Here is a 72,089-nt window from a genome sequence, read left to right as displayed (position 1 = left end):
TGTGCCCTGGGCAGAACGCCCCGGAGATATGGTACTGATAACCAGGGCATGTTTCAACTGCATTACACTGTGGGCAGTGGTGGCTGCATGGCATGGGGAGAGTGTGGACGGCTCTTGCCCTATGTGCGAAGAGCCTTCCAAAGATATTGCGCACTTGGTATTTTTTTATCCAGGATATTCAAGGACCATAGGTTTGTTTTCACGGACCTTACTGCAGAAATTGGTTTCGTGCTGTACCGGCCAGCACTGATGTATTTGTTGTGGGCGAGTCTCTGTGTGTGGGTCTCTGCTCACATTTCTGAAATCTGCACTTTAATCATGGAAAAAGAAGCTGAGTACTGAGCTCTGAAGTGAGTGTTAGTTCACCTATAAATGTTTGCGTCATGAGGTAGAAACTGGTTACTTTGTATGTATAACAGCTGTAGTTTGTATCATGTTGTAATTGGAAAATGTACCAAATATCAATTGTAATTTTACGTCTTGCACTGTTTATACATTTTGTACTGTTTTCTGGAATGTTTTGTGCATATCCGAATAAACATGTTGATGATGATGAATACACCTTGCGTTCATCAATCTCAATCACACCAAATCATTCACTCATGACACCCAAATCCAAACTAGGCGCAGGATATTTCTTGTTAACTCAAACACATAGGGCCTCATTACGACCCTGGCGGAGTGGGATACCGCCAGCGGTAATCGCGGCGGACCCGTCCGCCCTACTACGAGTTCCCTTAGCGCCATGGAGGTTTTCTCCGCCTGGTTTTACCGGGCGGAGAAAACCATGGCGCTAAGGGACCTCGTTGTTAATTACGCCGCCGTACTTTACGGCGGCGTAATTAACTCCTTCCCCACTCCCATTATACCCTATGGGGCAAGAATGGGAATGGGGAAGGGTAAAATGGGGATTGGGGATTTACCGCTCCGCCAAGGTCGGCATGGGGTGGTAAATCCGCCAACCCCCATGGCGCTATCGGCGGCTTTCCGCCATGCTCCGCGGTGCATTTTGCACCGCGAATTCCGCCAGGGTCGTAATGTGGGCCATATTAACAATCAAGTTTATAAAATAGACTGAGTTCCTAGCTGCATACCCAATTGTATTTATTCATTTATTTATTTATTTTGGCATTTGTAAACCACGCCTAACCCTAGGGCATCTGGGTGCTGTTATTCTTAAAAGGTTGCAGGTTGCAAGGATACAAGGTTACAGGTTACATACATGTTAGCATTGGTGTTCTTAAAGATGAGGGGTACATACAGGTTATTGGTATCAATAGGATTAGCATACAGATTAATGATTTACATTCAAGTAGGGCATAACCAATACTATGGGTGTCAGCAATTGAGGTCGAGGACAGGATGGATGTGTAGGCCATCAGAAAGTTTAGTTGGGCTTAGTATGTTACTCTAGCGTGAATAGTCAGGTTTTCAGACTTTTGCGGAATGTTCAGAAGGATGCTTTGGACCGGAGAGAGGGTGGTAGGACATTCCAGTGTTTCACCGCTAGTACTGGAAAACTGTTGCCTCCTGCTTCCTGTAGTTTGAAATTGGGAATAGAGAGGAGGTGTTTGTAGGCACTGCGCTTTGGTCTGTTGGATTTGTTCAGTGCAAATTTGTTGGATAGGTATTTGGGAGCTGATCGAGAGGTGCATTTGTGAGTCAGGGACAGGGTCTTGAATAGGATGCATTCAGGTACTGGCAGCCAGTGGGCAGAGCATTTTACCTCACTGATGTGGTTCATCTTGAGAATGTTCAAGGCTGCTCTTAGTGCATTGTGTGGCTTGTGTTAGTCCCCGTGTAGAGGGTAGTACAATAATCCAGACTGGATAGGCTCAGAGCACTGGCTAGTGCTGTGCAGCTGGCTGCCGACAGGAATGGTCTGCAAGCGATAATGAGCTTGGATATGTAGGCATCCTCTTTGATGTAAGGGCTGAGTCAAGATAGATGTCCAGAGTTTTCACTTCCTTAGATACGTTCAAGGTATTGCCATGAATTGTAAAGGAACAGTAAGCATCAAGGAGGACGAACAGTGGTTTGTGAATATGTTGTGAAGCGGGAGTGAGACGCGTGAGCCTTGCAAAGTTGAAGTAAGTGTTCCTTTTCTGAGCTGGAAGTATGGGGATTTGTACTGGCTGTTAAGTGTTAGATTCAATTTTTCTAAGTTCAATTTTGGGGGGGCACTGGAGACACGAGCGCTCGAAGAATGGTGAAAAGTTCTTTACTACCAGAATTGGTTTTGGTAATTCTGTCGTTGTACTTGGAGCTCTTGGTTAGAATAATAACCTTTTGATAGTCTTTGGAGGAACTGGTGAAAATGGTTTTGTTCTGATCCGCAGGGGCTTTCTTCCAATTGGCTTCTGCTATTCCCTTGGTATTGCGCAGGGTTTTGAGGTCGGGGTTATACTAGGCGTTATGGTACACAAGAAGTTTGGCTTTGCGCACGCTTAGTGGTCCTACCTTGTCGATGGCAGCTAGGAGGTTTTGATTGTACAGATCCACCAATGTTGTTGGATTGTTACTGGTGTTATTCTGAGGATTCCTGATGTGGTGCAGGAGTGGAAGGTTGTTCTCTGGTGTTATATTGTGAGAGTTTCTGGATGGTGCAGCTGAGGCTTGAGAGGGTGGTATTGCTTGGGTCTTGATTTGAGATATGGAGAAACGCGATAATGTGGTGATTGGACCATGGCCATGGGTGTTGGATTGGATCTTGGTTTGGCAATTGTGGTCAGCTAACCAGTCGAGTGTTCGACCTTTGATGTGAGTGGGGCACATGATGAGGTGGGCGAAGTGCTTCAATGGTGTTGGCGATGGTGGAGGTGTTGTTGTCATTTGTGTCATAGAGGCCCCGGTTGAGATTGCCAATATGAATGAATTGTGAAGTAGGCTTGGTATTTATTGAGAGGAGTTGTGCCATGTCTTCTCCGAAGGAGAGGATTGCTCCATGTATGCTTACATTCCCAGCATAACATATAATGTTCCTGCTCTTGATGTCTGCAATGCTGTAACGCTCACCTGATTCTCGCAGAGGCGCCGGTCTTGACTGGGCGACTACCGTATCTTCAAAGGTGATGTGCAGCACCCGGTTGGCTCTTTGGGCTGGACCTCTCTGCCCTGTATGCCTGACGTGCAGAGTAAGATGTCTGCGTATAGAAAATACGGGGTTAATGAACTGGGGTTATTGGGGTGTCCCTATCTCTTTCCCCTTCTCCTCTCCTGTAGACCCCCACAGGTTAACGCTCTCACCTTAGGTAAGTGGATGCCGAGCTCTCCATCTGCCTCGGGGCAGGGTGCTGTAACCAGTTTCTTCACTGGATAGGTAGCGCAGGCCTCTTGACTTCAGAGGACTGCTGTCCGTCGTTTACTGCACGAACGGTAAGTTTCGAGTAACTCAAATGTCTTTAAAGTCTTTAATAATGATGTCTCTTGTTTTGCAGGATTCCGGCGATGGCGGATGACGGACTGAAGTGAGTTGAAGATGGAGCCCGTGTGATGGATAGAAGCACCTGGAAGCACGTAAGTAAGCGCTTGTTGCCAGCTTCACGATGCGCTCTAACTGTCTTTTTATTGTGCAGGTACAAGTTCGGAGCGGCTGCAGGGTGCCGGGATACCCACTGGGTTAGATGTGGAAAGGAGTAATGGCACGTGAGTATTAAAGTTCCCCAATGTCTTTAAACGCACCTTGTTTTGTCTTTCAGATGCGGGATGCAGCGCCGACGGCCTCCGGAGCGTGCAAAGAGTTGGTAAGCTTTTGTCTTTCAGATGCCGGAATGCAGCGTGAAGACCTCCGGAGCGCACGAAGAGTAGGTAAGCCTTTGCCTTTCAGATGCCGGAATGCTAACCTGTTCTTTCTTGTCTTTATAGGTGTTGCTGAAGACTGGATTCAGGATGGTAAGCCTTTTTCCTTAGGCCCAGGACCGGATGCAGAAGACACGATGAGCATTCTGCTGCAGAGGGTGCAGAATAACGCAAAGCAAGATTCATCCACCGGGTGTGGTTTAAATAGCCTCCTGTAGTGCTTAGGTGTCTCCTTCCACAGCCACGCCTAAGTAAGAAAAGAGTTCCTGGTAAGAAAAGAGTTCCTGCATTCCAGAAGAGTTCCAGTGTTCTGAATCTAGGGAGTGGCTCCAGCCCCACCCAACAGGAAAAGTAGTTCCAAACAGAAGAGGATCAGAGGCTCAACTGGCAGGCAAGTAAGCAGCATGGTCTGCTGCAGGTAAGTCCACCCAAGCATTATGAGCCTGGCGCTTCCAGCACTGGGACTGGGCATATTTATGAGCCTGGTGCCACTGGCGCCAAGACTGGGTCCAAAAGGTCCCAATTGGGACTGGTTGGCACTCGGAACCTGGGTTATGGATCTGCTTCCAAGGGAGTTGGGAAAACCCTGACCTTTTGGAAGCAGAGATCATGACAAATGCTGAACATTAATCATGGGCTAAATCACATTTTTTCTAAAGCGTTAGGGTCGATGTAACTCTGTATGTAACTCTGTATGGTCTCTACTTGAAAAATAGGGAGTACCCAATCTGCAACACAAACCAACACACATTAAATGAATATAAGTCCAAAAAGAGGGGCATAATTAGCTCTGCACCCACTGTTTGTTATTAACTTGCTGTGACGAGTGTGGCCTTGTAGCTCACTTAATCGGTTTCCAATGCATTTATAAATACTGCACCTAAAAAAACAGAAACACAACAGCTTAATGCTGATATCACGCAGCCGCACAGTTCATGAAGCCTCGTCATGAGATCAAAATAATGAACTATAAGAGCAAAAACTGACCTCTATCAGGTTCGACTCACAGCCCATCTAAATAGAATTTTCATAGCTGCACCACCTTTGAGAGTGAGACAGTAAAGCAAACCAATGAGCCAAAAAGATTGTACGGGTATCCTACAATGTAGATTGATGGGAAACCATTAATTTGAATTTGTGTTCCCAATTTTTTTAATGTTGTTCATATTTGTTTTACATTTTGATAAAATACAAACATTGGTATATTTTCTGACTGTTTGTTCAGGGCCCCTTTTGTGCACACTACAGATGTTTTTGTGTTAAAGAGTGTTCAGAGTCCGGGGTAAGACTGGATTTCCAGCACTATATCATTTAGGGCTTCATTACAACTCAGGCCTTAAGGGTTAACGCCGTCGTTAACCCTTAACGCCTGATTCCGATTTTAACGGCTGCTTCTAGCAGCCGTTAAAATCCATGGCGCTAAACCGCCTTGGTGCTAATTACGCCACCGTAATTTACGGTGGCGTAATTAGCGCCTTCCCCACTCCCATTATGCCCTATGGGGCAAAAATGGGAATGGGGAAGGGTAAAATGGGAAATGGGGATTTACCGCCCCACTCACCTTGGAATGGGGCGGTAAATCCGCCATCCACCATGGTGTAAACGTAGTTTACACCATGGTGGTAAAGTTGGCGTACTTACCGCCTGGGTCGTAATGACCCCCTTAGTGTTGAGTTCCCAGGTGTCTATTTCTTTCTAAACATTAACAGCGGCAGGATTGTCACAAGGCTTTATGTTTTGTTCTGGTTGCACACACACACGCAGTCTTCGGTTTTCTTTCTGAATGACAATGACTCACTTAACAATATTTCGAGGTTTAACGATTGGGATGATTTTATTCAATTTAGGAAAAGATGAATCTGCATGATTTCCCTAACTTTCTCCCCTCCCTTCTTCTACTTCCCTCCTCCACCCTCCCCATTCCTCTCCTTCCCTCTTCTCCATTCCATCCCTATCCTGTCCCTCTCCCTGTCTTCCCTATCCCTCTCAGTTAATTGCTCTTCTCACTGTTGTATTGCTTGATTGATTCACACTGTAATTGCTTCACTGTTATATCGTTCATGTTTTATGTATTGTTGTTCCATGTACAGCGCTTTGGCGTAAGGCGCTTTATAAATAAACAAATACAAATACAATTCAAATAACTACACAGAGCCATCATGCTTGTTTATTTGAAAAAGAATGCCCTCCCACAAGGATTTAAAGTTATAAACAAGCCAAGATTATTTCTAGGTAACGAAAAATTCAAATTGCAGTGGAGTTTTATACAAGCTTCCTTTTAACTTCGCTTCAACTGGCAGTGGCTTTATGTGCAGCAAAACATGCTTCACTTCAGCAGCCATCACAATAGTTTAATAGTGCTTTTAAAATGACTCCTGCATCCATAGTGAATGTCAGGTCCTACTACTTATAGCAGTGCACAATATTCAGCCAACAATCTTTCTTTTACATTTGCAGAAAAAGATTATCAAACACACCGGCTAAAGAAATAAAACTATTCCATTTCTACTAAGTAAGTATAGTAATGTGGCATGTATTTCATAACAATTTTAAGAACATTACTATGCTGGTTATTATCCTAACCTATCCAATCATACTATATACTCTATGATATTTCCCACTTCCTCATTCCGTTACAGCAATCACACTCTTTCCATTACAGTACTCCATTCATCCTTATCCTATAACACCACCACTATGCAACCCGTAACACTACAAACATGTTATCACACAACCACCATTGCCTATACATACTTCCTCCACAAACCACTTTCCAATTACAATCCATATCATTTATCCCACACCCCACAGTTCTACAATCTCTCAATCTCTTTTTATTGAGATTTGTTGTGTATGTTGACCTTCTTATCTGCCTTACAAACAATTGAAAATGCAGAGTAGAATGAATAACAGGTGTTAAAGCCTTACTCAACGCTGTTACACCTTCCATTTACTTTACACCGCCAAAGAACATGAGCTCTCTTTTTTAGTATTTTCACACTTGATTTTGGCGGACAAGTGATATGTCCGTGGACTACACAATCACAAAAACGTTGAATGAAAGCTGTATCAACTTGACTCCTTAATTTTGATACTTTTTAATGTTGGCTCTTAAAAGAGCCGTTTTGTTCTTGTAAGACTGTGCTCTTAATATTCCCTAGATCAGTTACTACCAGAGGTCAAGTAAAAAGTTGTTTGTCTTTCTATCATTGCACTCTTGGGAAATGATGATATACACATTCAATACATGGCAGACATTTCAACTTCTGTTGCAAGATATGTCACAGCCTATCTCACCAAAGCTGGGAAAACTGAGCTAAAATACCTCTGAGATGACATATGATCTGGCAAAACCCTTTCATAAAATAAAAAACGGGGGGATGGGGAGGTGCGCACTCCAGTTCCCAGTCAAAATAGACCTGATACAAAAAGTAACTGGGTTAGATCCCAAAAACAAATTAACAAGTATTCACAGGGTTGGATCCCAAAAATGGGACCATGGATACAGGGTTGGATCCCATCTGCTGTTCAGTAGCTCTGTTTTTCTTCTCCTCCTAGCGCTTTCCTGTCGCAAACAATCATCAGGGAGGCTGTGCTAGTATTCAGGTGATTCCAATTAGCAGCTCTTTTAGTCTCTAGGGATTCTGGTAGCTGTCGTATTTGTCAAACAACAAGGTTTTTGAAGGTGTGGAATGATTGTTAATTTTGGATGTTAGCGGGTGGTGAGTCGTGACACAGAAACTCACTCCTCCAACAATTTTACTCTTGAAGCGGGGAGTAAACAGTGAGATAATAGAGCTGGAACTGAGCTCGCAAACAGGGACAGTTTGGGTGATGCATTTGTTGAGGTACTTTGGGGCCTCCTTATGCACTCAATGGTGAGTGATGGATATGGTTTTAAATTCCACACAAACTTTGATGGGGAGCCAATGGGAATCGTGTCTGGTAGCTTAGATGTGGTCTGAGCATTTGAAGCCTAAGGCTGAGCAAAGTGCTTTATTTTGGAGTAGTTGGAGTTAGGACAAGTTGGCAGTCAAGGTGTCCATAAGTTGTATGTTGCAATTGTCAATTTTCGGTAGAATTATAGCTTCTACAAGTGTAATGCAGATGCTCTGCGAGAGGAACTGTCTACTCAGGGAACTTAGTCTGGCTGTATAGATGATGGATGATGCTAGGGCAATAATCTGTCTAGTCATTGATAGGTCAGCTTCAAGGTATACCCCCAGGGTTTTTATTTGTTTCAACACTGGGATGGTAGTGCCATCGATACAGAAGGAGAAAAAGCTGGAATCCAGGTGTCTAAGCCAGTATGAGGAGCAAATGATGAGCAGCTATGTTTTTTTGTCATTGAGACATGAATACTGAGCGGCCATCCAGTCCGGGATGGTGCTGTATACTGCATTAATTTTAATGGTGTCAGTGGTGTGATCCCCAGTGAGAGGGATGACAATTTGTGTATTGTCCAGAAAATTAGTGTAGCTGATCTCATTGGCGTTCAGGAGATCGAACAGGGGCTTTGTATAGGTGTTGTAAAGGGTTGGCGAGAGACATGACCCTTGGGAGCACAAAGGGGGACAGGGATGGCATGAGCAGCTGATTCCTCTTTGAACACTTGCGTGGTCCGACCACTCAGAAAGGATTTTGTCCACAAAATAGCCTCAGGGGGGAAATGGAAGTGCTGGTTGAGGTGTTGGCAAAGGATATTATGATCAACCAACTCAAAGGCCGCAGAGAGATCTAGCAGGCGGAGGATATATAGATTACCAGCGTCCTGGATACAGTCCATTTGTCATGGAGGGCAGTTTATGTACTGTGCTTACGGTGAAAGCCTGATTGCCTTTAGCCAAGAAGGTGGTTACTCTCTAAGAACTGCTCAACTTGAGCATAGACTAGGTGGTCCAGACTTTTAAGTAGGAATGGGACAGTCGTAATGGGACAGTAGTTGCTGGGGATAGATGGTTCAAGGGAAGGTTTTTTTCATAGTGGTGTGACCCAGGCAGATTTTATGGTGGTGGGTACTATGCTCATTGAGAAAGATGCTTTGGCAAACTGGGTGATGATAGACATACGCGTGGGAGCACAGACGTTCATGATATGGGCAGGGCAGGAGTCACCTTTACAGTTAGAGGGTGTGAGTGTTCCAATGGTAGCTGCTACTTGCTCTTATGTGAATTGGCTAAATGCAAAAGAGGGGGTGTTAGTGGTAGGGGCACCACTAGGGGGATACCAGGATGAATACAGATCATTTCTGGCGAGTAGGGCCTTTTTGGCACAGATCTTAGTGAGTAATTACTCAATTTTATGGGTGAGGGCGTCTTGTATCTTAGTACACCAACCTTTGTCGGTGCATGGACTGACGATAGGAGGAAGGGGTGTTTCCAGCTCCCGGAGAATCACAAATAGTTCTTTATTGTTGGAACTGGGGTTGGTAATTCTATCATTGTAGCTATTGGATTTGCAGTTGTATGCCACTGCGGTGAGAGCCTGACAATTTTATGGAGAGTTTTTTTTTTTTGCATAGGTTTTCTTTGGATTTTATTTCCCTGCATAAATGGACAAGGTCATTGGAGAACCAACCGTTCTTGGTTTTTTGGGGTTTTGGTATTTTGGATTTGATAGGTGTGTGTAGGTCAAGGGCCTGGAGCAGGCAGGTGTGGTATATGATGGCCAAGTCGTTTGCAGTGTGTGTGGTAGCTAGAGCATTGATGCTCAGAACTGCGAGGAGAGATGGCTTAAGATCCTCATGTTTCAACTTGCGTGTGTTGCAGACTTGTATGGGTTTCAATGGCACAGGAGTGATTTTCTGGAGAGATTAAAGTAGATGATGAAGTGGTCGGACCAGGGTACCGGATCAATGGCAGAGATGTTAATGTGGGCATTGGCCGGGAGTGTCCAGATCAGGATACGTCATTTGGACTGGGTGGGGATTGTAATAAGTTGGGTGATGCACATGTCATTAAGAGCAGCTAATATGGTGGCTGCTTTGGGGTCAGTAGCATCCTTAAATCCAAGGTTAATGTCTCCCAATATGATGCATTTGGCAGATGGTTTCATGAAGGGCGTAATCAGGAGCGGGATGTCGAAATCTGGGAGGCTTAGACCATTGGGGTGCCTGTAGATCAAGAGCAGGTTGAATGTGCTTTGGGGGTCTGTGGTCAGCCTCAAAAGTAGCATGTCATACCCTGGGTGGTGGGCAGGGGGCAGGTCCTGATTTGTAGCAAAGATTTAGCTATGAGGGCTACCCCCTCCTATCGCATCTAGTCGGTCCGATCTGTAGATAGCTTAGTTAGGTGGGATGGCCAAGGAAATCAGAGGACCAGAAGCGTCATTGAGCCAGGACTCTGTGGTGGCTAAGATATCTATGTGAAGCGCAAAGAAGAGGTCAAAGATGAGGTCATGAATTTCCACCGCATTGGCACCTAGGGATCTTACATTATTTAGTGGACACTTAAGGGATTATGTTAGCTGCATGGGCCCAGGTGTGCTTGTTGGCAATGGCAAGTGCTATGTCTTAAGGGGGGATTTTAGTAGGGGAGAGTTAGTCTTGGATCTTAGTCTAGAAGCTCCTGGAGAAAGGTAGTATGTAGCGTTATTGCTAGCGTGCGTTTTAGAGCAGAGTCTGTGTAGGCGGGGTTCACCCTGACCTGGTGGCTTGCAGTCCAGCATCAGGACACTGCTGGAGGGTAGAGGGTGCTGTTTGTCAGGTGTGATGTGGTTGTTAGGGGTGGCTGTGCCCTGATGGTGAATGAAGCAAGGTGATAAGGTGCCTAGGCTATTAGAGAGAGTGTTTGCCGGAAAAGTAGGTGGTTGTGTACAATGTAAGAGGGATGGAGTGGACGCTGGTGGAGGCGGGAAGACAAAGGAAGTGTGACAGCTGTTATCCTCAGGGGAGGGCCTGGTGTGACTGGGGTAAGTGGTAGGTACCTGGAAGATATTGACGGGGCTGGCTTGTGTGGTGAGGTGCCAATCCATTGTGAAGTAGGGTGGAATGGTGATGAAGGAGGGAGGGGATCCATTATGGTAGCGGGAGAAGCATCATGAGTTGGAGCTGCATCGCAAAGCACTGCAGTGGTTCAACAGAGGGGTCTACCCAGGACGGGCAACAAAGGCAAGCCAAGGCCATCATAGAGGGGGAAGTCAAGTTGCATAATGCAGCCTTGCTGGGCCGAAACAGCATTTTTCACAAGAAGCTAGTGACAGAAGCTGGCAGGGTCAAATATGGGAGAGAGGGGGTAAATGTGCCGCAGCACCAAAGCAGAAATGATTTAAGCAGTCTGGTTTCCGATCAGGGCCGGGACTGTTGACAAGGCCATGGGGCATAGTGCAGGTACAAGTAAAATCCACATTACCGAACGTTGCCGCTCCAAAGCAGCACTTTTTTACAAGAATCTGGTGGTAGAAGCGAGTATAGGCAATTCAGATTGCATGTAGTATCAGAGTGTTGCACTGCTTCTGTCAAAACAATATTTCTGATATTAGGGTGGTGTAGTAGACATGCAGCGGCCATGTTGGGATGCAGCAAACACATAAAATAAGTATTAATTAATTACCTCACATGCCATCAGTTATGTAATTACTTTCTACACCCATACTGCTACTATATTACTTTCTAAACACACAAAATGTGACGCCCTTTCATACATTTCACAAAATCGAGCAAAAGTTGACCACAATGTACATTTTATTAACAGTAAATATAGAAAATTGATTTTTTCAATCCGCCTTCTTAGTGCGTTAGGTATGTGTAGTTGAGGACCTACAACTTCTAGTGTTGGAAGACAATTAAGTCTAAATTTTAGGTACCATTCTCGAGCCCTTGCGTATGGAATTTCCTCAGGTAAGGTTTCAGTTGTGTACAAGGCACGTAAAACCAACCAGCATGTTTGTATCTAGATAGTCTCTGTAAATCGTCAATGTCCCAGATCGTGACTCATCTTTTCAATGCCCATTGAGAGACTGTTTCATTCAAGTCCAAAGACATCATAAAGTCAACACACATTTTAGTAAAATTTCAGTACAAAGCTGTTCAAATTATTGTTCTTCATGTACAACAGATGTATTTGTATTTTGTATTTTGTTTATTTGTATAGCGCGCCTTGACCAGGGGCATCTGGGCGTATATCTTAAAATTACACAGACAGGTACATTTTACAAACATAGAATAGGTAATAGTACAGCAAAGTAGATTTTCCAAAGTATGTACACATACATAGTGTATTGGAATATTATACAAGTAATGTACAGAGGTGAGGTTGCAATAGTCAACATAGTTACACAGAAGTAGTGTACAAAGGTGCAGTTGCAGTAGTCAATATACAAAATGTTACAGAATTCACTACAAGAGATATACAAAGGTGCAGTCGCGAGGCAAGTTCAGCCTGGGCGGTAGTGGCGTGGTGTCTCAAATGACTTGAGCTGAGAGCCAGAGTTTGGTTTTACTCTTAAAGGACTGAAAGGTTGGTTCAGCTCTAATGGCGTTGGGCAGGGTATTCCATAATTTCGTGGCTAGGATGGGAAGCTTATCCCACCCGCTTTCTGGAATTCCATTCTCAGAGCTATTCACAATTTACAAAAAAAGGGATATACCTTAGACGATATACTGGGACCACCAGGACTTGTCACCCGATTCAAGGCGAATGACGCTAATAGGAACCGATTTGGATATACACAACACTTCCTTCAGGATACAGCCCTCCAATCTATCCAAAACGTTCTATTCGTCAATACAGATAACTCAATTCCATAAAATACAATGGGAGAGAACTTCAGTCTGTAAAACTCAATCAACGGAATGAGAGAGTAGGCAAATCATCAACTCTTCATCAACTTCAACACAGAGGTTCATGATATTAATTTTACCTCTAATCCGGTTCTCTGCATTACCTGAGATTTCTTTGCTCTAGACAGGAAGCCCAGGAAAACGAATGGGCCTTCCTCCACCACTCTAATGCTATTAACTGACCACAAATATCTCTTCCTCTTACGTTTATCAGATATAGTCAGAATCTTGGATTTGGACAGAGTTAAGGTTAGTTCATTTGTTATTTAATAAGCAGCAGCACCATTTAATGAAAGTTGAAGTCCTGTAGCTGTTAAGTATAAAAGCAACAAGTCATCAGCGTACTCGATACATTTTGATATTAAAAAATAGCGCATTTGGGAGGATATCCATTCCAACCTGTACTACAATCCTATACATCGGCCATATATACATTGTTTTATTAATGTTCCGATGGATGTTGTACAACTATACATTTGTGATCAGCAGAATGTGTAAATAAAATCCAGTTGTGATTTGAAATTCATTACTAACTGTTTGAACTGTTAATTGCTTTTGTTATGTGTGTCCTTTATGGTTGTCATACCAGATGTGATGAGCAGGATATCAGGTTAAGATACCCGACCATACGGAGTTCATTTTACTAGGGTGGACATTAAGAATGTTCAATGGTGGAATCCTTTGTTTTATATAGTTATATCACTCCAGCCACCATTGTAAGAAGTGGAGTACTCGGCCTATGTAAGTTAATGTCTGGACACCGGGGTTTGTTCTCAGTAAGATTTGTACATTACAGTTGCTGCCCTAATCTAATCGGCAGGAAGAAATGTGTTATGATGCATTTCATTCACAGCTGCTGTGGACTGCTCAGCCTTACAACATTAACTAATATCTGCAATGTGCTTCCCCATGCTGAACACTCACTTGGGGGGGGGGGATGGGAGAGAGGAATACAATTTAATTAACTGAACAGAACTTGTGTTCTGTTCAGTTAATTAAATTGTACTCCTCTTTGCTCCAACATGCAGCTTAATTCTCTAACTAACCAAAGCTGCAACCTCTAACAGGGTCTAATTCAAAATGGCAGAACTCTCGCTAACGTGGCCAGCAGCCACCCTTTCACCTAAAAAATCTACGTCTATGCTAGTTAATGTTTGCACTACATGGAGTTCTCCTAAATACAAACAAAACACAACTTAACTCAGTGATGCTAGCTGCAAAGCCCTTAAAGTATCCCGGGCTTAAACTGTAAATATAATAAGAAATATTTTATCTGCTCTTTGTCATGCTCGCCAAAGTATGTTAAAGCTTACCCAAATAGCACATGTCCAGAAATGCTAACCCAAATGACGAAAATGCTGCCACCAAATGATCAGCTCTCCTTGCTAATAGAATTTACGCAGTCTGAACCTTGAACCTCCTTCCCCAATTGGGATGCTGCACTTGCATCCCAACATAAACATACTATTATGGCCACCGGCCATGGCCACACCAATATATGCTGTTACTACTACTATATCCACACTTCATGCAGCCATCCCCCGAACAATATTCCCTTGTTACCATGTCCAACTACGCACCCTATTCTAGCCATGGGCAGTAGCCACATTGTTGCAGGAATTAAACGCAAAGTAAACATACTGTTGGAGCCGTGGCCAGATATTTCAGGTCAGCTTCTTCGGCCTACCTTGAACAATCTAGCCACAACAATACATTATTACTACTTCTTCACTATCCATACTCCATACGGCCATGTCCGAAACAATTCACTCAATCACCATTGCCACAACAATTTGTAATGTAATTCCGCTACTTCTACTATGCTCAAACTCCAAAAGTACAACTCTGCCTCTCAGCAGTGGTCACAGAGGTAAAAATACATAACTATTAAACCCAAAGTAAATGTACTATTGTTACCATAGGAAGTGTACAGATTGTTCAATTCATTAAACCCAAAGTAAGCGAGAACTACCCTGAATGGTCCATTAAGTGGTTGGTGCCATTAAAGGCCAAAATACTCTGTTCTCTCTTGGGTTTACCCAGTGCCACCCCCGTGGAGTTTATCAGACTCGAGCTAGGACTTCAATCACTATTGGCCGGCTGGAAAATCTCTGCTTGTAGACTTAGGGCAAATATTTCCTACCCTGAGGGGAATGGCAATCCATTGCTAAGGCTAGTTAAGGTACATCAGGAGAGGCGCTCTCACAGCTGTTGGTTCACTGAGTTGGATCGCTTGGTTAGAAGCCACTTACTTGAAATCGGGGTGGATAATCCCCCACCCACCTTTATTGATTTACATCTGTCACATTACGTGAAAAGAACGAAGAAATGGGACAGAATTCAGTCCCTTACCTACCTGTCAGGCAAAACATACCCACCAAGGTCATTTTTTCAACACACACCATAGTTACCTTATTAAGTGCTATTGGCCACCACTTATACGATTTATTCTTTACTTGCGTGGTGAGTCTTTGTCAACACAAGGGCCTGGACCGGGGTACCCAGGGAGGATCGACTATGCAGGATATGTAATCTAGACATTGAAACCACTCGGCATGTGCTCACCAACTGTAGCCTCTTGACCAATTTCTATTCTAGAAGCTATGAGAAATTTGGTGATAACAGATTGGACCAATTTTGGAATGCCATCTATGGTGCTGAATCCTTGGTCATTACATTGGCTGCATAGCACATTTGGAACCGCATCAAGGACAAGTTTACCTGATTCTCCCACCTTTCCACCAATTTTGCACACAGCCGTCATCGCCGATGAACCTACATTGATATTCCCTCATTGTTTCATACCACCAACCCTTTTAGCACAGTTTTTAAATGTTGATATTCTTCTTTTAGCATCACAGGGTCTTATCAGTATGTGATGGCTGTATTTTACTCAGTTTTTACCCAGTGAAGGTTTTTACTCAGTCTGATGAATTATGTTATCTGTTGTTGCCTGTTTTTTCTTAGACATATTTATATGTCAAAGGTTGAATTACTAAATGCACAATAAATACAAAATAAATAAAAGTAAGCATACTATTGTGGCCATGACTGATGGCCACGCTGTATGGAGCCTGGATGAACAATCAGGGCACTGGCCATGGCCACAATATGTAATAAGGCTACTACTATACCCACATTCCAAAGTTCATATTCTGCCTCTACCCAGGGTTCACACGGTTCGGTTTAAACTACATAACTATTAGACCCAAGCAAAGGCCAGATTATTGGGGGCCATGCCACAATTTGGGTATAGCCACAGTCACACTTAGTGGTTCCATTACATAAGTATTAAACTCAAATTAAGCATTGTTATGGCATATCCAAAAACACTGCCATTCTTAATGGATGTCTGCAGACACCTATTATTGTCCGTGTTGCCCACAAACAGTAAATATGACCCTGAACACTGCGACAACCCATGCCATTTATTTTATTGTATTTATTCATTTATAAAGCACACTAAACCCAGAGGCATCAAGGCGTTAAATGCATAGACACGTAAATAGGCATGAGAAAACATGAAAGGTAGTTAGTAGCAAGTATACGTTTCTTGATGGTTTCTATAGGGTTTGTTTAGGGCAAAAGTTCTGCTGGGTTGAATCTTGATTGAATAGTAGAGTCTTGAGTCGCTTTCAGAAGATCCAACAAGACTGTTTTGATCTTAAGGCCAGGGTTAGGGCATTCCAGTTCTTAGAGGTTTTGACTGGGAAGCTCAGCCCACCCCCTCGATCTTTCTTAGCCTAAATACTGGTGTGGTCAGACGATGAGTGTTGGAAGTGCGGGTGGGCCTTGCCGAATTTGCTTTAGAGAGCTTATGCGAAAGATATATTGGGGCTGCCTTCAAGAGACATTTGTGTGTGATAGCTAGAATTTTAAAATGATGCGCTTGTGCACTTGGATCCAGTGGACACTTCTTCTAGCGGCTGAGGTGCGCCCACGCTTGGGGATGTTCAGGCCCGCACTAGGTGCATTGTTCTGAATCCCCTGCAGCTTGCTGATTTTTCAAGCAGAGGTCCCAGCAAATAGGACGTTGTAGTAATCCAATTTGGATTCTATAAACACACAGGCAATGCTAAGGCAGCTCTCTGTAGAGAGGAAAGGTCTGCAAGCATTGATTAGCTTTGTAGAATAAGCCACTAATGAGGGGATGGCCTTGGTCTGTCTCGTTAGAGATAGGGTGGTGTCTAGATAGACACCTAGGGCCTCATTATGACCCTGCTGTTCCCATAATGAAGGTTGCCAGTACGGGACCGGCACCGTTCTTTATGGGATGCCCTATTACGAGGTCCTCTTCGGGACCTGCACAGAACGTCTGGTTAGACCAGAAGTCCTTAGCATGTCCCGCAAGGGGACCAGGGAGCTAATAACAGGCCTGTTATTAACAGGCCTGTTATTAGCTCCCTCCCCATTCCCATTGAGCCCTATGGGGGCTCAAATGGGAATGGGTATGGGTTTTTTTTTCAATGAGGAATTACTTGGTCCTCCAATGTTGGAATGGTCCGGTAATTCCTCATTGAAGGAACCCGGAGCTGGAAACCGGTATGGAGGCAGCTTGGCTTGGTAATGAGGCCCTTAGTGTCTTAACTGCCTTAGGTACTGGAATGGTGAAGCTGCCGATGGTGAAGGATTTGTAAGAGCCGTCCAGTTTGCTTAGATGAGTTTGAGAGCCTATCAAAATAATGTCTGTCATATTGTCATTTAGATAAATTGTATGGGAGGCCATCCATGCCTTGATATTTTGATAGACTGCATGCAGTATGTTGGTGTCTGTGGTATAATTGCCTGTGATAGGTAGGATTAGTTGAGTATCATCTGCATTGTTAGTGTACAATATGCCTTTGGCGTCTAAGAGATCGAAGAGAGGCTTAGTGAAGACACTGTACGCACTCGGTGACAAACATGAGGCATGGGGCTCAACGCAAGAAACAGGGGCTGGGGAGGCAGAGGTGGCAGCTGAGAAAACTCTAATTGTTCTGTTAGCAAGAAAGGAGTAAATCCAGGCAATAGCTTCAGTGGAATAGTGCGCCGCAGATTGGAGGTATTGGCATAGGATTTGGTGGTCCATGAGGTCAAAAGCGGCTGGCAGATCCAGGAGGAGGAGTAAGGCAATCTTGCCAGTATCTTTGATTTTGTCTAGTTGATTTTTTAAAACTAGGAGTGCAGTTTCAGTTCCATGGCCTAGTCGAAAACCAGATTGGCGTAGTCCAAGGAGGTTGTTGGATTCAAGGTGCGACTGAATCTGGAGGTATGCGACATAGTTCAGGATTTTAAGGAACAATGGGACAGCGGTGATTGGTCGGTAATTAGTTGGAAGGCTGGGTCAAGCAAAGTTTTTTTAGTAGTGGTAGGACCCACACGTTATTCAGATTAGTTGATACAAGACTAGAAGCGAACAAGGAGTTGATTAGGGGGGAGATGAAGGGAGCAAGTGCTTCAGTACATTCTTTGATAACTGTGGCCGGGCAGACGTCTGCTTGACATTTAGAAGGTTTAAGACCTTTGATGATTTGGATGTCCTCCAGCTCAGAGACTGGTTTGAAGATAAATGTCTGAGAGTTCGAAGGAAGGACTGGGGGCTCTTGCTAGGAGTATACTAGGACATCACTGCTCAGTGAGGTTTTCTTCACTAGTATCTTGTTTTGAAGCAGAGTAAGTTTGTCTAGCACAGCATTTTGTATGTTAATACACCAAGTGCTATCCTTGATGCAGTCAGATGCAGGGGATTCGGGTGATTCTAATTCATGTACGATTGCAAGATCTACTGAACGGATTTACACAAAATTGACAAAAGTATGCTTTTGGGGCCAGTCCACTGTTCCTTGCGCAAATTTGGTGCAAATCCATCCAGGGGTTTTGTGCAGTAGTAGTGAGCACATTTCTTTTGCTTTCATGTCTCTCCAGATTTCAAATGTTTTGTGACCCTCCTATGACTTTGCTCCTCCTTGACGAAACTGTACAAAACTTCGGAAATAAAGAGTTGGGTCTATATTGTTTGCAAAGATTCATGAGGATTTGTCAAACAGCGCCAAAGTTATAAGCCGCCCAACAACTGCTCCTACTGTAGGAAGAGCAACTTAACCCTAACTACAGGGTTGCTACCGCAGACGCTGTAAAATAAATCTATTTCATACTTCCATGATCATACAGTGCTAAAAAGACAGCACAGGTAGTCCAAATAATCTAAAGTGTTCATAGATCCTAAACATTAAGCAAACATATTTAGCACCAGTTTTACTGCTTTAGGGTGAATGGTCCTTACCAAATGATGAGGACCAACAGACAATGACCTAAGGATGTCCCCTAGTCCATCTTGGAACCATCATCCACTGAGTCGCGGGGTTACCTTGCCAAGAGCCACTCACCCGGTGGTCCCCAGATTCAGGTAATGCACTTTGTCACATTGATATACAAAAAGAAATGATTTGTTTGACAGTCCTATCTTTTTCATTTAAACAATGTACAAGTATTTTTATTTTCTTAATGTTCATGAACAGAAAACATGAAATCTGTGGGCTCCATTGTCTTGACTTGCTACAAACTAGCCAAACTGGATACACTTGCCATAATCCCTTCTCTCTATTTCTTTTCATGCTGGCACAAGAAAATGGGCAACACCATTTCACTCAAATGAAAAATCTTCATTCAATATCTTCACAATTTGATGGCTCCATTCCATATTACAGATTGCCTCAATATTTAGCACCATTTTACAAAATCTGGCTTCTAAATGTAATTAAACACGGAATGCTTCCAAACCATGCCTCAATTACAATTCAAATAAAAAGAGCACTGCTGTGCTTCAGTAATAATTTTCTTTTCTAATGAAATTCAGTAGGACTCGGCCAATCGAAACAGCCTAACCAGCAATAAGCCACAGCCTTCTGCTATTTCCAAAGCAGGAGGAACATTTTAAAAAGAATTACAGGTTTGCAAGCCTTTTTTAAATTAAAATAATTCTTTCAGCCTTTAAGCTATATTTTTGTAATTATAAACGTATGTATTTACACATGTAATCTGCCCAACATATTAAAGTAATTGTGGAATTGTATAAGGCACACTTTATGAAGAGGACAATCCATTGAATATGTTTGTAAACAATTACAATCCACTGCAAAGCCATGATGTTTAAGATATGCACACCACAATTTAATATGAAACCATGGCAAACAAATGTTCACATTTTGGGAATTATCAACCAGTTTTTTTTATTTAATGACGCACACTTTACTCTAGATTTCCTATTAAAAAAGGCAAAACACCTTTCAATGTCATTAGTCCAGAATGCATACTGTACTTGAGAGCAACATTTTCACATATTGCGTTTTTTGATTGACTGGAAGGCCATGCCACCACAACATGTTGCATCTATTTTGGACCTAAATTATTTAAATACACACCCCACACAGTCCACGGAGATCCTGTCTGTTAGGGAGAATTCTCTGTTTAGGCTGAATTTCCTAACCTAGTGAGTCCCCCAGCAGCTTTGCTGGATTTTTGGGGTTTATTTTTTTCTCCTGCCAAGAGTGAGACTCTTTTACCCTCACTCTTGGACATGATTTTGGTGTGTTTCTTTGAATCTAGATGTGTTTAATGGGCTATGGGGTCTTTTACTCCATAGGGCTTCATGTGTTTTTGTGATGTGTGTTACACTGCACCCTCAGTGCAGTGACATAGGGGTGTCATAGTGACCCCCCAGTATAGACTCCATACCCTGGGACTGACTACTGTCTCCCAGGGCATGTAAAGTCACCATTGACTTTACTAGTCTTAAATTCTGAACAGAACCAGTACAAACCATCATATTGTGGACATACTGGCTGGGGCAATTCGATTGCCCCAGGGTCTGTTAGTCGAGGGGGCACGTCTCTGTCCCCCCTGATCGAGTTTTGGCTGGTGGCAGTGGATACTACTTTTTATATTCAACCGCAAATATTTTCCTATGGGATTTCCCATTGTTTTAGGCTACTATCTTTATTTAATTATTTACGGTAGCCTCGAACATACCGCCGGTTTATTTAATTAATATTAATTCTCCGGTTGGTATTTTTTGCCAAAACTTGATTCTAAAATGGCGTTTGTGTTCTCTTCTGTGACTCCAACCCAAGTCGAGCACTTTGTTCCACTTTTTGGCGGCCTTCTCCACAGAAGCCATCCAAAGTGGTGCCACTCTGTCTGGGTTACTTAGGAGGGGTGGAGGGAAATTTAGGCACCCTGGACTGAGCTGCCTAGGCAAAACAAGTCGCACTCCATCCTGATTGGCCCAAGTGGCGAGCCGGCCGGCTCACCACTTAGCATGTTTGAGTGACAGCTAGGCTGAGTGAATGGGGGTTTGTTGCATAAAAGCAGGGCTTTGGGGACTGGAACTTCAGAAGTCGCCACAGGACCTAAGAATCCGGTGAGGGAGAAGCTGAGCCGACCTGCCACGACACCACTGCCGGTGGAGCCCTGCTGGACCGTCTCACCACTTTTTCCCAACGACAGAGGAGATCTCCCGCCGGAGAGTCTTCTTACCTTGACTGGTGGGGATAACCAGTTTCACCGTCTTTTCGCCTTCCCGACGTACCTCGTGGCCGCCTTGCCTGTGCCAAGCACCCCGGCAACCGGGATACCACATTTTACCACGACCGCGAAACAAAGGTACCACCTTTAACCGGAAAACTCCGCGGCTGGTTTCTGACCTGGTAGTGCAACGACCTTCATCTTTCCTCCAAGTCGAGATCTTCTCTTCCCCTGGACGACGACGCAACTTGCACCCACTACCAGGAACAACTGCCACCGCTGGAGGATCCTTCCCACTTAAGGTACCGTGTCCCGCCTGGCTTCCCTTGCTACCGACCGTACGGGGTAGATTTAGCCCCCGGCTTTCGAACCTGGGTTAGCCTGGTACACCCTGTCTAAACTTTCCTAAGCCTCTCTAAACTCTTTTTGAACCCTCTGCAAGACTTTCTAAGCCTAGTGTAACTGTGTGATCTTGGGCGCATTTGTGCTCTGCTCTCTCTAAGAGTGGGCCCAGCCTTTGGACTTTGGCTCACCAGTGACTTTTGCTCTTCTGCCTTGCTAACAGTGTTCCTGAATCTTAGAGTGGTGTACCTTTCCATATTCTGTCTTTTTCCCTCCCTTTCTCACAAACTTATTGGAGTGCCATCTAGTTAAGCGCTCACCTCTGTATGAAAATAAGTGGTGTTTTACAGTGACTTATCTGATAAGGGAAAAGGGGTGTATATATTATAATTGTAACTGTGTTTAGAATATTTTTCAATAAGAGTGCTGGAGTGTTTTCAACAGTGTGTTTTTAAATAAATAATTATATACTTTGATACCAAAGCTTTGGTCAGTGTTTGCTTGTATTGTTGTATCTGAGTGCCTATTGTGTATACTTTGCATACTGCCTAACTCTTCTTGAGGGAAGTCTGACTGCTCAGCCACAGCTACCAGGTACATTTGGGTGGTACAGACTGCTACCAAGTGGGTTTACTGCCAACACCTGTAGTCTTAAATCTTTTGCAGTGCTCTCTAAGGGAACTGCACAGGTTTCTGCCTAACACTGGTGTACAGCGGTGGGATTTGTATTGAGTATACACTTTAGAGTGCTTTAGGATACCTTAGTACAACTAACCACAAAGCTTAGCACTGAAAAAGTAATATTTCTTACATGTCAACTATGGAAACTTATAGTCAAGAGTCCCTTGCTACAAAAACTGCTGATTGTTTAAGAGTATTATGTAAGCATAAGAACCTCCTGACTAAAGGCAAGAAAATGGAATTAATAGAAAGGTTGTTAGCTAACCAAAGTCTGGATGATGGTTCTGAGGAACCTACCATGACAGAAAATGTAGATAACAGTATAGAAATTGATATTGATCGTAATGTTGATGATCTTGAGGAAGAGTCAGAAGAGGAGGGTGAAGCTGCTGTGACTGTCCCCCCTAGGTCTCTGTCTGCTCTACCTGCTGTACCTACTGGGCCTTTGCCAAGTCCCACACTTAGTCCTCAATATCCTGAATTAGAGAAAATGAAACTTGAACTAGAGTTCAAGAGACTGAATACTCAGGCTGAACAGAGACATAAGGAACTGAATCAAGAACTAAGGCTAAGGGAAATGGAGCTCAAACATGAGCTAGAAATGAAGAAATTATCTGTCAAACATGCTTCTCTCTCTGGCTCCTCTAGAAGTTCCAGTCCTAAAAGACCCCGGATGCCTAAAGAATTGGTTGGTATGTATGAGCCTAAGTTGGATGTGTTGGATTAGTTGTCTCTGTTTGAATATAATCATGGGCTCCAGAACATCACAGGAAATGACTTACTCACCTGGTTGTTCTCTAGGCTTCCCCCTGTTGCAACTGATGTAGTAATGGAGTTGGGGGAGGAGGATAGGAAAGAGTATGAATGTGTGAAACTAGCTCTGATAGCTAGATTTGGGAAGACCCCTTCCCAGTATCTTAAGTGGTTTAGAACCCTCAAAAAGCATTATGGTACCCCTTGGCTACCTGGGTGAGTGAATGTTTGAAAAACTTAGAGGGATGGATTAAGAGTTACAAGGTGAACACTTATGAAGGTATGAAAACTCTTTTTATGTTGGAGTCAATTTATGATGCCTGCTCTCCTGAGCTCAGACAGCACTTGGCTGATTCAAAGGAATTAGATTCCAGAAAACTAGCTAAGGCTGTTGACTTGTGGGTTGCCAACAGGGCCACTCACAAGGATTCTGGGGAAACTCAGAAAAAGGATGAGGGAAAGCAGCCACCCAAAGTGAATCCAGAGAATTCTAATACCTCCCATACCAAAGAGGGCCACAAACAACACAATAACCAGGGTAAGCCCCAGGGTAAACCGAATCAGGCTAGTGTACCTTCTGGTCAACAACCAGAAGGAGGTCAGAACAAGCCACCCTTTCAGAGAGCATTTGGACAATGCTATATCTGTAAGGCTACTGACCGTATCAAAGGGGATCCCAGATGCAAGGGTAAACCTGCAGGGATCAGCACAGTCTCCTTAGCCTTCAGTCCTGAGGATCAAGTACAGATGGCTAGTGCCCACTTTGAACTCTTTGCTGAAGAACCCTTGGGTCTTCAAGCAACTGTAAACCTAGAGCCCATGGGTCTGGTTAGTCCCCAGAATAGGGTTGTGTATAACTCCCTACCTGTTGACTCTAAGGTGTATTATGTGGACAGTGTTCTTGTCAATGGCCAGGATACCCCTGCCAGGAGAGACACTGGGGCCAGCAGAACAGTAGTGGATGAAAGCGTCTTTCAACCTGAGGATGTGGCAAAAGCACCCAAAGGTCCCACTAAGATGTCTGGAGGCCCTGTCCAAATGGTTCCTATTCTACCAGCCCTCATTCAGTGTAACAACATGACAGTGAGGATCCCTGTCAGTGTTCAGACTGAGGTGCCTGGGAAGGTCCTGTTGGGGAATGACCTGAGAACTCTAGGAGTAGTGTCACATACCCCCATGCCTCCCAGTATGGAGACCCAGAACCTAACCAAATTGGCTAGAGAGGCCACCTTAAGGGACCCCTCTAAGCCTGTTGGAACCTCTACTGAGACCCCCACTACAAGCCCTGGTGTTAGTAAGTTGACCTCTAACCCAGGTTCATTTCAGGCTAGTACATTAGGGAAATGGGAGCCCCAACCAAGCTCCATCATTGTTCCCCCAGTTTCAGAGTCTGTGCCCCCCCCTGCTTCTGAGGAAGAGGAGGATAGACCTACTGGACCCTTACCTAGGCCTGAAAGAACTGGTAATTCCCAATGCTGGTGGAAAACCAGGAAAGAAAAGTCTAAGGCCAAAACCCTTCAGACTGTTGGACCTCCTACTGAAGACCCCAACCCAAATTCTAGTATTAGGGGGGAACCTCCTAAAGTAGGTAAGGTTAGATCTAAGAGGAAGGGGAAGCAGGTACATTGCCTAACCCCAACCCCTCCAACCAAGAGGCCTAAGACCCAACCTGCTCCCACAAGAGAGGTGGTGAGGAACCTTGGAGGCCCCTCTAGATGTAAGGGAATCCTTTATAAGGACCCCTTGAAAAAGCCTAACACAGGTTCAGAAGTTGTACCAACTTCTGAGGAACTGGTCAACCAGATCCCCTATAACTTTAAAAAGACTGATGTTCCTCAAAGGGTTTGTAGGTCATATAGCTTACAAAGGAAAACCTTTCATTGGACCATAGAACATAAGTCAAGGTGTCACCATCAAAATGCTGATGGACTCTCTAGGATGTATGTCATCGACTAGAGGTCTGAGGTTCATCCAGGAGTGGATTAAATCCTCCTGTCCCTTAGTCTGGGGATGGGGGGGGGGGCGAGTGTTAGGGAGAATTCTCTGTTTAGGCTGAATTTCCTAACCTAGTGAGTCCCCCAGCAGCTTTGCTGGATTTTTGGGGTTTATTTTTTTCTCCTGCCAAGAGTGACACTCTTTTACCCTCACTCTTGGACATGATTTGAGTGTGTTTCTTTGAATCTAGAAATGTTTAATGGGCTATGGGGTCCTTTACTCCATAGGGCTTCATGTGTTTTTGTGATGTGTGTTACACCGCACCCTCAGTGCAGTGACACAGGGGTGTCATAGTGATCCCCCAGTATAGACTCCATACCCTGGGACTGACTACTGTCTCCCAGGGCATGTAAAGTCACCATTGACTTTACTAGTCTTAAATTCTGAACAGAACCAGTACAAACCATCATATTGGGGACGTACTGGCTGGGGCAATTCGATTGCACCAGGGTCTGTTAGTCGAGGGGGCACGTCTCCGTCCCCCCTGATCGAGTTTTGGCTGGTGGCAGTGGATACTACTTTTTATATTCAACCGCGAATATTTTCCTATGGGATTTCCCATTGTTTTAGGCTACTATCTTTATTTAATTATTTACGGTAGCCTCGAACATACCTCCGTTTTATTTAATTAATATTAATTCTCCGGTTGGTATTTTTTGCCAAAACTTGATTCTAAAATGGCGTTTGTTTCTCTTCTGTGACTCCAACCCAAGTTGAGCCCTTTGTTCCACTTTTTGGCGGGCTTCTCCACAGAAGCCCTCCAAAGTGGTGCCACTCTGTCTGGGGTACTTAGGGGGGGTGGAGGGGAATTAAGGCACCGTGGACTGAGTTGCCTAGGCAACTCAAGTCGCACTCCATCCTGATTGGCCCAAGTGGCGAGCCGGCCGGCTCACCACTTAGCATGTTTGAGTGACAGCTAGGCTGAGTGAATGGGGGTTTGCTGCATAAAAGCAGGGCTTTGGGGACTGGAACTTTAGAAGTCACCACAGGACCTAAGAATCCGACGAGGGAGAAGCTGAGCCACGCTGCCATGACACCACTACTGGTGGAGCCCTGCTGGACCGTCTCACCACTTTTTCCCAACGACAGAGGAGATCTCCCGCTGGAGAGTCTTCTTCCCTTGACTGGTGGGGATAACCAGTTTCACCGTCTTTTCACCTTCCCGACGTACCTCGTGGCCGCCTTGCCTGTGCCAAGCACCCCGGCAACCGGGATACCACGTTTTACCACGACCGCAAAACAAAGGTACCACCTTTAACCGGAAACTCTGCGGCTGGTTTCTGCCCTGGTAGTGCAACGACCTTCATCTTTCCTCCAAGTCGAGATCCTCTCTTCCCCTGGACGACGACGCAACTTGCACCCACTACCAGGAACAACTGCCACCGCTGGAGGATCCTTCCCACTTAATGTACCGTGTCCCACCTGGCTTCCCTTGCTAGCGACTGTACGGGGTAGATTTAGCCCCCGGCTTTCGAACCTGGATTAGCCTGGGACACCCTGGCTAAACTTTCCTAAAGCCTCTCTAAACTCTTTTTGAACCCTCTGCAAGACTTTCTAAGCCTAGTGTAACGGTGTGATCTTGGGCGCATTTGTGCTCTGCTCTCTCTAAGAGTGGGCCCGGCCTTTGGACTTTGGCTCACCAGTGACATTTGCTCTTCTGCCTTGCTAACAGTGTTCCTAAATCTTAGAGTGGTGTACCTTTCCATATTCTGTCTTTTTCCCTCCCTTTCTCACAACTTATTGGAGTGCCATCTAGTTAAGCGCTCACCTCTGTATGAAAATAGGTGGTGTTTTACAGTGACTTATATGATAAGGAAAAAGGGGTGTATATATTATAATAGTAACTGTGTTTAGAATATTTTTTAATAAGAGTGCTGGAGTGTTTTCAAGTGTGTTTTTAAATAAATAATTATATACTTTGATACCAAAGCTCTGGTCAGTGTTTGCTTGTATTGTTGTATCTGAGTGCCTATTGTGTATACTTTGCATACTGCCTAACTCTTCTTGAGGGAAGTCTTACTGCTCAGCCACAGCTACCAGGTAAATCTGGGTGGTACAGACTGCTACCAAGTGGGTTTACTGCCAACACCTGTAGTCTTAAATCTTTTGCAGTGGTCCCTAAGGGAACTGCACAGGTTTCTGCCTAACACTGGTGTACAGCGATGGGATTTGTATTGAGTATACACTTAAGAGTGCTTTAGGATACCTTAGTACAACTAACCACAAAGCTTAGCACTGAAAAAGTAATCTTTCTAACATGTCAACTATGGAAACTTATAGTCAAGAGTCCCTTGCTACAAAAACTGCTGATTGTTTAAGAGTGTAATGTAAGCATAAGAACCTCCTGACTAAAGGCAAGAACATGGAATTAATAGAAAGGCTGTTAGCTAACCAAAGTCTGGATGATGGTTCTGAGGAACGTACCATGACAGAAAATGTAGATAACAGGATAGAAATTGATATTGAATACAATGTTGATAATCCTGAGGAAGAGTCAGAAGAGGAGGGTGAGGCTGCTGTGACTGTCCCCCCTAGGCCTCTGTCTGCTCTATCTGCTGTACCTACTGGGCCTTTGCCAAGTCCCACACTTAGTCCTCAATATCTTGAATTAGAGAAAATGAAACTTGAACTAGAGTTCAAGAGACTGAATACTCAGGCTGAACAGAGACATCAGGAACTGAATCAAGAACTAAGGCTAAGGGAAATGGAGCTCAAGCATGAGCTAGAAATGAAGAAATTATCTGTCAAACATGCTTCTCTCTCTGGCTCCTCTAGAAGTTCCAGTCCTAAAAGACCCCGGATGCCTAAAGAATTGGTTGGTATGTATGAGCCTAAGTTGGATTTGTTAGATTGGTTGTCTCTGTTTGAATATAATCATGGGCTCCAGAACATCACAGGAAATGACTTACTCACCTGGTTGCTCTCTAGGCTTCCCCCTATTGCAACTGATGTAGTAATGGAGTTGGGGGAGGAGGATAGGAAAGAGTATGAATGTGTGAAACTAGCTCTGATAGCTAGATTTGGGAAGACCCCTTCCCAGTATCTTAAGAGGTTTAGAACCCTCAAAAAGCATGATAGTACCCCTTGGGCTACCTGGGTGAGTGAATGTTTGAAAAACTTAGAGGGATGGATTAAGAGTTACAAGGTGAACACTTATGAAGGTATGAAAAATCTTTTTATGTTGGAGTCAATTTATGATGCCTGCTCTCCTGAGCTCAGACAGCACTTGGCTGATTCAAAGGAATTAGATTCCAGAAAACTAGCTAAGGCTGCTGACATGTGGGTTGCCAACAGGGCCACTCACAAGGATTCTGGGGTAACTCAGAAAAAGGATGAGGGAAAGCAGCCACCCAAAGTGAATCCAGAGAATTCTAATACCTCCCATACCAAAGAGGGCCACAAACAACACAATAACCAGGGTAAGCCCCAGGGTAAACCGAATCAGGCTAGTGTACCTTCTGGTCAACAACCAGAAGGAGGTCAGAACAAGCCACCCTTCCAGAGAGCATTTGGACAATGCTATATCTGTAAGGCTACTGACCGTATCAAAGGGGATCCCAGATGCAAGGGTAAACCTGCAGGGATCAGCACAGTCTCCTTAGCCTTCACTCCTGAGGATGAAGTACAGATGGCTAGTGCCCACTTTGAACTCTTTGCTGAAGAACCCTTGGGTCTTCAAGCAACTGTAAACTTAGAGCGGTACCTTGTCATTTCACAGGGGTAGGAGCACCCACATGTGTGTGCTCTGCAGACTACACATAGGGCCACACTATGGCAAGGTTCACTGCGGTTGATTGCCCGCGGAATCCTCAATTCATTGGGAACGAGGGCACGATTCGTGTGAGCCACTTAATTAATCAGGAAACAGGTGTTGATCTTCTCAAACAATGTTATTTTATCTCTGTATACCGTAGACGTGTACACATGGCATTTTATTTTTATTTATAAACACCACAATCATGTATTTATAGTTTATCCTTTTTTTGTTTTTCTCCCTCGTTATGTTGGACCATGTCAAAATCGAGTGTTTTGTTTGGTGCACTCAACTCCTGCAATCTAAAATATTAAGATATGAGCATGGAGTTGATTCTAATAACAGTATATACTATACAGCAAATTTACCAATGCAGCTGCTTAGAAGTTGACACAATTGAGTTTTCTTTTGCTTACATGTCAAATCATGTACATTAGAAGGAATTTCAAGTGCAGAGGCACTCATGTCCCCCTCAGTCACGTTGCACTTTTAGGCGCAAGGATCGGACACCTATCTTGGAACCCACAATTGATTAAGGCCAGGCGATTGTAGTTTGATTCCATCTGCCAGCATTCACACTATTATAATTTTCTTTTGGTTCCCACATAAAGTTATGGCCATCTGTTTTTTTATCAAAACATTTATTTTCAGAAAGATATAAAGTTTGTGCTCCATTTCTGCGACTGGGTTAAAAAAACATAAGCGTTAAGTAGGGCAGAGATGTGGTAGTCAAGGTAAACTGGCTGAGGCCTAAATTGATGTAACAACTTATTCTAAAGAGTGTGCTAAGAGATATTGTACAGTGTAAAACTATACACGCTATTCGCAGGGTCACTGTAAACACTGAAAGTTGGGAACAGCTCCCAAGAATTGGGTCTGAATGTTGAATTATCCACTTGCCCTCCCTTGTGGCGCTTTTGTTGCAGTGAACCCCCTCCCACATATTGGGGAGTACATCTTAAACCTCTTAAGCTCCCCTGCTCCACTTGTTCACACCAGACTAACTGTTGAGAGCTGTAATATTGAGGCCATCTGTCAAGTGTACTTTATGCTGGCCCCGCACCCTGTGATCCAGTGGTGATATGTCAGTGAAGCCAGAAGCATCATCTGTCCCTCTGAGCATCTTTTAACTGAGACTGTCTCTTTGTTGATGTTCTTTCACAGAGACTTAGGAGCAATCTCTCTCTTGTATCAATGGCCATCTTTTCTCAAGTGTTAATTGAGTAAATATTACAGGGGTTAAAATATATATATATCTATGTCAAGATGACGGAGATAAATCTTCCACCTTACCACCAAATGTCATTGGATTTACTGCAGGGAATTACTGCTTGCTTTAAATCCACTAAGAATTCCTATGGATTCCTATGGAATCCACAAATGGGGACTACCGCCATCAGAACACCACTCATTATCCAGTAGTAAGTCCAGGAGTAGCAGGAACGGTTAATGAATTTGGTGGTAAACGGGAGGATACACCATCGGTTTGCTGCCAGTCTCGTAATGAGTGTCGTCATTTTTTATACTTCTTTTATGTCGAGGACACTATTCTTGTGCTTGGCCGGCATCTATAAAGGAGATCTTGCACCTACAGCTAAACAAATGCAATCTGCCATCTGCTACATTATAGCCTTCTTCAAAAGGTCCCAGGGCGGCCTGTGGAGCATGGTTTTGGGAGACAAGTCTTCAGGATTCATGTGTGTATGACGTGCATAAAGCACAAACCTAGCTGGGATTCAACAGAGTACAGTATATATCAAATGTACCAAGGATATGACAGGCAGGGAGCAGGGGTGTCAGAGTTATCTGGAGTAGGCCAAAGGAAAAGGGGAGTGATATATTATTAGCACCCTGGCGGGGGGACCAGCCAATCAGGTGGCTAGGAACGTGGACTTGAACCACTGGCGAAAGCCCGCATTCCATGCCACTTGACAGCCGCCACTGCCATCTTCCCTCCACGCACCGTTCCGTTTTTTTAATTTTTTTTTATTTCCTCCTACCCACATAGAAACTTACTTCGGCTGTGGCGACACTTGCCATCGCAGCCGCTCCTTCCGCTCTGCTCGCAACGGCCAGCATGCAAAGGGAAGAGGGTCTGCATACAGAGCCCGACTTCCCTTTACATGGTGGGCAGCTCTGTAAAGGATTTTCCTTCGTAAAATGGGACGCCACGCACCTCCCATTGCACAAATGAAAATCCTTTTAGCTTCGCTCAGGCCGATAACTTGGGCTTCCGGGCTGTTACACCCCGTTGCAGCCATTGGAACCAGTAATAAACACCATATAAACAATCATTGGAAAGTTCTTGCGTTATATAGATCAATTCTTGCACCACGCGTGAACTGACTTTATGAAGATATTGAAGCTCATAGAGTGTAAATAAAAAAGAAAATATCTGTCTTGCCTTCAAGCTGATGCTGAAAACATCTTACAAACATCTGAATCAACTAGTGAGAAACTTGTAAATGTCTAGGAACATTTCCAAATCCAACCTGGCGATATCAGTTACTGTCACACTGCGCGCTCGCTCGCGGGCGCCACTTACCTGTCCTGGGGTCCCGGGTCCACGGCCGCAGTGGTCTCCTCCTTCATGGAGGCTGTACCCGCGGTGGCGTCTTTCCCCACGCCGGCCCGCGGTCCGGATAGGCTCCGTGGGCGCCGCCATCTTGCGAGGTTCTGCGCATGCGCGGATCGTCAGTATCCGACTTCCCGCGCATGCGCAGTGTCGGAACATGCGTTCCAAGCCTCGCTTTGATGCCGGGCTTTAAAAGAGCGCTGCATACACAGGGACAACGCGCCTCAACACGGTTGTTTCTGTGTATGCGCTGCTGGAGTCCTGGTGTCCGTACCTCAGCCTCTCCAGTTCCTTGCTCTGCCTGATCCTGCCTTGTTCAGCCTCTCCAGTTCCTTACTCTGCCTTATCCTGCCTAGTCCAGCCCTTCCTCCTTGTCCTCTCCTTGCTCCTTAGTCCTCCTACCCCTTGCTTCCCTGTTCTACCTTGTCCTTGCCTGCCTCCTGGGTTAGGATAGGGGAGTCCCTTTCTGGGTTCCTGGTTTGCTTCCCTTCTGCTAGGATAGTAGGATTCCCTTGTCTGTTCTGTTTGACCTTGCAGACCTTCCTCCTTTACCTGTCTTGTGCCCTGCCGGTACCTGTGCCTTGCTACCCTCTTGGATGTTCCGGAGTTCAGCTTCCACCATTATCGGTGTCTTCATCAAGCCTTCTCTGCCAGTGGAAACACTGTTCTGACGCCACGTAAATACGGAGAAGTGCCACCCGTGGCGTTGGGAGTTGGTTCAGTGCCATCCTGTCATATATCGTCAGGAGGGTATTGGGCTAATTTCTCGCGCTACTCATTCATCGGCAAGAGATACTCCGACAGACTGGCAACCTCAACTCCACGGTCTCCAGGAAGAAAAGGTAACCAGCGAGCTCGTGAAGACTCGTTTAACAGTTACTATGATTCTGTTTAAATCTGGTCAAAACTAGTGACACCGTAAGGATTTGGCAAAATCTAGAACATGTTGCAGGAGAAGGCAACCTGTGTGAAGAGGGACTCCCCCAAGAAATGAGACATATCCTTATAACTTGTACAGCAACACAAAATCAAAGAGCAACAAATTTTGCAAAGTTTGTGCATAATATTTACTGGTTATATACTCAGGAATTCTGGCATAGGCTTTCAGCTGGTAAAGACATGTCTTTGCACTCCTAAATAGTTTAAATGAATTGCATTTTTGCAAATTGCATTATAATGCAGATCAGTTGATATTAGTGGTCTAGAAATGTATATCTATTTATTTCTTTGATAATTTACTATTTGCCTCTTTTTTAATACTTAACTGTCATTGTTTATTGATGTGTGTGCAAAAAAATCCATTTGTGACTGAATGCACAATGAAAAAAAAATAAATAAATAAACACTCATTCAATTCTGCCTATCCTTTAAACATTCTAATAAGGCTTCTGCTGGACGCTTTCTGTGATACCTGGAGAAAACAGCTGCTGCTTCAAGTGCTAAATACACCCTGAAGGTCCTTAATTTGGAGAGAGCAGACAGATTACAAAAGAAATCCCATTTTGTGTACATTTAATGTTTTTACCTTCCTGTTTTGCATCAAGACTTAATGGCCGAGAGGTGCGGGGGGGGGGGTACTTATTGGTGACGCCTATTGGGAGATAATATAGACCAGCTACTAATGTATCAGTTGCATGATCCAAGATGGGCTTTTCGCATTATGTCTTATGGACACCAACTGGCACCTCCTCCCCTATGTCAGTGGGTATTTCTTTGCATAATGTTATGAAAAAAGGAGCAGTTGTTTACAATGTTATATTGGATATAGATCAAGTAACATATTCGGAAAGTAACAGGCCATTTAATAACACAAAGAGCATGTATGCGGCCAGATTGTCTAATGTATGCGCATGTCCTAAAAATGGTGCAGATGCTCCCACCACGGCTCCATGTAATAATGTCCCCGCAAAAATGTCTCCTAACAAAAAAGTCGCTGTTTTTTGCGAAGATATTATTACATTGAACATGCGTGTTGGCCTTCCCTCTGGCTGGATCACACATTCCCAATAACACCACTGTAACCAGTGCATGTTTCACCTTTACTTTATTCCTCCTCCTTACAACTGCCTTTCCTCATCCCTGGCCCCTCCCCTCCCCCTTTCTTCCCGCTCCCTCGCACTGTTCTATGTCCTCCTCTCCTTAAAGCGGCTCTGCCCTTTATTCACCCACAACACCTTCCCCCCACTTAACATAAGACTTCCCGGTCTACATTCCGTTGGGGTCTTTTTGTGGTTCAATGAGGCGTGCTCGGTTGCTCGAGGGCCTCGCCTGCATTTTCTTATTGCGGTGCTTCAAATGTTTCTTCGCTCTCTGTTTCCACCATCTCGATATCTGCCTAATTCATTGGTTCATATTCCTCTAGGTATAACTCGTGGAAGAGGGAGGCCGGTGGTGTTATTTCACTGTGGTCCTTTGTCGTGATTGCCGCTGGTTCTTTGTCCCTTGTCGCTAGGACGGGATCTGCGTGTTCCATCCTTTCTTTGGTTTTCCTTGTCCCTCCCGTCTCTTGTTCGGTCGTATAGTCCTTCACCTGGGTGACACCAAATGATCTGTAGTGGATGTTGAAGAGGGCGCGCTGTAGTGCTGTTCGATGGCTGAGGCGGATGTGTCATGTGGTCGGGACTCGGTATCATGTGAACGGCGATGGGTATTCTGCGGTGTCCCTGGGTTGGGTCACAGCGTGGTTGTTCTTTTGGTTGTACCGGCTGTGCTACTCCCCATTGGAATACGTGTGCTTGGGACCTGCCCAGGGGGTATGCTTCCTCTCTGGTTTGATAGAGTTGCTTGTTGTTGCCGTAGATTGTGGCTTCTGCGTCCCCCCGTTTCGGCATCACGTAAGGTCTTCGGTGGTTCGACTCTGGGTGGAGTGGGTGTTCATGCTTAGGCAGGACGGCCCTCCTGACGACAGTCTGTGCCACCAGCGGTATCATGTATCTCGTTTGCGGTGCTGGAACCTGGGTCCTCCCGTGTATTGACCGGGCGTTGAGCCCTCCTATTGTGCCACTAACCCTAACCGGGCTTGGTGGTGGTGTAGTTTGGTTTATAGGGTTTGTAGGCAATCTCACACTGCACATCGCCTGAAAGTGGCTTTCCTGGCTGCAACGCCAGCATCTCTGTCCAATGGCCGGGCATGGTCGTCTGTGTGGGACCTCCTGTCTGCACTTGTGGCATTGTCTCACGATCAGGGTTTGGTGACATGAGTTTCTGAATCCACGTCTTCTCCTTGGTCTTGTGGGCCCCGGGTATTCCGGCTGCCCTACCGTGAGGGTCGCAATGGAGACACGTTTGTTTTTGCTTTCAATGGCGGCTGCCTGTGCGTCTACATGCTCGTACGTTTTTGCCAGATTTAGTATTTTTATTAGGGGCAGGTTATTTTTACAGAAGGTGTTTTCTGAGCGTTGATGAGGTGCACCCTTCTATGATCCTCAGCCGTATGGCCTACTCATCATTGAAGTTGGAGAAGTCGCAGTTCAGTATTTCAGTATTTTCTGATGGAGACGGATGACAAACTCTCCGATGGATTCATGCAGAAGCTGCACGTGTTGATTGAAAGTGAAGCATCCGCATAGTTTTTGTTGGAGCACACTACCAGCCTGTCGTTGACTGCAGTGAGGAGGCGTTGGTACATGGTCCTTTCTTTTGCTGGAATTTTCTTGATTATGTTTTTTATTTCTTTACCTGCCAGTTTAATGAAGATGCACATTTTGCTGGGTAAGTCTTGTCCCCCAATTGCTCCTAGGAAGTCCTCGAACTCCTCAACCCAGTCTTCCCATCTTTGTTCTTGGTTGTGATGCAGGACCAATGCGAATGGGTCGGGCCGATACATGAGGGAGGCATGTGGTGCGTGCCCTAGATGGGTGAGGGCAGGTGCTCCTGCGTCTGCAGTCACCTGCGCTCGGTTGCCCATGATGGTGGAGTGTTGTGGCAGGGGTCCTTGCGATAGTGTTGTCGGTCGTCCCTTCTTGCTAGCCTCCAATGGCGTGGTTTTGGGGTATCTCTGTGATCCCTTGTAGAGTGGGTGGTAGCTTAGCAGGTCGCTGTGTGAGCTGGAGTGATCTTGCTGCCCTCGCTGGCTGGGGGGTGTAGTTTGGAAGGTGTGAATGGTGGTGGCACCCTGGATACCTTTGGCGCCCTGTGGGCATTTGCGCTTGGTTGGTGGGTTGGGGTTTGCCCTGCCGCACCTGCAAATGTCCTGGGCGCTTGGGCTGTGAGTGCTTTTGTTCTGGCTGGTGTTGGCAGACTGGGTGCCTCGCATGTGACTTTGTCCTTGCTTTGGGGCGGCTTATTGTCTGCCTGGTGCCTCACTGTGGTCCGTGTAGGCTGCTGTGTGGACTTGGCTCTGGGTGGCGCACGTATCAGGGCATTGTGACACTTCCTGCTGTGTGTCCGGGCCCCCGGGTGTGGACATGTGGTTGCTCCCTTTGCAGAGGGGCTCAGGAGCAGCCTTCCTGTGCTTGGGTGATCTGCTTCGTGGTCTGTGAAACCTGACATGATCCGGGTCCTCTTTGATGCCGGGCAGGCCTCTTTTGCTGCCATTCCTCATAGCAGCACCTTCGTGGGCGGCGTGCATGTTATGCTGCGGGCTGCTTTATGGAGCAATTCCTCCTTCACCGGTCGCACGCAATTGGTATCTACTCCTGTCAGCTTGCTGGGTGCATTCGACCCTTCGTCGTACCCCTCGGGAACGCCGGTCTTGCGACATACTGCTGGGCCCTTCCAATCTTGCGGGTGCAACCGTCCCACCTGGACGCTGTTGGTCTCACCAGGCGTGGGCTCAGCGGCCCCTTTGCCTGTGCACTGCTGTGCTCACCGGTCTTCCTCATCCACGCTGCCGGGCTCTTCTCGGGCGTCTCTGTACTGCGGCACGGTCTGCTTGGCACTTCCCTCTTTCCACTGCTCCCTACGTCGCAGTGTGTCCTTCCAGGTGATGCACTGCTGGGCTCTTCTCCCGACTCCTCCTCTGTGATCCACACATGGCATGTCCCGCTGGGCTCCGTTCGGCGGGGCTCCCCTTGTCATTGCTGGGCACAGCGTCCCTTCTTCACTGCTGGTCGGGCATACTTCCGCCGGCTCCTCACTGCTCAGCATGACGTCCCTCTGAAACTGCTGGTCGTGTAGACCTCCTTCGCTGCCGCCCCTCTGCTGGTCACGCCAGTGCCTCCTGTTCCATACTGCGTAGGCTGTGCACATCAGCTGTTGCCCGTCTGCTTCCTTGGCCTGCGCGCCTCCTCCTGCCGGAGCCTTCCCTTCTCTGCTGCGTTCTTACAGCGCTTCAGCTGCTGTGCTCCACATTGCGGGGTGCTGTCTTCTTGGTACTGCTGGCGTTCGTATGGCCTCATCGCCAGTTGTTGGCCTTCCCTCTAGCCAGATCACACGTTCCCAATAACACCACTGGAGCCACTACATGTTTCACCTTCACTTTATTCCTCCTCCTTACAACTGCCTTTCCTCCTCCCTGGCCCCTCCCCTTCCCCTTTCTTCCCACTCCCTCCCACTGTTCTATGTCCTCCTCTCCTTAAAGGGGCTCAGCCCTTTATTCACCCACAACACCTCCCCCCCACTTAACATGAGACATCCCGGGCTACATTTGCTCAATAAGCTGTTGGAGTATTTTTGTGGTTCAATGAGGCGTGCTCGGTTGCTCCAGGGCCTCCCCTGCATTTTCTTATTGCGGTGCTTCAAATGTTTCTTCGCTCTCTGTTTCCTCCATCTCGATATCTGCCTCTTTCATTGGTTCATATTCCTCTAGGTATAACTTGTGGAAGAGGGAGGCCGGTGGTGTTATTTCACTGTGGTCCCTTGTCGTGATTGCCGCTGGTTCTTTGTCCCTTGCCGCTAGGACAAGGGGAGCAGTGGACATCCCTGCAACCTGTCCCCATGCATAATGTCACCATATATAATATCGCCAATGGCTTTTCGCAGTGACATTATGTATGGGGACATTATTACCTGATACCCCCTTAACTTACATGCGACCCCAGAATGATTTGCTTAACATAATACATTATTGAAACAAAAACCGAAAGGCAACAATCATTGCTTGCGTAATAGGAAACGATGAGAATAGGTTTTGCTCAGATCCATAATGCAAAATGAGGTGTGAAACACTGGGGCAAAACACTGAGTGGTCAGAATGATGTACTATGTCTGCTACAAGTCACAGCACATATATCTAGCGTAAAATAGTCCCAGCTGTCACTGTGAAAAGGTGATATGCATTGTTTTTGTTTTGGTTCTTGCTTATAAAGAAATGATGAAAAATAAGTCCAAATGCCCAGTTTTCTTGGCTTTCAAAAAATGGGCAGAACACATGGGCAAAAGAATTAATCCAGTTGCAAAAACCTCGATGCATTAAGGATTTCACTGAAATCGTTTTGCTCCTTTCTGTATTACACAAGCAGTGAATGTTCTCAATGTTTGACACTGTTATAAACGTGTTATGTAATCTATCACAAAATAGCGTTCAGTTCCAATTCAACTAAAAAGGCCAGTGTCGCAGACTGCTGTACATGATACCATGTTTTAATCAGAGTCAATAGTAGGGTTGCTCGACCTTCGACAAAAGGTGCCCCTTGGGATAGACAAGATGTTCTCAACAGCTTCAAACCCACCTAGAACCCTTCCACGGGTCATACGCCAGAGTTATGGGCCCGCCATCCAACTGCAAGGCCTAAGAATCAAGAGCGAAGTTTGATGAGACCATTTTAAAACAGCTGTGTGGGCATTTAAGACAGTAAGCTTGTTTCCTGCTTCTTTGGTGGGTTTTGCTTGACTGTCTGCTTGGGAGAGGACAGGATAGTTTCACACATTGGTGGTTTGGCAAGTTTGGGCAGGTTTCGGAATCTTTTGGAGGAAGATGATGATTAATGCAGTTTTTGGTGTTTCCTGATCCAATGTTTTATCCACATGCGTCTGTTTGTGTGTCTTGTTTAGGGCTCCCTCTCTAACTTTCCTTTTTACCCTTAATCTATTTTTTTTAATCTTTTGTCTTTGGCAGTTATTTTGTGATTTTTATATTGTCACTTTTGATATATTATACAAATGTGGGTATTTCACACTGAGATCTTAGACAACATGTCTTTTTATTAGGAGGGAGTTGCGGAAGAGAAGAGCTGAGCTGGACTATTCCTCAACCTTTGTTACAGAAGATGAGGAAGAGTGGAACCCCGACAAGTAGGGTTTCCGAAGATTGAGGTGGAGTTTAGGGAGGGGAAGGCACTGATTTAGGAGGGGGAAGTGGTGGCTAAGGAGGGTAAGTCAATTGGTGAGGATTAGAAGACAGTTGTTGATGATGGATAGATGATGTTTGAGCGAGGAGGAGGATGTGTCCACCAGTTTGCTGCTGGTTGTGCTGTCTGCATGCAAAGTCATTAAAGGAGTATCTGTATGAGGTGGGCGAGTATCTTGACTTTGGAGTTGGTGGGAAGAAGAAGGTAACAGAGGATAAGCTGGGAAAAGTAGCCAGATAGGTGCAGGGGGAGGAAGAGGGAAAAAGGAGGAGGTGTGGTGCCGCAGGATCCTGAGGTGCACCAGGATAAGTGCCCAGATGTCTCAGGAGTAGACTTATGTGGCCATTCCACATGAAGGTGACACGTCAGACTCAGGCTTCACTCAAGAGGGTGCACTCAGGTGAGAACACATCCTCGCTCATGACACTGCCACCCTTCTTGTCATATGTTTTTGATTACTACAGGTGGCCGGATGGTGTTACAGTCAGGGATCATAGTTGGCAGTAAAATATGCAACCTCTACCCGGAAACATCTCCTCCAGGTAAACCAAGTAAGTGTGTCTTAGGCACATCATCGATGTGCAAGAGGTTAAGGCTGTGGAACAATAATGAGTTCAAGAAGACCATGACACCTTTGACTACAAAGCGACTGCCCTCCCATAACACCACTGTTGCTAGCGATAGAATTCAGGCTGAGGCTCCGCCTGGGAAGCATAGATGAGGTACAGAGGTGAGAATTGCAGGAACATAGTGCATGCATTACCTGTCCTCTATTAGGCAGTGTGAACAGTGGGTGCCATGGAGAACAACCTGCTCCTTCACCACTTTGCCCTCTTTTTAGAAAATTGGGCAGGATGTTTGTAAAAGGAGGACATGGTGCAGTGGAACAGTGCAGAAACAAATGCTGCAGTGTTGCCTCCTCTGGTTGGTAAAGCCAAATGAATTAAGGATGAATTTCCATTGAATCCACTTTTGGTGTTACTCACACTGAAGAAGTCAAGACATTAACAGATGTTGTGTGGCTTCATAGATTAGTAGAGAACAATACATTGAAGCAATACATTCTGTTTATTTAAAGAAAATTTATTTTGTAATTAAAACATCATGGAACTCAACAAAAGGGTGGTTGAAAACATTAACAACAGTAAAGTCATCATGGTGATACAAATGAACAGACATAGCAATGTAATCCTAATGTACATACTTCATGGTAAACAGTTGATACTAACAGAGGGGGTGAAAGAAGAAAGTGAGGGGTTCATCAATAATAGGCACACAACTAATGACATAGATCCAATAAAATCACGTGAGCCATAAGCTTCAAGGAAACATCCCCTTATATCTACACATTTATCAGAGTCTCCTACTTGCTTATAAATTGCCCTGTCATAGGTGGATACAGTTAACAATTCTTCCACCCAATCATCAATGCAGAAGGTGGCAGGCAAATTCCATGCTCGCAAAATAATTTTTGTTGCAACCATGCATGCCAGAAGTAGCCAGATATTTTTACAGAATTGAACATCATTCAGTGAGGACACATCACCAAGCACCAAGATGTAAGCATTCATTTTAACATCGCAGTTTAAGCCCAAGCTCAGTCTCTCTCGGACCCCTTCCCAGAACTCCTTTGTTTTTTGACAACTCCAGATTAAATGACTCAAAGGGCCCCTCGCTTGCTTACATTTCCGGCATTGACTACTCTCGCGAAGACGCCTCCTGAATATACGCTCTGGGCTCCAATAGGTTCTAAAAAGCAGTTTACTTTGTGACACCCTTAACACCAATCCAAGCTGACCAGTCAAAGGTTGTCACAGCATCTCGACCAACAGACCTGATCAAATGCTTCACCCAGCTATCCAGCCCAGATATTGACCAATTCCGGATCCCCTTTGCGGCAGGATGCAAAGATTCAATACATAGAAGCAGCCGGGTGTAAAGCCTGTTTGCAAAGCTCCAGTGCAGACCATGCTATATTCTGCAATGCAATGAGAGCCGGGACCACCTTGGCAGTGATGATACCCCTTTGTTTCTTGTAATAGGCATAAGTGCATTCACTTAAATCCAACTTACGGCACAGTTGTGAGAAAGGGATCCATTCCACATTCTCAATCAAATCCTTTATATCTCTGATTCCTCCCAAGAACCAAGATGGCCAAAATAGAACATTGCTTTTGGCGGTCAATGCTGGATTAAGCCAAATTGATGCTTCCTGGAATAAGAAAGGGTAACTCCCCTTACAAATAGACATGCAGCGCCAGCATTCACCCATAAAAGCACAGCATTAGAATTCTGAGAGTGATTTCAGTGGTTAGCAGAGCCAAATAAAACTAGGATGAAGGAACATTTTAAGATTTACGTGTGTCATGCATTCAACAACCGCCGTTGGAGTCACATTTTCCACCACGTTCTACCATGCTGTTCCATTTGCATGACTATAGTTGGCTTTCACACAAATATTCATCACCTGAATCTTGTGTCAACCCACAAGATATATGGTTGCTGCGTCCTTGTCCCAAAGATAGTGCTCGGACAGTGCTTGTGAACAATTCTGAGTTATTAAGAGTCTCTAGAGCGGTTGTGTTGGATAGTGGTGCAAATGTGCCTGTTGAACACAGATGAGGTGTGGGAGGCTGCACTTTACCCGTTTCCTTTTTCCAGGCATGTTTATGATGCCATCTCATGTGAGCTGTAAGGTACTGATGGTGACAACAGTAAAGACATATACAAGTAATCTAAGTTCAAGGGTGTTTATTAAACTGTACGCAGGTTGGAAAAATGCCTAATCTGAGCCTAAATCTAAGATGGGAGCACGTGTCGACCATCAAATGAAAATAAGGCAGTCTTGGTGGCGTTGTGTCAAATAAAAAGGGCCTATATTAAGAAACCTATTGCCAAACATTAAAACTAATACAAAAAGGTTGTGGGTATGGTTTTCAAGAAAAAAAAGAAGTGTTCTCAAATAATATGCTAGGATGCAGTAGCATGGTTCTTGCCTCCCACATTTTGAGCACAGAGTAAGGTGGACCTTGGAGCACAGCACACATTCAAGCTTTCCCAGTACAAGTCGACAGTACCACTCGCAGCTATCAGGACCGTTGACTGTCAAGTCTCGTTTCCTTAAAAGTCTCTTGCCTTCGAGCAAAAGTTCCTTCAAAAAAATGAAAGTTAGTTTCTTGCTTTTGGTTTTGGGTGAGGATTCTTGGATCTCCCTCTTCCGGGTATAGATAAACAACAACAGAGCACAAAGGTCTGGTCTACGTACTTCTCGGGTGATAGATTCACCCCTGGGTACCTCTCTTCTGAGCACTGACCCTTCACCAATTGTATTCCACAAATTGTATAACAGTTCTTTTTTCAGTACTTTTCTCAATGAACTATGGGTGGTAACCTTCCACCGTTGGGTCTCCCTTGCCGGGCTTGGACACAGCCAAATGACAAGCAGGTGTGTGCTTCTGTTTGCCTTATAATGTCTCTTGGTTTCTCCCTCGATCAGGCTCGGACCCTAAATGACAAACGGGACAGTGCACTTCTCCTTGTCTTCTTAATATCTTTTCAAACAGTTCATAGTGGACATCCCTCGGCCAGGTTCACGTTTGTCAACACACTGTTTCTTGGGACTTTAGACTTTGCCCCCTTCTCGTTAGCATCCCTTGATCGGGTTCACTCTTGCCAACTTCACATTCACATTTGTTTGCAGCATTCACTTCTCTTACTTTCTCAGGTTTTTTTAGATCAAAGGCTTTTGACTGTACTGGGATTTTGCTTGACCGCCTGTATGACCACTTTGACCTAACTTTGCAGCTTCCTACGGCCTTCTGGTGTCTGTAGTTTTACTCAGATGGGGGTTGACCAGAGTTTCTCTGAGCAGCACCCACATGGTGCCCGTCCCCCTTTGCAGTGGGTCTCCCCTTTACACGTTTACAGTTCTTTGAAATTTCTCAACTTTGTGACTTTCATTCACCACAGCCCGGTTCTTATTGGCTCTTCCCTCGACTCACCGGCTGTGATGAACCACTTGGCTTTCTTCTTCACAGGAGTCAAGGCCGGTACCATGGAAGCAGGCATTTCCCCCACTCCCGCTTATCAGCGTCTACATGCTCCATGTACCTTTGACATCTGTTGCAGCACACTTGGGCTATTGTCCTTGGTCTTAACATTCCCTATGCAGAGGTTTCGTGGGTCTGCGTCGGAAAGGACAAGGTTGTGTCTCTCCTTGTCATCCTCTCGATATTCACCTCCTTTCTCCTACTCTTGAACTGCTGCGTCTGGATAGCTGTCTCGCTGTGCAGTCTGCTTTTCTCGTACTATGCTCTCTTGCTCCACCTTTTATCCCTGTGGGGAAGGGAAAGGGCTGTCAGGTGTATATGATTCTGAACATTTGCCTGACTTTGCCTGACCCTTGTATTGGGACATGTCAGGTAGATGATCTGGTGTTAATCCGTTCTCTGGTGTGTCGTGAGAACGTGTTTGTGTCGGGAAAGGGGGGTGCAATGATTTTGAATGTCTGACATAGTAGGATGGAGAAAAAGTGTTGAAAGAAGGGGGATACCTTGTCTCACCCATTGGAGTCCCGCTCCCACTCCCGAGGACCCCCCACTCAGGTGATCCTCCCTCACTGGTCAACCCCCAGATACTGGATCCGATAGCGATGGCTGTGTCCTGGCCACCTGGATGACAGATCCAACGGGTTTAGCCAGGGAGACACCTTTAGGTTTCTCACAGGGCCCACATGGAAAAGTATTCGGCTTCCCTTTCAATATGCTTTTTGCATGTGTAGGTGATAAGATGTGCTTTTTGTGCTTGTTGCTTTTCAGACCTGATATATCACCATTGCTGTTGATGTGACTGTTAAATTGTACTACCACTATTTGTTTTTGAGACTGTTTTCAGAAAAGACAGTTATTGGGAAAAAACGCAGCTCAGATAATGACTTGAAATAAAGTGAACTGAGACAAGCCTTCTTGAAAGAGCAAGAGATGTGCCATTCACTAAATTATGCGTCCTGCTGGATTGCACATGTTGGGAAGGAAATGGTTCTATCCCACCCCCCTAGCCTTTCCCAGGGTAAGTAGATCCTGTGTAGGCCAAGGGGGGAGAGACACCCACCCCCATGGCACGTCCCCTCATGATAGAACCTAGAAATGTACAGGAATAGTGCTGCTCAAAGGCCTGAGAACAGACGCCATTTTGTAGTGGCACCAACGCCATCTTTTTGCTAGGCCCAAAAAGCATCCCTCTGTAAACTCAGGTCTCCCTTTCCCAGAACCTCGCACAGACAGCCCAAGACACTGCCACCCCCTGCCCGCTGCGCGCGAGCCTTGCTCTCACGGAAGTCCAGCCATTTATTGTTGCAATTGTTTTGTATTAGTTCCACAGAATGTGCTCTCCGCAGAGCATGAGATCGAAGCAGGCCCAAGCACAAGTGCCCATCCATCATCACTAAACTTCCCATGCCCTCTCAACGCCTACCTCGCCAGGCCAGAGCCTTCCAGTCCCTGACACCACACTCTTTCATGTTGATTCACATCTAACCCCCTCGCACTGACCATTCCAGAACACCAACCATAGACTTCTGCGCAGCAGTATATTCTCTTCAAATCAACACATGTCTGTTCGTATAATCAAGCATCAGGGAACATAAATAGTAGATCAAACCCCCAGGGGGAGACACCTGGGAGCGGGACCCCGGTATCAATGAAGCCCCGAATGAAGAGGTCGAGAATGGCAATATATTAACCCATTTTCTCTAATTCTAGGTACCCCCATTCATGCAAGGATTGTATGCTCACCATTATTCTCATATCATCAGTTCCTGTTGTTTAGCTTATACAGTTAGATATGTGTCACATTTGTCCTGACCTTCACTGCAGAGATGAGCCCAGCTGACCCACGTGCCACCAGATAGACTGGAAAGCATCAGCCAATTGCAGCCTGGCATTCGCTATAGAGCAGGCTGTGCCATATGGCCCCTCCAATCTGCACTGTGATTGTGGACCTTACATAATGTCACTGATGATGATATTGCTTCTCATAATGTACTTCATGTGTAACTTTTGGCGTAGCGCTCTCGGGCAGCAACGTTCTTTGCTTGCATACTTTATTTTATATAAAATGTGTTATACTTGCAACTTATCTCTTGGTCTCCTTACCTGATAGGATATGACATGATAGGTTATTTATAACACGCTTAATACCCATAGGTTTCTAAGCACGGACCCGGGGATCGTACCTGTGGTGGTCTGTGTTGTCTTGCTTCCAAGGTGAGTTTGTTGCCACTGAGCTATCCTCCCGAGTGTCCTGACAGGACGTGTTATCTTTACTTTTGCATTTTGTGAGGACACGTGTTTAGGTGCCCACCTTCAGTAACAGAAACGAACACGGACAGTGACCATTTCTAAGCTCCTTTTAAATACAGTTTATTGTTAATAAAGACAGTCCACAAGAACACTTATTTTTGGCAAACATTTACTGTCGATCAAAACAAACTATAACTCAAGGTGTCATTGTCTTTCCTCATGTTTTCAATGCACTTGAAAAATGTATTATTTAAACCAAAATTAACATGCTCAAACATATTGCTCGGTGTAACTTAAGCTGACTTGAAATGGTCACAGAATTAACCAGAATAAAGCCTAACCCCAGTTCAAGCTTGTAGCCACAAGATATGAGGCCACACAACACTGTTCAATTCACAAGTTACATATGGTTCTGAAGATTATACAAATAAAGACACTGCCATATGTTCAGCCACGGGATCTTCAAAGAGACATTTGACAAATATAAAGCAAAGGCCCCATAGTAAACCCATTAACTCAGGTCATTAGAGGGAGTTTACTGATCTCAATGAAAAGCAAAGAAACCTTGCATTGGCATATTTTTATATTCTAAGGACAATGTACGCAGGATGTTTCCCCAGTGACATATGAAGGCCAAAGTCAGCATTTCTTCTCTCTCGGATCTGAATAGAAAGCTAATGGATGGCATTTTTTAATCAAAATTGTCATTCTTTAAAAAAATCATATCTTTTGAAAGCAAGGTGCTATCAACATGGGCCTGATTGGAGATTGTACATAGATAATCTATCTTTTCACCCCATACAAAATACACATGGGGTGTCATGGAAAGAGTTGGAAATAACTGGGAAAAACTCTTAACTCTGGAACTACTGAACTCACCACATTCTTCCACACATGGCGTCGTGCACACTGATCCACATACTCTGATGACCTTCATTTTATTAATTTTGCACATTCACATTCAAACTTACAGCCAGAAAACAAAATTGCTATTTTTTCATTACCCGTGAGTTTTGCATCTCCCGTTGCAGGTCATTAGTTTGGTGGAAGCTTCAAGCTGATTTTTCCCAATTGAGAAGCCACAATGAAGATAGGCACATGTAGTGTCCACAAGAGGGGGACCCGTGCAGTAATGCTAAAAGCCACATGACAGGGAGTAGTGCGCTGCAGAAAGAAAAACACATCTGTAAACCCCATAATGAGGATGTAGTTCCAAGGTATAGATAAATAGGGGTGTGAGAGCACAGTGATTGTGAAAAATAATCACACTTATAGCAATAATTGGATTTTGTTTTATTTCTTTAGAGCATATATGGGAAGAGCTTTTTGGGCACATATGCACACAGGGTTTTGTTTACAGTTCATTTTTATAAGTATAAATGGAGCATGATTAGGAAGTCTAGCTAGAGTTAGTGGTAGGAGTAAAATAGCCATGTTCTTGTAGGCCACAGTTGGGGAAAGCATTCTCCTAGCCAGCCCATTTTAAAAGGCTGCAGGCTACATTTCTCATGTGTGTTTTGTTGTTGTTGCAAACTGAGCAGTGAAGGTCAGGATAACATGTGATGCTAAATTAATGTTGTAAGGGGAAGATTTTCTTAGGAAGAAAATAATCCAGCTGGAGCCGCTTCATGCAATATCTCGAAGGCCACTGTGCTAGGCACTTGGAAGCTCATGCAAGATTAGGAGGCCCAATATGAATTAAATATAATAAATTCACTTTCCAGCAAGGTGCGATGGGTTCTTTCTGAGCAAAGTTGGCCCACTGCAAGGGAAAAGATGGGGAGGACTGGCAGGGGCTGTGGGATAAGGGACAGGGAGCCAATCAGGAGGACAAGATGACAACACTCATGGCCTTGCTCACCTCATGTTATCTTCAAACACAGGACTATGCCAGCCAACCATAATTTAGAGTTGCTCTGTTGGTCAGCTTAGTGATGTGATTGAGGGCCGGGATATGTTAATATTGTCATGAAATGGATGTTAAAGTTCCAGGAAATGTGTTTGCCCAATCAAAGATAACCAATGCATGTGGCATATAGGGTCTCAGGATGTTTCACCAATCATTTTGTTCTACCTGTTCCTAGATGTAGCTATTGTGTTGTGGATATTTTGTGATTATCCTTATAAAAGTTGTAACTGTAGTGGGTGGAATTTGCAGGACTGCCTGAATTGCTTTTCTCCCAGCTGCGGGGAGTTCATAAATGTGTGTTTTTCATGTACAGTGTCAATCTTTTGTGGAATACTTTTTGTACCTTTTTTCAGACTACCTATAAATAAAACCCCAATATAATTTCAGACTGGCCCTATACACTGTCCATGGTAAAATCCCATTAATGGAGATCTGGAGGAAAAGGGAATGCAAATTGGTTCATTCTTACATGTAGTGCCCTGTGTCACCCATTTAAATTGAGTACAAAGTAAAACGTTTTCTAAAACCGTATGATTTTCCACTAAGGTGAACAATTTAAAACACACATAATTTTGGTGTAATTTAAAAGTGTAGGACTTCTTCTGTAATATTAAGCACCATTAAATAGAATCCTTGACTCATGCCTGGGCAGAATTAGACAGGCCATAGCCCAGTTGCCACACACTATTGTCTCATATGATATTATGCACTAAGCAGCCAAAGTGAGTTGTGCAACCACAATTAATACAAAGCATTCATTATATTGCTGAAAGCTTTTGCAAAGTGTTAATCCCCTGCTGTCCCTTGTTTTGAAATGTGCAGGCAGACCTATGTATAATGTTACTGGGCAAAAATGCTGTAAAATTGTACCTTTTTACTAGAGAAGGTTAAGCTGAGTGAAAAGTCAATAGGAATAGATTGAAAACAGTGCAAACAGACATGTGTAAGTACATCTTCACATACATGTGCATTTAATGCAACACACAAACACATATATATATATATATTTAAAGTTGTCCACACATGTTCAGAGACTGCTTCAGAAATATATTCTTTGTTCAGAGAAGAGTGCACTATTCTGAGAACATTATTTTTCTAATTCAAACCTGTTAGAGTCAGTTGTAATCTGTTCTTGCCTACATTTAAATTATCTGCATAGCCAAACATTCACAACACGATACACAAATAAGGGAACCAAGTGGGATAATTTGGATTTATAATTTCTATAGGTTCAGGTAATTTTTCTCTGACCCATACTTGTTTTGATATTAGATACAATGAAGTGCTATTGTATTAGTTTGGTTGGGCAAAAAGCAGCAATATTATTATTCGAGTAAATTATGCTGCCAAGATAGAAGCATTAGAAATGTTTAAAACACCTGACATCTTTTAGAGTACAATATATCTATATAATATAATTGAGATTGGACATTAATTCTTGTTTCAGGGCTAGAAGGAAGACTCGCGTAAACAGGGAAATTTGTTTTGTTGACAAACTGTTTATATATCTTGAAAGATAAAGTGATTTCATCGGTACAACTGGAGACCACTTTAGTTGAAGTTAACTATTCTTTTAAATACATTTCGAATTTTGTGGAAAAAATACTGTCTGCTTGCACAGAACTGTGGAATGGAATTGTATACAAGGGGGCATTAAATTGCTCTAGTTGTCTTAGCTGAACCTATGAATAAACCTATTATTAGCTATTTCTACACTACACTGGCACACTCGGTGCGTATGACTATTGATTCCTGTATACAGTTCTTGCACTTAACAATTCCATGAGTTGTTTAATGTTTGCACGTCTGTCTCTTGCCTTCCCTAGCTATATGTGGTGTCCTCAAAGTAGGTTTATTTGAGTGTTTATCTTGAACAAGTGGATAGACCATAATCTTGGTCATGGTGTTTACTGCCATCTGTTTTCAAGGAAATCAGAGGTGAGTTATTTTCAGGAACCACTTCTTCCTCATCCGTAGATTGCATTTCTTCAAGCTGCACAAGATTCTTTTGAAAGAGAGGCATATGTTCTTTGCAGAGGAAGAGAAGAGATCTGCAGCTTCTGATTGAGTGTTATGGACGGCTTAGAGACCTGCGTGCTGTGCCAACACAAACAACTGTCTATGTAAAAGATGAAAAATGCTCAATGGATACATTAAGACCTGCACCCTTACAACATGCCTCAGACTTATGGGTCCTGCAGTCGACCTAGGAATTGTAATTTAATTCACACTTTCCTTTAATAAATGCATGGGGGGTTTCAGCACGTTGGTCTTCTTTTCTGACTGCAAAATGCAAGTGGGTTTCTCAGTGCCATGGCCTTACCTTCACCTAGTAAATGCACGTGAGGTTCAGCTTCAGCCTTCTCCTACATCTAGTAAATGTGTGTGGGGTTCTCAGTGCTTTGGCATTTTCCTATGTCTACAAAATGCACTTGTTTGTACTGCCCATCAGAAACATTTCACCCTGCACCTGACCTACCCAAGCATAATTTGCCCTTAAATTTCCTAAAGGCACGTAGGCCCTGTTATCATTGTAATTCAACTCTAACCTAACTAGCATACAAAGCCTGATCCACTCCTGTCACTTCAAATATCAAACATCGACTTTTGAGTTTCTACTTGATTGCCTCTATGTGGACGTGATGGTGAACCCAGTAGAACCTCAATTCTTGAACATCTCTGAAAAACCCACACAGTGCATCCTAGGCAAACACATGCATACTGAGATTTTCAGGGCAGACTAGTATTTTGATTTCACCCATGTTTTTTGAGGATCAATGTGCAGAAAAAGACAATTTTCAACAAAAGATGTTTGAAGAAGTGCCAAAGGCATCAACATCGGTCCTGTTAGTTTGAAGGGGGTCAAACATGGCCAGATCATGGTTCAATGGAGATTCAACTCTGTAGAATGCAGGAAACCAGTTGCTTTGCTTCTTCCAATACCGGGAATCCCAATCCAGGGGCTCAATAACAAGATTGGTCCTTGTTCTAGCTAGGTAGCCTATACTTGCAGGAGTCCTTCACCTCAGATAGGGGCTTGGGTACCAAGACATCCGGCCATGAGAGGCAGGTCTGGTTCACAATATCAGTTCACCCCAATGTGCCTTGGGGATGGTTAGGGAGCAGAGCTTGCCTCTGCCTTTGGACACTCTTGCTTCAACTCACTGGTGTAGGATGTGGGAAAGGACTGCTCTCCCAGTAAAGGTCCAAATGAATAGTTGAAGTCCATAATGAATCAAAGCGCCAGAATGGGAGACCAACCTCCTTTATAGGTAAAAAGCCTTAAGGGAATGGTTGAACACAACCAGCCTTTTTTTCCACAGGATGTGGAGGAGACAGGAAGGAGGGAACTGCTAACAGAAATAATCAAGATGGAGGAACACTTCCACAAACCCACTGTGTTGTCTGACTTCTAAGTGAGAACCACTGTTAACCTGCAGCTTCAAAGGCTCTTTCTGGGACAACCCACTTGTGTGAGGCAGGGATTTTATATGCAAGTGCCTCTCCAGAGAACTCATGTTGTGAGCTACCAGGCTTGGATGGGACAAGTTATCAATCCTCCCTACCATCAACAGTGGCATCCTGGCTTTTATCCCATTTACTGAAAAGCAGACAGTAAGGTGCCTAGAACCCACATAGATGGTCTGCCCTCACAGGGTTGACACTAGTATGCAACACATCTGATGTGGTATTAATAACTATGCAAACTATTGACAACCATACCAAAACCTAGGTATGGCTTAGAACTCCATATTATCCTGCCACCAGGTGAACATTTTGCATAATCGTATTGTTTGGAATAGAGGTGCAGAATTAAATGCAGCCTCTGCATTGCAGTGACTTTGCTGTCACAGCATCTGTCAGATAGGGCACCTGTGATCACTGGACCTGCTCTGTGACACTGGAGAGCAGGAGCTGCAGATCAGGTCTCTGATGCAGCCGGGTACATGTTTACACTATGGTTTTGGCATGGAGTTTTATGAAAAGGGATCTGATTAGCAGACCACCCTTTCAGAGATGTTAATACCTGCATGATTGTTTTGTTTAATAAAACAATCTGGGCACCCTATTTTATGCAACAATCCATTGCAGTTATACGTCTGGGTAAAGTCCCATCACCCTGTAAAGTCACAAGAATAGTCACTATGTATACAAAGTGTAGTTGTGACAATCCCAGAAACTACCGTCCAATATCCTTTTTGGAAGCTAGTAGCAAAGTCTGTGGGAACAACGTCTCACTAAAACTAGAATTGTGGATTGTGCAAACTAATCCAATAAGTCATATTCAAACACGATTTTCCAAAGATGATATTACAATAGATCAGGCATTGAGACTTTCGCTTCTGAAGAAACAAAAACCTAACTCGCCAGGAACGTTCACTAAACCTCTTTTTTGTGGATCTGAAAGCAGCCTTTTACTTCCAAGACAAGTACTATGGAAGACACTCTGTCACAAGCTTCTCTCTTTCTCACCTGTTTTTCCTTGCTTGTGGTCTTCTTGGAAGCAACTTCCTTCTTCCTCACTGTCCGGGACTTGTACAGGTTGGAGTGTGAGTCTTCGGGTTCCAGCGTGGGTAGCCGGCTGCCTAAGCCAGATAGCGTTCAGTATCCAGGAATGTTAGCCACGAATCCAGGAAGGAGGAAAAGCAAGTGTCCTACGCTCAGAGGATGTTCGAGACACCTCGGAATGAGTGCAAGACGGGGTCCGCGATGTGGGATACGGCTAGCGGGTAAGGTAAGAATGCGCAGGGGGGTTCCAGGAAGGAAGAAAAAAGGATAACAACTGGAGATAGCATGGTTAACGGACTCGAAACATACACCAAGCAGTTGTGTTGAGACACGCAGAGCCGCGGGACGAGCCTGTTTTCTAGGAAGCAGAGTGTTGCGCGTAAAGGCTAGAGCGCAGCGTTTCTGGCCCGTTGGCCATCTTGGAGGAGTCACTGAGCTCATGCCGTGGTGCATCATGGACCACGAAGTCCAGAAGGGCCAAATTCAGTAGTTTATGACACACTCAAGTAAAACAAATGTACCCAATCTTTACTTAAGGCTACTATCTGTTATATGTAAATGTATGTCACTAGTATGGAATGCATGAGATGGTGGAACCTTAACTGTGATGGCTTGAGAATGTACAAATATTGTGGAAGAAGTGAGTTGGTGGTCCAGGGAGGTAAGAGAGTGAGTGTCCAAAGGTGCGCAGTAACCCACTGCCCTTGCTCTTAACAGTTGTTAACAATAAATTGTATGACAGACGCACCTGTGTCCTGTGAATCATTTGACTATTATAGAGCTGAGTGTACCACCATAGGTACCAAACCTATTAAGGTTGAAAAGGGAGTATGACAGGGGTGCATATTAGCCCCAACACTTTCTAATGTATGTTTTGATGATGTTACAAAGGAGCTCACACTACTGAATGCAGATTCCCCAATGTTTCATGGTGAGAAACTGGGATTATTAATGTCTGCAGACAATGTTGTTTTCATTTCATGGACCCCAATGGGCATTAAACAATTAAGCTACCATTTCTGTGAACATTTCAAGAAGAATTGCTTGATTATCAATTCCCCAAAAACGAAAGCAATGGCATGTGGGAAAACTCCCAGAATTAGAAATGATATTCATCTATAAACTGGAGGAGAAAAAATATACGAAGTACCCTCATTTGACTACCTAGGTATCAGGTTTAGCCAGATCAAAAAATGGCTAAATCATAGTGACCAGGCCAACATGACACTAGGAAGAAAATGTAACACAATTCTCTGCTTTTCAAACGATTTCTGAAACAATATCCCGGCCCCAGCACTTGAAGTGTACAGAGCACAGGCTGCTACTGCAGCGTTATATGGTGCTGATCTGCGGGGCATTCGCCCTGTAGTGGAACCAGTAGCCAAGGAAAATCAATTTCTAAGAGACTCTTCTTGGTACATGCAAGTCCACGACAAGCCACTCTAATAGTAGATCTTTGTGTCTCTTCGTTGGAAGACCAGGCATCTTCTTTAAAACCTATAATGTATTGGATACGTTTATGGTCCAATGGCGCCCTGACTAAATATGAAGAAGTTGTGAATGACCTCCTGAATTGCCAAGGGGTTCTCTCTATCCCCTGATTTAGATACATTTGAAACACCATTAAATACTCAATCTAGAGATGTTGTGGGTCAATCCCCATGCAATCAATGATGTAAACGGCTTGCATTGGATGCCTGCATGGATTGGGTATTTAATAGAAATATTTCAAGATGTGTCTGTTTGTCAAAAGGTTTGTTCCTTTTTTCTGTTTTCCTTCACGGAACATTATTTGCAATGTATTATTAAACATCTAACAGATTTCTGTATGTGAGAATGAGATTGGGTACACTAGCTCTTGCCTCGTTCAAATCCAGCTGGACGATGCAATCTTCATGCATAGAACTATTAAACAATGCCTGATTTACTATATGGTGCGTACGTTGATATTAGCTGAAGAACTATGTAAAAACCCAAATAACCTGGATGTTGGTTTCGCTGTATCGATGCACGGGAAAGCTTGCTCATTGAGAAATAGACTCCTAAAATCTTTGTAACACCTGCACCTTGCTTGCTCATAATTGCTCATTCTGTTTTTTATATGATTGCATTGTATCCTTGTTCTGTTTGTTATCTTCCAATTGTATGTGTGGTAATAGAAGAGGCGCACTCCATAATCAGGTAAGAAATAAGCTTTAATGAGACAAGACCGCATGCGGGTATAACGATCATCGAGTCAAAATATGACTGGCACCAACTGTCAACTGTCACAGAAGCAAGTTAGCATGCAATGGCATTCCAAAATAAAATGTGAGGTGCCATTACGTGCATGGCAGATACAACATATGTTTCCTCTTATATGTAACAGGTGAAAAATAGAACATGGTGATGAAGGTAACTGAAAACATTATAGACAACACTATACAAAAAAGTTAATCTTCGGATGATACAGATGCAGGTGGAACAAAAAGAATAAATAACAAGGCAAATTAAAGTTGTATTACATAGTCATCTAATCTCGCCGGTCTCCTTCTGAACCGACCAGAAATGCTCTCACCAGGTTTGACTTTGGCATGATTTTCCAAAATGTCCTCCCTCCCCCTTGCGCCTCTTCCTGCGAATCATCCCGAAGCCTGTCGAAATCATTGACGCGTGATGCAAAGGCATCTCATCACTTGACCCCATGTGGTTGCTCCTGTACCACTCATCCCCAACCACCCTGACTTCATGACTGTGTCTTTCCTCCCATACATTCTCCCTCACATGAGGATGGTGCACAAGGGAAAAACAGTCTTTGCTCCACCTTCTGCCATCACTAGTCACAACATGTCTTTTCCCAACTGTAACCTCCTCAATGGGATCAACAAAATGAGAACACCCTTTTGACACCCAAAAGTTTTTTTTTTTTTTTTTTTTTTTTTAAATTGCACCATTTGACCCATGCACACCATATTCCCCAACATGTTCATGGGATCAATAGAATCTATCGCCACTTTCTCCTATGATAACTCTGGCACATCTACATTCCCAATTTCCATCTTTTGAGTTTTTAGCGATTTATCACTTGCGCCACAAGGGAGGCAAGCAGCTACCTTCTAATCCACCATGCCATCCATGCTGGCCTGCCCAAATGTTGCTGTCAGCCTGCTTTTGGTCAAGCTCTTGCCCAGATACCCTCTATGCGCACGCTTGACTATTTCTCTCTGAAGGGATGTGGGTGGAACCAATCTTTCACCTCTAACTCAACCCCACTTAGAGCTGCTCAGCTCGTCTCTGATCTTATAGAAAGGTGAACTAACCGCCTCCCACATCACCATCCCCGCTCAATTTTGGACATGGCCTCCTTCAACTCACTATAATTATCAATTCACTCCAGCCAAATCTCTTTGGGAAATGCACAGTCTACAGTAATGACCACCTGCGCAAAACATTCATCACTCACCACCTCTACTTCCTCACAACACATCCTGGGTGACCTTGACAAGCTATCGGCTACAGGATTAAAACACCTCGGAGAAAATCTGACTACAAAATTGAAGCCCTGAAGGGCAGACAGCCATCTAGTGATCCTGGGAGTATCCAATCCCGAAACCCTTATGGTAAACCGATGCGCCAGGAGCTTGTGATGACTTTTGATAACATACAGAATAGTTAGAAGCCCAGTAACATGCCAAACTCTCCTTCTCAATAGTGGAATACCTGGATTGAACAGCAGTAAGAGCCTGTGAAGCTAACGCTAACGGTACTTCCATGCCCTTCCTGTATTTAGTAAGGACTGCACCCAGACCGCAGGTACAATCATCCACAGTGATGGTGGTTTCTGACAAGGTATCAAACCTGTGTAGTGTGGGTGCATGGGCCACTTTTTCCTTCATTCTCCTGAATACCTTCTCTTGCTTCTCTCCCCACACAAATTCCACCCTCACCCTCAGCAAATCCCTCAATATAGCACACTTAGCTGAAAGGTTCTCTATAAACTCGGCATAAAATTCGATGAGACCTGAAATTACTTCAGCTCATCCTTGTTAACAGGAACTCTAATCTCCAAAATAGCATCAACCATTTCTGGACGAGTTTCCAGACCTCTTGAGGACAAACTGTAACCCAGAAATGATAATTGTTTTACCTTAAATTGACAATTGTCTCTATGACAATCATTTCCACCACCTCGAGCCTTCTAAGGACCTCATTCACTCTCACATCATGTTCTAACTCGGTTTTTCCTCCCACCAAAATATCGTCTTGGAAGCATCGGATGCCAGGAGTGTCTCTTAACAGGTCGTCCATGATTTTCGGAAAAACGACAGATGCCGATGCCAAGCCGAAAGGTAATATTTTAAACTGATAAGCTCCCATGGGTGTGATGAAAGCAGTAGGTGCCCTTGATGTGTGGTGCAACTCCACCTGGTGGTATGCTGCTGATAAATCCAATGTGGAAAACCACACTGCCTTCTCCATGGTTGACAACATTTCATTAATCTGGGTTAAAGGGTGTCTGTTAGCCCATATTTTGAGATTCAAATCTCTTAAATCAACGAAAAGCCTAATCCGGACATCAGGACGTTTGGTTGATGACACTGGAAGATAACCAATTCGCTACATTCAATCGGTTCAATAACCCCCCTGTTCGCATAGGCCCTGCAACGCCAACCTCACTTTTTCCCTAACACTAAACAGTAGGTTTCTCACCTTGTGTACACATGGCCTGGTGCTTTCTGTCAGCTGAATTGTATGGCAATATTGGTGCATCTTACCAATACCTTTGCGGAAAACCTTATTGAACTTACTACCTAGCTCTTCCATGAATTTCTCTGATTTATCCTTACCAATCGACCTTACTTGTACCTCTTCTCCAGGGTGTAACTCCAATCCAAGCTTTCCTAGGTGCTTCCATCCCAATAAACAGTCTTCTTTTTCAGCCACATATACCTTAGCATGAATGTGTTTGTTGCCATACGCAACGTTGCACCACACAAAACCTTGTATATCAATTTTACCACCTCCTTACGCTTTGGGCCGATTATCTTTTGAGTGTAACGTGTGACTCCTGCAACCTCTTCATATTTCTCCTCTCAAATAATAGTAAATGGCGATCCCCAATCAGCCAATGCCTTTACGGGACACCCAGCCACCACAATCTCCACCTCTGGTGGAATATACTGCCCTTCTTTATCATCTCTCACTTCACCCACAATGTGTAAAATCTTGTTGGAGCACTCATTCTTTTCTTCCAACACTCACCTCACACTCGCCTCACCCTCTGCTACACTGTTGTTGGACTTGCTAAATCTGGCAAAATGTTCCAATCTGCCACACTTCCTACATTTTCCTCTCATGGGAGGACAAGGGCGTGCTTTTCGAATCCACATCTTGTGCAATGCCCTTTGCAGGGAACTTGCTGGGCATTTTGGCTTCCTTCTGTTCTATTGAATTTTTCTACTGCACACACTTTCTCCTCCTCACAAACGGGTTCTGTTGTCCCTCCACTCGTCCCCCCACTGTTCATCACACTTACACTCTCCCTGGAATTTTTCGCATACACTTCCTTGTGACTCCTACTCGTCAGCTCCATACCCTTAGCAATATATAAATCTTCCTGTAATGGCGGGCTTTTTGCCTGCTGTAGCCATTCTTGAATTTTCAAATTGGATGCGTCCATCCTAAGTTGGCCACATATATGTTCATCTTGAACATCTGGTAATTTATTTATCACTCTTAGTGCCTCCGCCCCACACAACACGTGAGAGTAGAATACTTTCTTTCATCAGAAAATGTGTAGAAACCAGATGCTACAAAATGATCTTTGAAAAGATCTTTCCCATCCTCCCACGGTACTGGTGGTTCCTCTGGCATAGCTAGATATTTTGCAGGTGGATAAAAGTTCTGCATGGCAATGACAATGATGGGAGGTTAGATCAGGGGCAACGTGCTCGCCTTGGAAGCAAGACGACACGGAGAACCACAGGTTCGATCCCCGGAACTGCGCTTAGAAACCTCTGGGTATTAAGCGCATTATAAATAACCTACCATATCATCAAAGTGCTCTCACCACAGGTAAGATGGAGTGCAACCCCAAACAGCAAATGATATGCAAAGTTGAAAAAGATATGCAAATATTGAAAAATATGGCTGACCTGATTTTTAGCTACCGTTGTTCGTGGTCAGAAAAAATCATGGTAGTTTGATCTAAACCACTGCCACCAGCCATTTGAAGTAGGAAAGGGTAACATTTGACTATTACATGAGTGTTTCGAATCACAGGATGCTAGGCAACTCCTCCAGCATTCTATAGGAAGATAGTGTGTGCTGGGTCTGTAAATTTAAAAAGACTAATAAAGTCAATTAAACTTTACATGCTGTGGGAGACAGTAGTCAGTCCCAGAGAAGGTATTTAAACCTTGGGAAGTCTGAAAGACATCCCTGTGCCACTGCACTGAAGGTGCTGTGTGACACACATAAAAAGATGATGCCTATGGAGTTGTTTTAAAACTCCATAACCAAAGAACAAAAAAGTAAACCACACACCAAAATATATGGAAGATAGAAACATCAAATCCTAGAAATCCAGCAAATTAGCTGGGGGTCTCAAGAGGTAAGGAAAATTAGCACATTCTTGAGAATTATCCCTAACAGTCGGCATGGATTATCTGGCCTGACTAGATTCTATGGCATTTAGATGTGCCGGCAGTGCATCCGTTGCCAGAAACCACAACTTTACATTCTGCACACAGGGGCCCTCACAACTCACCTCCTGAGGCCCTACCTGGGCTCCGGCAATGAGGGCCGCAGTGATCCGCCCTCTCCCGAGCCTCGGCCCAGGCTCCGATCAGAGAGACTCACAGCTGCAGGCACCAAAACTCACTGCCGCAGCCCCGTCCGGACTGCATTCACTCTTGCCAGCAATCACTGTGTCTAATGCAGTTTGGCCCTGGAGGCCCACCAGGCACGCCAAACTCCTGTGACTAGATGACAGTCCAGAGCTGACAGAACATTGGATCTAGCCCCAACCTTAGTCTCTGACTCCATATTTCCTAGAGACATGAACCCTCTTGTCTGGAATCACTCTGTTGCAGCTGACAAGACGCTGGTACCTTGCAGCCCAGCAGTGCCCGGAACCTCTGGTAACCACATAAGCCACATGCACTGCCAGCAAAATGCTTCAATGGGGTCTTTCTACTTCGCCATCCTAGGTCCAACTAAAGTGATATAATATGTGATATGATAAGATATGGCATTTGTAACACACCTATACACAGGTGTTTCAAGGTGCGATGAGGCAAGGAAGGGGGAACAGAGGGAGGACAGAGACAGCGATCTTACTAGGCCACGTTACATTGAGATTGCACAAGTGCAGGGGAGTGGGTAGGGGAAAAGTGCAAGGGAAAGGGGAGGGTGCAGTGCTGTACATGGGATCAAAACAATAACAAGAAGTGCAGCCAGCAGGTGGCAGGTGCAAGGGTAAGTGCAGACAGCAGGTGTCCAAAAGTGCAGGTAGGGGGACTGCCTGGAGGCAGTGCGGGTGTGCAACTGGGTGGGCAGGGACCTGGACCTGAAATCAGAGGGTAGCCAGGTGACCAGTGCAGTATCAGACAGGAAATCAGCAGGGGAGAGGAAGAGGTAAGGCAGAAGCAAAGCGGAAGGTCTTGAGGTGCTTCCAGAACCAGAGATGGTTCTCCTCAATTTTCAGAGAGGCAGGGAGGCTGTTCCAGAGGGAGGCCCCCGCCAAAGAAGGAGATCTGCCACCAACTTGTTGCTTGGAGAAGCAACTGACCTTGAGGGAGTTGGATGTGGAGGAGTGAAGAGCTCGAGTAGGAAGGTATTTTTCAAAGAGTGAATTGAAGGTATTGTGGACCCAAGCCCCAGAAGGCCTTGTGGACAAGGCAGAGGGTATTGAACTTAATCATTGTAGCCATTCGGAACCAATGCAGAGATTTCAGTGCTGGGGAGATATGATCCCTGGGCTTGAGGCCAAGGACAAATCTTGCAGTCCTGTTCTGGATGAGTTGCTGAGGGCGGAGAGTAGAAACAGGCAGATTTAGAAAGAGGCTGTTGCAGTAGTCCATCCTAGAGAGAACCGGAGCTCTAGAGACAGTACGATTCTGGGGGAAGGAGAGGAAAGGAAGAATACCTCTGAGGAGGTGCAGTTGGTAGTTTGACTTCTTAGAGATGTGAGCGATGTGAGGAGAAAAGGAGATTGTGGAGTCGAATTATGACCCCGATGTTCTTAGTCTCACAGGTGGAAGCAGGAAGATGGCCAAGAGAGGCCGGCCAGAGTGTGACGGGAAAGGAGGGTGCAGGAGTGCTGATGAGGAGAATCTTGGTCTTACTGGCTTTAAGGCAGAGATCATTGGTGGCACACAACTCCTGGATAGCAGACAGACAGTCAGAGATGAGAGAAGGAGAAGATCTGGCAGAGGGGAGCCTGAAAACGAGCTGTCAATCGCATAGCACTGAAAGTTGGAGCAGAGAGTGGCAATGCGGTCGTGTGGCAATAGCAGAGGCACACTCTGTAATGAGGTAAGGAATAAGCTTTAATGAGACAAGACCCCATGCAGGTATATCGATCGAGTCAGTTAGGCAAAATATGACAGGCACCAACTGTCAACTGTCACATCAGCAGGTGCACACACAATGGCATTCCAAAATAGAAAGTTGGGATACCATCGCGTGCGCGGCAGATACAGTGGAGTAAATTTGCTGAGAAAGTTGGGGGGGGCATGACATCTGGAGAAAAGGTGACCCAGCCAAATGAATGGGGACACAATGGTGTGCCATGAAAGTTGGGGGGACAAACACCCCTGTCCCCCCTAAAATTACCCCATGGGCAGACATAACAATATGCTTTTTAAATGAAATTAATTTTGTTTGTACAGATGAATGAGTGTTTTTTAATGCTCGTATATGTTGTATATCTGTTGATCAACCTTGATGCCGAAAGAACGTCTATTTCTACTTCTGATTTTAATGAAATAAATAAGCAACGGCTATTACACCCTTATCAATTGGCATTTCCTCCCAGCAGGTTGATGTAGTCGGACAGAATGTGTTTGGTGAAGTTGCTGAAGAGGTGTTTTGTGAAGTTGTTCAGAATGTGGCAAGCTTGATCAGTAGGTGGTCAGTGCCGATGATCAGGAGGAGAGGGTAAGTCAATATCAAAAGGTGAAGAATTGAAAACATCAGACGGAAAAGAAAGATGAACATCAGGAGGCGGCAGGAGAAAGAGGACACATGCTTCATGGAATGAACAAGGCGGAGGAGTCTGGAGAATATTGGTAAGCATTGACTGAGAAGAGACAACGATCAAGAGAGGTGAAGAATGGGTAGGAGTTCTGAGAACCTCAATAGAAATTGAGGATCAGGAGACAGTCGCCTTATGGGTGAAGATGGTGAAAAGGCAAAGAGAGCTGTTTAGTGCAAGAGAGAGGACAATAGGGGCAAAAACGAGAAGAGGCTGAGAGAGCTGTGGGTTGGAAGTCGGATTTTGACTGAAGGAGAGAAGAGGGTAAAGGAGTCGAAAGAGATAGAAAAGATGTATTTTGAGGAGGGACGCATGTCTAAGAGGTTAAGGAAGACAGTATAGAAATCAGAGAGGAGGGGAACGAAGTTGAAAATGATGAGAGATGTTTAAGGGAGAAAATGAAGGTTGAAGAGAGGAGCACAGAGATTACACAATAAATGCTTTAGGAAATGGTGTTTGAACACTAAGATAAAGAAGGCAAGCTTAGCCAGTGGATCATGCCATGGGAAGGATAAGGAAAGAGCGGTCTGAGGGTGAGAAAGGCAGAGAGCGTGAGTGGCTGAGCCTAGGGCCTGATAGATCAAGGGCATACAGTAGTGGGTCAAACTCTCCACCCGCCTGAAGCTCCAAAATTCTACTCTTTACTTGCCACAGCCACTTCCCAACGTCCTCATTTCCTCACTGCCAAAGATCTGTTGATGGATGTGCTGGAACCGACAAATACAGCATGCCTCACCGTGGAACCTAACTCCCAATACCATGACAAGCTAGATTTCTAAGTAATAATAAGAAGAGTTGAGGACCTGCTATGCATTGCTTGGGAGCAAGAGTAAGTGAACTCTTGAACCAGAGATGGTCGTGACCACTGAAACTGCAGACTCTTTGCTTTAAGAGACTTCCTTTCGATGCATCATTTTCCATATTCCGGGAAGTGAGCCCTAGTACTACCCAAACCCATTGATAGCTCAGTGTGTTAAGCACTTATTACTGAGATTGTCTATCAGTTCCAAATCCTGGCATGACAGACTCAGCCTTTCCTCTTTATGACCTTTAGTGACAGGAACGCTGAGTGCACACTGAGTGTACCGTAAAGTACCATACTTGAACCTTAAAATGTAAGTTATAAAAACGAGTACAGCATTAGCATGTTGCATTTCAGAGCTTGGTCCTTTGGTCCCTTCAAATGAGGGTTGAAACATGGGGGTACCACAAATCAATAACATAGTGCATTTTTCAGGAGAGGTGATTACATTCTAAACCATGGAACTATGGTACCAAAGTGTTCATACCCCCAGCTTTGCCACTGAATGATGCAATGATGCTGGACGGATCCTCTTGTCTCACATTGGGGTGAATGTGTACTGAATAAATAGCCCTGTTGCTTTAAAATAGTCTCATGCTGGTTTATCATTCTATTTATGTATTTTCCACGTTAGAGTTAGAAGAAACGGTATTTGAATTCATAAAATTCAAATATTCTCAAAAATGCATCTGGAGGTATGACAAGAACGGGGAAACAATGTTACTAATTACCGAAATGTCAGTTTTCAGCATTCACAAAAGTGTGTCATCCATGCAATTCCTTTAACCTCACTGTGCCTAACCTGTCAAAATTGTGTTCGCTAAATAGTTCAACGTTTCAGCGTTTTACAGTGATGTGATGCTTAGGGTGTGTTCTTCAAAAGAGCATGACTCCTGTTTTAATTAACTATAGTGTTGTTTGATACATGATAATAGTTGCCATTGCTATACTGCAGACCACAAAGTCATGTGTTCCTTGGCTCACCCATTGCAATACCATTAAAAGAACTTGAAAACAGTGGCCATCTTCTAACAGTCTGTATCGGAAAGCTACACCTTACTGGTAACTTGTAATCCTTATCCCCTATGCTATGTCATGTGACTTTCCTTATTGCTTCCGATTAGTTTGCGTTCTCGTCCATGCTTGAGGACATGTACATTCTGTGAGGCTGCTAATCTGGGTTATGTGTCTATGCTGGGCCATGTATTCACATGGCTACCGATCTGTGTCCTGCATCTAATCTACAACCTGTAGAGGGCTCAATACGAGTTCCGGTAGAATGTCCACTGGATTACAAGTGGTGGTAGCCGGTGTAAGTCCCCATTTCATTGAGTGCCATTGGAGTCCATGGGGGATTTAGCCGGTTTTACAGGTGCCTGTAATACCAGCGATTTTTGGGGGTAAAGTGGTGAAATGACCTCCAACTCTTTGCTGGAGGTTAATTTTCCACCCTACTGGCAAAACTCTTAGTTGGCTGGTACGGTAATCTGCCGGTATACATTAATACCGGCACATTATTAACACACCAGCCAACTCGTAATGGGCCCCGTCTTTTATCTGAGTGAGGACACAGGAACTCTCCTTGTGGACTGATAATGTAAGCCTTGATATGAAATGTGTTTGGGGTTCTGTTTCGGGCATGGATGAAGGGTGTAAGGTGACTGCGAGGGAGTTCCCATGCTTATATTATTTGATCAAGCACCGGGCTGTGATTTGGATGAATGGGGCACAATAACTTAACTTCTTTGGTAAGGGGGGCGCCAAACTGGTTTATGCTTTGGCCTCAAAATCCCTTAAAATGCCTAATGTGATTCCCAGACCCTTCTGTAATACCAATATGCAGCCCCTGCAAAGCAAACAGTAAAGACCACACACCCAGATCCATTTCTAATTCAAATAAGGACTATTGTTCCCACCAGCAGTAACACAGTACAACTACTTATTATTCAAAGTCATTAGGAGTCAGGAAAGCAGAACCTGCAACCTGCCTCAGCCTCCTGGCATTTGTAAAGTACATGAGAATTTAAAATACAAATTACCTTGAGAAAACATTTTTCATTAAAATTACACTTCAGGCTGCTTGCATATTCATATTCATTATAAACATATGTATACTATTCATTACATCTCTGGATAAAATGTTTGTGTTTAATGATGGATGAATGCATCATATACATAAACCTGCCATTCATATTAAGCTAATCGCAGAATGCCTAATGCACATCATATCAAAAGGAACATCCAAGCTGTATTTATCTAATAAATGGGGAGTGATTGCAAGGACATGATACTCTCAAAACAATAAACATTGATATACAGACCAGAGTTCAGCGTGGAAGCCAAACTAATGATGTTAGGGAGATTTCTTACACAAGTGCTAAAATCCCTCTACCATAGAGCCCTCAAGCTCTTTTGCTAAATTTGGGTGTTTTAAACTTTTCATTTTGATGTGTGTTTTACTTTTGTGTTCTTTGGTTATGGAGTTTTAAAACAACTCCGTAGGCATCATCTTTTTCTGTGTGTCACACAGCACCTTCAGTGCAGTGGCACAGGGATGTCTTTCAGACTTCCCAAGGTTTAAATACCTTCTCTGGGACTGACTACTGTCCCCCACATCATGTAAAGTTAAATTGACTTTACTAGTCTCTTTCAATTTACAGACCCAGCACACACTATCTACATATAGAGTGCTGGAGGAGTTGCCTAGCTTCCCATGAGTCAAAACACTAATGTAACAGTCAAATGTTATCCTTTCCTACTTTAAATGGCTGGTGGCAGTGGTGTAGATCAAACTACCATGATTTTTCCCGACCGCAAACAACAGTAGCTAAAAATCGGGTCAGCCATGTTTTCAATATGGCGCCCAGGACCTCTGGCCAACTTTTTTCACCATTTCTTTTAGGAAAGGTCATTCTTGTGTTTGTCTCTGCACGCCAAACCAGGTTTGGTCCTTTTGTTCGTTGGCCTTTTGCGGGCTTCAGTTCATATAGGGAGTCTGGGGTTGACAGTGTGAGGGAGGTGCCCGAAACTCCCTGTGCTTAGACTCCTAGGAGACCTAAATGCACTGTGACGTGATTGGCCGGCTGGCTGTCCGGCAAGGACAGGCACCCTGCTGTGTGAGTGACAGCCAGGCTGGAATGAATGGGGGAAAACTGTTTAAAAGCAGGTCTCTGGGACTTGGAAAGCAGAGTCGACCACTGGAATGAAAGAACCAAAGACGAGCTGAAGGAAGAGGAGTGCTGCAACTCCTGGACGCCTGGTGAAGCCCTACTGCAGGTCCGAATTGCCTGAAACTCCATCGACAGAGAAGCCCTTCAAGGTTAACTTCTTCCCTTGAGTTTGGTGAGAACAACCAACTCATAATTCGCCTGGACACCGTCCCCTCCTGGTCTAATTTTCTGCAGAGTGATGTGCAAACCGGATTGCCAGCAGGAAGGATACCAGTTTGTGTTCTTTAAGGCACTCACACCTTAAACCAGTGTTTTGCTAAGCTTGTGACGTCATCCCTGGGCAGTGTAGGAACTTCCTGACGTCCTCCTTCATGTCCCCATGACTGAAGCTCAGGAACAGCGAGATCTGCTCAAACTGCCAGGAACAACTGCCTCAGCTACAGCTCTTCTTCAATTTCAAGGTACTGTGCAAACGCGGTCCAGAAATCTTTTCGGCCATTGCGAACGTTTGTGGAACTTTCCCGACTTTGAAGACTTGTCCTTCCCTAAACATTCGTCTAACTTTTCGCCTAGCCAAATTCTTCTAAACTCTGTGGCAAAGACTTAACCATTTACTTCCAGAACTGTGCTATCCTATACAGACTCTGAACCATTGACTTCGGCCCAGGCCTATGAACTATATTGCTGGTTGTAGTTTACTGAAACCCTTTGCCATGCCTATGAATGTATTTGTGCTGTTGATTCTTATGACCTTGTCTTTTTACCCCTTTTTAAAGTATCTGAAGTGCCATTTTGCTCCCACTTCAGGGGACCTGTACTTGTTCAGTAACTTATTGGTTATGTATTTGTAGTGTATTAGTATATGATATTGAGCTGCTCTTGCTAGTGTAATGTTTTCAAATTGACTGTGTAAAGAAATGTATATTCTTTTACCAAGAAACCTTGAGTAAGTGCATATTTGAATTACTGTATTTGTTGGTCCTTTGTGTAACGTATTCTACTGCTCACTCAACTCTTGAGATAAGTCTGGCTGCTCAGCCACTGCTACCATATAACTGTGTAGTACAGGCTTGTACCAAAAGTGAAATTGTACTGACACTTGTCTTAATTGCATCTAGTGTTCCCAAAGGGTACTGCATGTGATTCTGCCTAACAAATGATATGACATATGGACAGTATGATGCACTAGTTGCTTAATCAAGTGCAATATAAATAACATTTTCTATGAAAAAGGGTAAAACACCTTACATTTCATTGTCCCCAACAACATACAGGTTCCGCCATCCTTGATCGCAGATGGAGATAAAGTTGCTGACTGATGACAAAGATCCATAATTCTTCCAGTAGGAACTGACCAAAAACAGATCTATCCAACCCCATAGGTTGGGCCGAGCACCTCAACTATACTGCCAGTTATGTCTTGCTGATAGCTGTTGACCCATGAGAACTTTGGAACCACCTACAAACCTCCACGTGACCCGTGCAAAATCATCTTATCTACAGGTAAGTGCTGAAGAACCCTATCAACATGTGTCCAACATGACATGTCAACACGCCTTGTAGCGTAGGCCCGATAGTGAGAAGTAGACACACACACACATGCACACACCTACCCCTTTTTCCCTGACCTCTACTGGATACAATCCTTTCTGGGCACAGCTCTCCAAGGACCATTATACTCCTCAGGTTGTTTCATTCCACATGGAAGAAAGTGAGAGGGTGCAGATATTCACAAATAAACTCATATACACTGTGTTTGAACTGCCCTGCTACCCTATGCATGCTCTAACAGTCACACTCTCACACACACGCACATACACACTTCCACAAATAGCAGCCATACACAATAAAGGTCTGCCAATCTGTGCATCAGATTAATACTAAAAGGACACTTCCCATAGGTCCTGATTGATGAAGAATCGGTAAATCGTTGGTGTGACAGTGTTGCATGGTGTTGTGTTGCGCTAGTAGAGGAAAATAGCTCAAAACCAAATATCATATCACATTTTTAATATCACAAAGGCTGGTGAGGCTACTCACTGCACTACACTCTGGGCCTTATTCATGGAACGTTTTCCTATGGGATTGCGCCATTATAAAACACTTTCATGAATCAGGCCCTCTGTTTTTTTCTGGTGGTTTTGCTTGCGCCCTACATTTATAAAGTTTAGGGGTAGTACAGCTGACGTTGAGCCCTATAGAGCCAGAGTTTATGGGGTGCCGTACATTGCGCCACTGTAGTTCTATATGTTGTGTGCCAACGCAAAACACCATGATCCTTGCTGTGCATAAATTGAGCTTGCCGCGTGCAGCTGTAGAAGGCCAGCAAAATGTCCAATTGTCGCCAGAAGGTGCAATTCCAGAAAGCTGAATTGGAAATGCTTGCAGAGGGAATGCAAAAACTATATGCACAGCAGTTAATAGCAGAGTGTGTTCCTCACCATGAAGATCAATATTTGGAAACAGCTGTTGTCCAAAGTAAATTCTCTGGCGGTCACAATCTGGGACTTGGAAGACCTAAGAAGAGATGGTATGCTCTCTGGCGTCATATACCTGCTGGAGACAAATGAGCATGTTTGTTGCACTGGTGCATGGTCATCAAGGCCTGTTGTCCTGACACAACTGCAGAATCAGGTTTATACCAAGATGGATTCCAAGATGATGGAAGGAACATGTGGCTTTGATAGTCCAAGTTGTGGTGCTAGTAAGTTGTATTTGTATTCATCTGTGTAAGGTCTTGTGCCTTGTTGTTTAGTGTTCTCATACCATGCCATACTATCACACAACGAGGACCCTGTTAATGTAGTCCACAGTAGAGTGGTCTGCAATTGATGTACTATTCTCAAAACGGCTATAAACCACAGAAGGGGATTCACAAACTTCTTACCACATGGGGCAATGTCTGGCATCTACAAAGAGAAGTTCATTTCCTAAAAAAATGGCAATCACACATGGGTATCCTGTCTGAAAGTTAAATAATACTGTAGTACTTAACAATACACATTTTATTAATCATACAAAGTCAATTTCTAATTAAAAACCATCTTAAAAATGATCATATCACATAAAACAAATTACAAACCTTAAAACAATCAACATAAGTAGATTCTAATCATATGTTTAGTCTTGGATCAACAACGATGGGGGTGGCAATGGACCCAAATGTGGCTAACTTGTATGTCAATATGTTTGAGGAAACAGAAGTGTATACTAACTTGAATCCATTCCAAGAGAATGTTCAGCGTTGGCTACATTATATAGATGATGTTTACATCATCTGGAAAGGTAGTAAAGAAGAATCCCAGCATTTTGTGCAATGGTTGAACCAACAGATCTGATACCTTAAGTTTACCAGTAATATCAAAATGAACAGATCCATTATTTAGATATCTGTATATATCATGACCAAGGGTCCTTTTTGGTTATCATGGGTCCTAGCGTGGTTTTTCGCCATTTTGTGTTGGAAAGGTCTTTCTTGTTGTTTGCTTTTCGTGCCAAACCACGTTTGGTTTCCTTGTTCGCCCTACTTTGGCGGGCTTCTGCAAAGAAGCCCTCCATTGGCGTCTGGGTGTCTAGGTGGGCTGATTGTGAGGGAGGGGTTTAGTGACCCCCTGCACACGGTCTCCTTGGAGACTCCTCAAGTCACACTTTGTGTTGATTGGCTGAGGTGGTTGTCCGGGCTGGACAACGCCCCTGCTGTGTGACTGACAGCCAGGCTGTGTGAATGGGGGATTTTGGCATAAAAGGCAGGACTCTTGGGCTCGAAATCAGAGTCGACACTGGAAATACAAGAACCGAAGAGAAGCGGAGAAGAAGACGGCTGATGCAACTCCTGGATCTCAGTGAAGCCCTGCTGCAGTCCTGAGCTATCTACCCTTCAACGACAGAGAAGATCCAGTCCAGAGTCTTCTTCCCTTGAGCCTGGTGGGATCAACCAGCTCACCTTCTACAGCCAGAGAACCCTCTTCTGGGTCAAAATCACTGCACTGAGCTGTAGTCGTCTGGATAGTCATCAGAAGAGCCCTCTCCTGTTTTTAAGGAGCGCATTTTTATTCATCGTTGCTTTCCTTCTGCTGGCCTCATCCCTGGGTAGTGCAGATCGTTCCAGACGTCCTCCTTCTTGTCCCCACGACTGAAGCTTCAGGAACTGTGAGTCTGCAGGAACTACCAGGAACAACTGCCGTAGTACAGCTTTCTTCATCCGAATAAGGTACTGTGTCCATTTGGTCTTTCTCTCCGTCTGACCTTGAGGAATTGGTGTGAACTCTTTTACCTTTCGGAAGGCTTGTCCTTTTTTCCTTCCGTCTTATAACTTTTGCCTCCCTTTGACAATACCCAGTACCCCTGGCAACGTTAATCTTGAACTGTTACCACCGTGTGAACCACAACAACAGAGCCCCTGCTCCATTTGACACTGGCACAGGCCTATTGACTTTTATCTGCCCCTTAGAACACGTCCTCTGATTCAATTGCCTTGACAAAAGTATTGCCTATGATTTTTTTATCCACTATTCCCTTCTATATGCTAAGTGTGTTTGACTACGGTTACATTTCTTCCCACAGGTACGCTTTTCTTTCGTAAGACCGAACTGTCATTACTGTCAAAAAGTGATCGCGTATTAACCCACGGCAACGTCTTTGTTTCGAAACACCGGTCTGTCAAATCCTAATGTACTTACCTTGAATTGACCTGAACAAGAGGAATTGGTTGTATGTAGTATATTTAGAGTGTGGTTTGATTTAATAGAAGTGAAGTGTTTTGTGAACAGATGGTTTAAAAATAAATGTACTTATATATTTTAACCAGAAACCTTGAGTCAGTGTTTGTTTGAGTCACAGTAATTGTAGTCCTTTGTGTAATCCATACTACTGCTCATTTGCTCTTGAGATAAGTCTGGCTGCTCAGCCATTGCTACCACTTTACTGTGTAGTACAGGCTTGTACCAAAGGTGAAATTGTACTATCACTTGTAGTCCTAATGGTATGTAGTGTTCCCTAAGGGTACTGCATATGATTCTGCCTAACAACACCTTGGTCCTTCACCGATGAGACAGGGAAAGGAAAAGGACCAAGGCTCTCAGGCCAGAACTCAGAGATCCAAAACAAGGATGGGGTAGTTCTGGCAAACAACAACACCTCAGTTTTCTCTCCATTCAATTTGAGCCAATTCAAGGCCATCCGATTGCCAAATGCCTTTAAGCAACACCTCAGACGGCAAACCATCTCAGACTGAGTACAATCAAGCCGCACAATAATTTGCGTATCGTCAGCGTAGGAGTAGCACAAAAGACTGTGTGCGTGGAATATGCCAAGAAGAGGCTGAATATACATATTGAACAGGGTGGGAGACTATGAGGAGCCCTGAGGGACAGCACACAACAGTGAAACAGAAGAGGAGTGAAAAGGTGGTAGGGTCACAGATTGTGAGCGCCCCGCCAGAAAGGAAGAGAACCAGGCTAAAACTTGGCCAGAAAGGCCAGAGGAGGAGACAATGGCGACCATGGACAGATCAAGCAATATCAAGGCTCCGACCCCACCCTGGTCTACCAATCGCGCCAAGTCATCAACAACTGGGACCAACACTGATTCAGTGCCTCAGAGCTGCAGGGACACTCAAAATTTTGACAAGTGGGTCAGGTATAAAAGAAAGGAGGATCAATATTTGGGGGAATGTTCTGGTATTGGAAAGGATTGGAAGGTCAAACAGGGAGAGAGGGTGTCAGGGCAGGATCCTAAAGTGTAAGCAATGGCGAGGCTCAAGTTAGAATCATGGATTGTTAGTCGGCTTCACAGCCCGAACAAGAGGCTGAGTGTCATGAGAGGCCTTGTTCAAAGAGGGGTCCACATTAGATGCCTGCAGTAAACACACTTAAAGATGGAGGATGCAAAGAGATTATATAGCAAGGAATACCCTACTCAGTTCCATGTACATGCCAAGAACAAACAGGCAGTGGTAGCAATCTTATTGCATAGAGAGCTCAATCTTGAAGGGACACAAGTTAGCAGGAATCTACTTGGGAGGTATGTGATGGTGAAGGGGAAATTGAAGGGGCAGACATTTATGTTAGTTTCAGTATATGCACCTAACCAGGGGCAGGAAACATTTTCAGAAACATGGTTAGATGAGTTGGAGGTATTTGGAGAGGGAAAATGGGTGGCCGTGGGAGATTTCAACATGGCATTTGATTTGAATTGGTACAGGTCAGGAGGTGAATGGGGATATGCTACAGGAGCGCTGTTGAAGCAGTTGTGGGACAGGCTGGCTGGGGTAGGTTTGCTGGATCTTTGCAGGATAGGCCACCCACTGGAGAGGGACTACTCGTTCTATTCCTCCCTGCATAAAACATACTTGAGAATAGATTATATACTAACATCTCAAGGAATACAGACGATGGGCCACAGAGCGACAATACTGTCTATTACACTCTCGGACTAGGCTCACATAGCACTGGAGTGGGAGGAGGGGGCCACCTTGGAGACTGGAAGATGGCCTACTGAGAGACAAAAGGACCAGGAATCTGATTGAGGGAGAAATAGATAAACATATGAAGGCAATCAAGGACCCGGGTGTCACAGTAAGGGAGAGGTGGGATGGATTTAAAGATCATATAAAAAATGATATAAATCATCGGCCGCCAGGGGGCGCACGGATGAAGTTGTGTGCCGTGTGAGCTCGTCCCTCAATGGTCCCTGAAGAGGTCTGAGCTCCCACTTCTAGGACCCCCCCACGACTGGAAACCGGCATCGAGGTGCATGAATGTGTCCCCTACTGGCAGTAGAAAATTTGGCGAAAAACGGCAAAGAATTCGCCCAGAAACAACCGACTGAACAGAACGGCCATCCACGCAACCAGAAAGTGAAAGTAACCCTTCCCGCAGCCCTGCCGGAGTTTCATACAGGCCCTGTGTTGGAAACGAGGCCGCCCCCTAACGCAGGAAAGTGTCCCGACGCGGCGCCTGTCCCGCGCCCCCTCTGTGAAGCCTATCCAGAAGTTCTGAAGTATCAAAGGAGGGCCCCCAGGACACCAAGGCGCCGGCAAACGGAAACCGGCGGTACCTGGAGGGCTCGCAAATCAGAGGACGGCAGCGGGCAGAGGCCATCCAGCCCACGTAACAACACCCCGCGACATTGGAAGTCGGCCCGGACGGCCGGTGCACCCCCAATCCATTGAATGGCTTCGGAGACCAGACCACCGCGTCTTCCGGAGGCCCATGGCATGTGATCCGAGGTGCCCATTGAGCCGGTGCCATCACTACACAACCAAAGCAGTTGGAGCGGGTGGCCAGCACACGCAGTAAGTAAATGCTGCAAGCCTCCCATCCCCCCAAGGACGAAGAAGTAGGATGGTGGGTCTGCAGCACCACCATAGCCCGCACAAGTTTTCCCAAGCCCCCTACACACTGCCGACTCCTGACTGCACAAGCATGGCATCCAAAGGACCTGAGGCAGCCTTAACCAGGGGAGATATCGCTGACCTCCTCACTGAAATGAAGGGAATGAGAGCGGACATAGGGAACAAGAATGACAAAATCACAAATAGAATCGATAAAATGGAGGAGAGGTTTGAGGAGGTCGAACATAACCAAACCTCATTGAGCACACTGGAAATGCAGATAGACCAACGTCTTGCAGAAATTGAACACAAGGAAGAAGAAATCCGTTTAAAGGTAGACGACTTAGAAAATAGAGAACATCGCAACAACATACGTGTATTTGGCATTCCGGAGATCGAAGGGGAATCCGAATCAAAAAAG

This window comes from Ambystoma mexicanum, chromosome 5p (assembly GCF_040938575.1).
Source record: "Ambystoma mexicanum isolate Mex_15411 chromosome 5p, UKY_AmexF1_1, whole genome shotgun sequence".
NCBI classification, from domain to species: Eukaryota; Metazoa; Chordata; class Amphibia; order Caudata; family Ambystomatidae; genus Ambystoma; species Ambystoma mexicanum.
This window is presented reverse-complemented; position numbering follows the sequence as displayed.